The sequence below is a fragment of the Phaseolus vulgaris genome, chromosome 6, assembly GCF_000499845.2.
Source record: "Phaseolus vulgaris cultivar G19833 chromosome 6, P. vulgaris v2.0, whole genome shotgun sequence".
Taxonomy (NCBI): domain Eukaryota; kingdom Viridiplantae; phylum Streptophyta; class Magnoliopsida; order Fabales; family Fabaceae; genus Phaseolus; species Phaseolus vulgaris.
This window is the reverse complement of record NC_023754.2, coordinates 25364406-25434563: the sequence shown is the minus strand read 5'-3', so window position 1 is coordinate 25434563 and position 70158 is coordinate 25364406. Positions and strand designations below refer to the sequence as shown.

Below are 70158 nucleotides of genomic sequence, written 5' to 3'. Positions count from 1 at the left end.
TTTTACTCTATGGTATGGTTTAATGATTCTGTTGTTCTGAGTGTGTTGTAAATCTGAGACTAAGACATGAAGTTTTCTGGTGGCAGGAGCTTTAAGTACCTTTTATACATTGATTTTGAAGCTTCTTTGGCAGATCCACGTGCACGATACGCTTTAGAAAATTTGCAGGTCAGCCAATCATAGCGTGAAAATATCATTACTCCCTTTCTACAATTCTATTGCTCTGTCTTCCCTGGTCACAATGGAATCCATTTGTGGCAACCATGCCTTTTCATGTTCTAAACTTATTTTTGGTTTTTACTATTTTTGAGTGCTCATTCCAGCTCCCACACATGATTTAGTGTGTTCTCTTACCTGCTCGGACTAGTTTGCAATCTACTAAGTTGCATTGATTGTGGGATTTCCTTGTATGATTGAAAATGTTTAGAATCCAATGTTGCATTGTTCCATAGATTCGTGCAGTTTCTACCTGCTTGATATGAAAGCAGCATCTTTTTCAATCTTCTCCTCTTTTGGTTCCTTTTTATTTTTGCTGGCATGGATAGGAAAAAAAGCATCTCATTTAGACAAATAATGGTCAACAATGGTGAACCTCCCCCACCCATTTGCAAGTTGGATACTACATTCTTACAGTTTTGGATCATCAGTATATATATATGAGTTTGGAAGTATCCACTTACCATTCTATATTTTTCTGTCAGCATTAACACTTTTTAGAATGTAGTATTCTGATATTAACTCAAATTGCTGGTTCTTTTCCCTTATGTTTCAGGAATGTACAAGATTTTTTCGTATTCTCGGTTGTTATCCAGTGGACAAAACAGATACAATAGCTTCATCTTAAATCAAATACTAGAGTAGATAATAATATCCTTCAATAGTCTTTTCCCCATTCTTCATAAAAAATTCGTCTCATCTCCTGATTATAGGTGTTTTAGAATGTCATCATAGTTTTAGCAGATGGGGAGAAAACCGAGACAAACATTTTTCTTTATTTTCTATCAACTATACAAACATCAAAATTAGTTTCGAAGCAAAATTCTGGGTAGATCTACCCAGACACATTACTGTCACCATTCTCATATTCTGCACCGTGCCAGATGTATGCGCCAAGCAATGTTGATGGAGTTTTTCTTTCTTCTTCTATAGCCCCTATAACATCCTTTTTCTTAGTAGGTAAGGGATTAGATTTTGTTTGACTTTTTTTCAAATATATTTAGAATTTTGAAAATTATATTAATATTTGTTTATTGTAGTTGATAGTGTAAAGGTGATTTTATACACTATGGTTATTAAAACTAGAATTTTACTACCTTTTGGTTTTTATGTATCATAAGTGTATCTCAATTTATTCTATGTGAGCTTTAATTGTTTCAAATTTATATAATTAAATTTGCATACCAAATATCAATCTCATCCATTTTAGAAATAATAAAATCATATTTTTTTAGCGAAATCAAACGTCAAATAAAAATTGTTTCATTTTTTTCCATTCATGTTTCATGCTGATTAATGATAAAAAATATGGTTTTGTTTTAAAGAGATTGTATATTCATTTCTTATCATTTATAGGCAAATTTTATAAGAAGATTTTATCTAATTCTGAAATTTAATAAACATGTCATGATTATCATCCTACTTTTGGTTTATATAAAAGAAAAATCCATTTTCCTTAGCTCTTCTAAAATTTCATCTTCGTGTTGACTTATGTTGAATAGATTTATCAATAGAAAAAAAAACTATGTAAACATTTGGTAATGTGATGGTTGGAGTGTCAAACATAGACTATAAATAGGATGTTATAAATACTTTTTAAATTATAAAATATAACAACAATAATTATTAATAGAAAAATATATAATTACAACTAGTTTTATTTTTTGTTCAATATGTATTTTATTTATCAAAATTTTAAATTGCTAATTTTCTAACAATTATTACAAATTGTACACTTTAACAATTATTTACACTTTAACATGTGGCTATGTTGAATTTATGCTCATATCCACATACTTTTCACAAGAAGCACATTCCATGATTCTGTCACTTCTCAATGAGACCTACTCATAAATTATTTGAAATATAAGAAATAAAATTATTTAATCCAAAGAATAAAAAATATAAGGAAATTGAATAGTTCCATCCAAAAAATGAAATTTAAGGAATGTGAATTTCTTCATTGAAATAAGTAATCTTAAACATCAAGAAATTAATTGATACATTACACTTTTGTAGTTAAATATATTTAAAAGTAAAAAATAAAAGGACTAAAATTATCGGGAAAAAATATTCGGATTTGGTAAAATGCAAAACCAAAATTATAACTAAGCGTAAATAGTATTAAGATGGAAAGCTAATTTGCTCTTGCATAAAACTAATTTTATTGGACCACCAAATCCAGGGCAATCGAAATTGATTTAGGTTCTGCGTAATACATCAGAATTATTCTCCGATTTTGCCAAATATTTTGAAGTGCGTCCCCAATCAATTAGAAAGTCGCATAGGAGAAACCATACTGAAGACCACTACATTGATAAAAAAAACACACACACACCATCTTGTTACTTCATATTTTGTGAAAATACCACTTTTCACTCCAGTTCCTTCAGAAAATCTTGATTGTCAACCAAAACCTACAAAACTCAAACAAAATGAATCACACCACTTAGCACATACTTATCATTAATAATGGCAAGGCAATAGTTTATGCACATGCTCTACATTTCACATTCATAAATCATAATCGATAAACGTTCAGCTCTGAAGAAACAACTGTTTTTGTTAAGAACCTCTGTTTTCTGTTTTATCAGTTTACTGATAACAGTTAGTTTGTCTGTAGGTTCTACATTCCTTCTTTTCCTTAAATATATAGATTGTATCTTGTTTTTTTATTTAACTGTTCTTCCTTCTTTCCCAATTCGTATATGCACATCCTACGTATATCAAGTGTGTGTGAATCTTTCTCCTTTCTACAACTTTCAAGAACCGTGCAGCAACTATCAAGAATCTTGCAGCATACCATATCTAATATAGTGTTGGAGAGCTCACATCGACTAAAAATTATATCATTTTATGGTGTATAAGTGTGAGCGATCCTTACCTTACAAGCCAATTAGCAATCCTTACCTTACAAGTCAGTTTTATGAAGATAAATTAGTCCTTACTTTACAAGTCAGTTTTATGAAGATAAATTAGTCATAAATTCATTTTAATATGGTATCAAAGTTTATCCTAACAAGGTTTGATGGATCTATCCTCACGCACATGGGGGCAATCCTTACTTTATAAGTCATTGTGAGGATGAGTTAGATTTAAACTCACTTCTAAGTTCTCACAATGAGTTAGATTTAAACTCACTTCTAAGTAGTTTTGTTACGTTAATACTCATAATTAACCTAACTGCATAAAAGGGTTCAGTAATTAAAAAGTAATGCAACTGGCAAGTTCAGTTAAAGCATATTCTATTTCGTAGTTTATGATACTATTGTAAAATTACAGTTGTAGTTGACCCAGGTAAAAGCATATGTGTTCTGCGTCATAATTAGCCTACTATTTCAGCTCTTGATTCTATGTTAAAAACAAATAGATAGAAAGTAAGCCACACCTTTACAACATTAAAACTAAATCAAAAAGAAAATACTTACAGTTTTCCATCCATCGGGGTCTAAGAAAGAAGTGATCTTTGTGTTAAGGCCAGGAATTGGCCCTGGTTGCCGAGTAATCTTCCCTCCAATCTCTTGTGTGACTATGTTCACAACCTCAGCACTCTTGTATACATCGTCTGTACCTATAGCAACCTGTTATATACAACAAATAAGTTTTATGATCAATGGGAACAGAAATGCGAAGAATGGTTTAGGTTTCCAGAAGGAAATATAACCTAATAATACGTATTTACCAACCTGTGCATAAGCATTTCCCTTGGTGTATTCAGTAACACCATAGTTGTATGTAAGCTCCAATGCAGTTGTCTCTTGCTCGTCTGCGTACCCAAGCATGACTATAGTATACTGTAAGATATGCAACATAATACAGGAAATTTTTTAAGTCAAAGCTTAGGTACGATATATGTCCTGGCTTAAGTAGAATGCTAAGTAAGAAGAATAAGGAAACTCACCTTTTGTTGAGGTCTATCAGCCCTCTTTAAGACCCTAAAACCCAAAGCCTGCACAAACATGATCCAATAAAACTCAGTTGAATTAAGGTGTGTTTGGTTTCCCATTCTAATGGCTCAAAAAAAAATTCACATCAACAACCCAAGACAAATGGATTGGGTTGAGAAAGCATCCAAATGTGTGCCATCAAAAAAACCAAACACACTAAGAACAAAATTAAAAAACATAATATACCAGAAGCAATATCAGGATTTTTATGTCCATTACAATCAACAGCTCATAATTTCCAATCCAGATCCAAAATGCCACACAAATCAATGGAAGTTATTATTCAATTATCAATATAAGTACTGTACCCTACACATCCAACTCAACCCCAGGCTTCACTCTCAACGTTCCCCCTAAAAAGAGATAAGGACAATGGCAAGCAGAGTACCAGGCAACATGCTATATATGCAATTCATTCATGAAACTTCTCATAATGACTAACGCTTTTGGGTTAGTTGGTTAATGACATGATATGAGAGCCTGTGTGACCAAGTCGGTAACTCAAAGATGCACTTAATAACTTAAGCTTTTAGGCAGTTAGTTCAAGGCATGACTGAAAGTGGCTGGCTTTTATATTGATAAGAAAGAGTTACTTATTGTGTGATTGAATGTACTGAACAAAGAACCTTCTCTCTAAAATTTCATCCCACATTCCTAGAAACAATGGGATATAAATAAAGCAGGAGATCATTGAGGAACATAATACAAAGAAGTCTTAACATCAAATATCAGCAGAAAGCGAGATTCTGTACAGACAAGCAGATAGTAGCAACAAAATTGAAAAAGTTTAAACTTTTAAGTTGACAAACATGAATATTTATGCAACTGTATTATAATAAGCTTCGACATTGAACAGTATTTGGTTTATATTAAAATATGTTCGTGAAAAGAAAAACATGAGTTGGACTGTTGTTACCTTTTCATAAAATTTTATTGAGCGCTCTAAATCACCAACACGAAGCATTACGTGACACAATGGCTCGGGGGTTGAAGGTCTTTGGATGAGCTCAAAAACATAACCGTCAGGGTCCTTCACAAAGGCAATAACAGATGTCCCACCCGTAACTGGACTAGGCTCCCTTGTGATAGTTCCACCCTTGGCCCGGATGTCTTCAACCAATTTGTGAACCTAAAAGTAGAAGATATCTACACTTTAATTTCAGCACAAAAAGTTAAATAAATGGTGAAGCAGTGGTGAAGGCAAGACTCTGGCTTACATCTGGAGTTGCAATAGCAAAATGTCCAAAGCCAGTTCCAATATCATATGAGGTGACCCCATAATCTGACCAAAAACATCACATGTAGGTAGAGGTAAGTCATGTCCAATTCCATCCAACACAAAGGATGCTAGACAAAAGGTATATAGATAATAACAAGAAAAAATAAATATACACAAGAAACATACTGTAAGTCAATTCCACAACAAAATGGGATTGCTCGGGACCATATCCAAGAAAAGCATTGGCAAATTTCTCTTCTGGAACATCTCTTTTCCTCAAAAGCTTCATCCCGAAACATTCAGTGTAAAACCTGAACAATAGTTAGGAAACTGTGAGCATCAAAGCACACGTCACAGTGAATTTCAACAACCCAAGCCAACCAAATCTTACTTAATGGTGCGATCAAGATCACCAACACGGTATACAACATGCAGGAAGCGGCGCTTATCTTTCTTTGGCCACTCCAACAATTCAGCATTAGACTGTGTAGCCTCAGCCATATTCAATGTAGAAGCAAATACTCTGCAACACCACCAAGAAAACGTAATTAACATATCGCGAAATTCAAAGAACACCAATTAGTGGCCAAATAAAAATCAACTCGTTAACACAAAATACGGAGGTAATAAAGTAACAAACAAATAGACCCTTCAGGCTTCAGCCTTCATTCACAGATTTGGAACTAGGGAATAGAAAATATTTACAACCCACGCCAATTGCAAAATGAATTAAATATTATTCACTTACTACAAATATACATATTTCATTTCAAAATTTATGTGAAAGCTTATTTGAGGATAAGAAATGAGATTGCTCCAAATTCAAAAGGTCAACCCTAAACCCACCAAAAGAAATCGATTCTTTAAAGATTTAACAATATGGCAGGCAATATAATTACAAGGGTTTTCATAACAGAAATGGTGTCTGTAAATGTTACAGACAGCCGAAATCACAAACTTCACCTTGGATGGCAAAGATTATAGATTAAAGTGACTGAAATTGGAGATCAAGAAATCAAAGAAAGAAAAACCCCACTGAGAGAGGTGTATCTTACCGGCGAGATAGCGACCAGTGCGAGAGAAAAAGCGACAAAGAAGAACAATTTCTTAGACAGTAGACGTGTTGCTTTATAAGTAACAATAATCATCTGAGGAACTGAATGAGAGACTGATAATGTAACCTGCCTGTTACAGATACGAATGTATAGGGACGGAGTTGTGGGTACTGTGATGCATTTGGTCACAGCTTACCATCCCCACCTATATCAAATATATTTACTGAAATTTGAGGAGATAACTTGTGGTAGAATAAATTATCGTAACTCCTTCAAAAACAAAATATAAGAATATTTTCTAAAAAAACTTTAGAAGTTTAACCTGTCCTAAATTTAAATCTAATAAAATTATTTTTATAAATGAGTCCGAGGAAATCATCGTAATTTCATTGCAAAGTTTTTATTTACTGTTGTAAGGGCAATTTCTTGTGCAGGCAATCTATGAATTGCTATTCTCATTGGATGTAACTTTAGAAACATGAAATTCTATTTTTTATTAGTTACAGTTTCATGTTTCTTACAAACAAGACAAAGAGTCCAACTAAAAACAATTACAGAAACATATCTGGCAGGGCTGATTTAACAAGGGATGTGGTTGAATAATCAAGAGTGGGATTGTAAATTATTTTAAAATATTTTTTATATAAAAAATGTATGGCCTTTTTATATTAAAATGGTATTTAATTTAATATATAAAAAGCTTTTCTGAAAGATAAAATGGATACAGGGTTAGCCTAAACGGATAGGCTCCACAACCCATGTTACAACATTTATGTTAAACCAAACATTGTGGTCCACAACCACTCACTTTGTATTCTCAGAATTAAGGTCCAGGTCACCCTTGTCTTTACTTAGGTAAGTATAAAAATATACAATTTACAGTAACAAATGTAAGAAAATAAAATACAGTAATGGGGTGGCGTCATTCACACTTATTCGACAGTAAAATCTTAATATTATGGTAATGCGTCTAGCTTGGTCATTTATGATTATTTTTTAATCTGTTATCTAATATTACGAGGAAACATAAATCAAGGGATCTCAATCAATTAGTTTTCATTACACAATTAAGATATAATCATGATTAAAGAAAAAGAGATTACAATTTGATCTATATATACTAGATAACGCCCTAAAAAAATTATTATCTAATAAATAATACAGAGAGTTCTCTCAACTCCTATTTTATATGATATTCATTATATTTTATGTTCTGACTTGCTTGAGCGTTAGAATATCATCGCAGGAAGACTAGTAATATTTATCTAATATTAATTAACATTATTAACCATAATATTCCATTAATTTAAACATGATTGATTCATAGACAGATTAATAATCATAAAATGTTGCGAGCTGATTTCTCTAACCATGATAGGCAAAATAATAATGTTGAGTGTTTTGATTTCATATAAATAACCTTCATATATAAATCTTTTAAAATTCGAAATTATACAATATGAAAAAAAAAACTTCAAAATGATGCTCATCGGATAAAAACATAACAGTCTCAAATACTTAATAAAAAAATTATTGTTTAAAATGTAATTTTTGTTAAGAGAAATTGTAATGTAATTTTTCTCATCATACATGACTATCAAAATCACGTATACATATAAGAAATTTTGTTAAGTTGTAATGAGAATACCCAAATCAACTTCTTATAGTTTTTCTTTATATTACTTAACACGAAAGCTCAATAAATATTCATTTCAAAATAACAAACTAAGTATGTACTGGAAATGCACAACAATAAAAATGGTTTATATATATATGGTATTGAAGTGTCTGCATAGTTATGTAACATTCTTTAGTTTAAGTATGTTCAACCATGTGAAATCTATATAAAAGAAAATATTTCACAATGGAAGAACTCAAAATATAATGAGAAATGCAAAATATAATAAGTAATTATTAAAACACTATTATAAATAATTATATTAAGTAGGAAAAATATGTGTTTAATATAAATCCTCTAATATATTGATGATCTAAGTCATATAAACTGAGATATCGAATGATGAGAAGTTAATAAGGTAGTTCATACATACTGGTCTTTACAAATATTCGGTATTGGATGTTTGAAATTATCATGATCTTTGAGGTATGTAATAGATGTTAGTCTTTACTAGTAACATACTTAATGAGTATTATGAAAGACAATGAATTCATATATAATCAATATGATAATACGATTGAAATAAAATTGAAGTACTAGGGTTGAAAATAAATCAAGGTACTATGATTGCATATGAACCCATGTGGATTGAAATGAAATTCAATGATTGTGTTTGAAAATTAATTAATGTGTGATCTATATGAATGATATTGAAATTTTATATAATAACATTATTTAAAGAGATTTTTATGAAAGATTAGTCTGATTGATTCCTTTTACGTGAACTGGGTATATTAATAAATTTTATTTTAATAACTTGTCATTACATATGTTTATTTGTGGATAAATTGCAATGATTGTACTATGTAGACGAGTATAGATGCACGAGGAATGTTAAGAAAATAGTGGAGAACATTGTTTTATTTTATTTCCATTGGAAAAAAAATGTATATTTTAAGATAATACAGAAGGAAAATTGAGGTTAATATTGGTCAATTCAAAGCTAAATCAAGCTAGATTGATTGAAGATGAGATGGTGTTTGATGGAGGAAAAAGATGAAATAATAACAAGTAGGTGGGCTTAAATTCAACCTGGCAACCTAAGAAATAATAAAAACGGTTTCATTGAGACTAATAAATGTTTTGATTTATGTGCACGATATCTTCTATTATATTACATAAATGCTCTGATTTAAGCACATGATTTCTTCTATTATATTACATAAATGCTTTGATTATGTGACAAAATATTCAGGTGATAGACATCACGTTCAGATCTGATGGAAAGTTACCATAAAACGACACATTAATGCATGAAAGGATCAGAGTCAAAGATCTAAGCCCATGAAGGCTTATAAATAGACAACCACTCAGAGGGATTATCTCATCTCGCATCTTTACACTATATCCACAACACATCGAATTTTATGTTCTTACTTACTTGAGCGTCAGAATATAATCATAGGTGAAACCCTTTCATTTTTTCAAAAGACTAACTCATTAGAGTCTGGAAGGAGTCCATGAGGAGCTCATCCAAATTTCGACCGATCTCAAGCCGATGAGAACAACTTGGTTTATCCAATGAAAAGCACCATAGTGGTAAAAATTTTCAAAAACCTCATTTTTGTAATGTATCCACCACCCGAACCAATCCACACACATGCTTAAGCATTTTGTTTATAATATTAAGCCTTCTAACAATCAAGCTAGTTCACCCATTGGTTTAGAAAGTGAGCAATCAAATGAAAAGGATAAATTTTGACAAAAAAAAATCCTAAATCTTTCTTAATGCAAGAGGACATAATAATTCTTATTCAATTGTGACTCAATGTGTAAAAAAAAAAAAATCAATAATTATGAGAGTTGGTTAATCATTAGGCTAATATTAAATAAGAATCAAAGGTTCTCCACCCTATAGTCTACACTCAAATCAAAGTAACTGGTATATAATTCTTTATGTGATGGATTTAAAATAATGCAGTTGTATAAAAAATGTGGATTTTCAATGTATAATTTCAAAAGTAACAAATTTAAAAGTTTAGTTTTATTGAGAGATGAAATAAAAATGGCATGCAATTTTTAAACTTTAAAAGAAAAAAACAAATTTTTTACTTCAAGTGCATACTCATTATTTTCAAATTTTAGAAAAATCTGGAGACAAGTTGAATATTGTTTCGCCCAATAAGATAAAAAAACAACAAAAAGAAGTAGTAAAAGAAAAGAACATGGAGATAACATCACTTCTATGTCTGACATAGAAACTTCATTTTAATATAATATTTTCAATTAAAAAAAGTTGATTAAGTTAAAACAACAGATAAAAGACATACAGTGTCAAAATCAAGAAAAAGATATGAAGTTTTAGATAATTATGAAGAACAATTCTAACATAATGAAAGAACAATTTGAATGTCACTTAAAAATAAACAACCAGATAAAAGAAACTCAAAGCTACATTAGAAAATAAACATTTAATCACTTAAAAATAAACTATCATAAAAAAAATCTGAAATTGTTTGAAAATAAACAACCAATATCATAGTATGAAGTTATTTGAAAATAAATAACTATTAATCGGTTGAAAAAAAAACAATTATCACATTAATAATTACTACTTTAATTATATCAAGTTTAAACCATCAGACTTTATAACAGTCACAAAATTCAACCTGAAATTATTTGTAAAAATGTGTCTCATTCTTCAAAGCTCGACAAAAAGTATAAGTTTAAAATAAAAGCTCAATTATCCTAAATCTGATTCAAAATTTGGAAGCTTGTATATTACCAATACAAAAAAATATAATACCATTTGAAATAATTGGACTACATCCAATTAACTTTCACTTAAAATTTGATTTTTTTTATAACATATATTAACTTAATATTTGATAAGAGACTATGGTAAACATTTTACTATATAAAAAAAAAATTCTATGAATACATTTTATAATGAACACTCAATCTAAGTTTAATTCACTTAATCTTATATACTCATTTAAATATTATATCAATTTGAAAGTTACAATGAAATCACATTCAATTAATAGCTCTTGGATAATTTGAGCTATTTTTTTTATAAAAATAATAATTAAAAAATAAATTGATTATTTTATTAAAATTGAAAAAAGGTATACATCTCTTAAAATCTCCAATAGTTAAAATAAAACTGAATATAAATTTATTAAAACTAAAAAACAGTGTGATTTAAGAAAGTTTTATAAGATTTTTAATTTAGTTTCAAAAACTGTCTGAATTACAACAGAAAAACAAGAATTTGCCATTGTTTAATTTATATGGTTAATAATTTTGTTGGATTAAAAGGTGTTAACCAAAGTTGTACATATATCTAAACACATTCCTATTCCTGAAGATGTTCGCATTCATGTCTCTTTCCTTTTTTTTTATCATATTATTTCATATCACATGCAGTATGTTTACATTTGCTTTGTGAACTCAACATAGATTTTTTTAATATTTTTTTTGTGATAAAGTTGTGCAGGTTTATTTTATCAAAACCTTTTATTGTCCATTTTATATAATAAAACCCTTTTTTATTTTTATTTTTTTATTGTTCTTTCTCAATTAGTTTCTAGATTTTTCTTTTTCTATATTCTATATGTATAGTCAGAAAACTAGTTGTGCTCTAATTACGCAGCGCACCGAAGGAGGCACTGCAGTGTCTTGAGCGAGAAGTATCTGTTGAAAACAACGATGGCGAGTGAAAAGTCGGTGCTTGGGGTGATCAGGGCCGCGAGGCCAGCCTTCCGCAATCGAAACGACAAAATCGCGTTTGCGATTCACTCCTCTTTCCTAGCCTCCGGCTATATTCTTACCGCCACGGGTCCCCAGGCTCTCTCGGACAATCCTTTTTCTGATCCATCAAATGGTAATAACGAAGAAATTCAAGAAATCCAAGTTTTGTCTTTGAATTTTTTGTTGCTGATTTTTTATGTTTGTTGATGTGCTGCGATTGTGTGCAGACGAAGTGTCCGTTGATAACTGGAACGAGCTAAACGAAGAGTACGCGTTCGTTTACGCGAATCCAGAAAAGGGTTCGGAGAAAGTGCTTGTCAAGAGCCTCGTCATGAATGACAAATTGCTCGTTAATGTTTTGTCTCAAGGGTCTTCGGAGCCTATAAGCCTCGAGATTGAGTAAGTGATACTTTCCCCTTTTTTGTTTTGGCTGAAAATTCCGTTGTTTACATGTTGTGATTGAGAAGTTAGGGTTTTGGAGTGTTTTATTTCTCTTTATTTTTTTTTTATAAATTTGTACCTTTTTTTAATTTAAGTTGTGGATTTGTTTGTTGGCTTTAATTGTGTTTTAATTATATTTTGAGGGGTGGGGTGTTTGGATTTTTTTTAGCATGAAATGTGCACACAAGTTTAGAGTCTTGCAGGTTGGGGTTTTTTGTTGTGTCGAATTGTGTGCTCACTTTGACATGGTGTTTGGGTGTGATTTTTCATATGCAGTGTTGGGGATTATTCTGGAGAGGATGGGGGCAGCAATTATGCTCAGCAGTTCAAGAATTTGGGTAAGCTTGTGAAGAGAATCGACGGGGATATCTTGTCTAAATTAGATGGTTCTGCTGCTAGTGCCGGCTCATCTCGTAGAAGGTGAATTTGGATTTATGAACTTTGTGTGTGTCTTTTAAAATGTTAACTGGGAACGCATATCTTATGTAACTCTGTGATAGTGAATGCTTCAATTTTTCTGAATTAGGCCATTGTATAGAGTTTAAAACTTTTACATTGATAGTGGATCAAAATATCAGTTTAAAGATTTTGACACCATCACGCCGTTACATTCAAATGCATGATTGATGGCAATGTATCAGTGGATGAAAATTAAATCTCTCATTCTTTGTTGATAACTTGTGCTACTAGTATTGTTCAGCGTCCTGTTTTCATATTATAAGCATGTCGCATGAGAAAATCTACCCATTTGTTTTAATGTTGGGTTGTTATATTGGCTAACTGTGGCATTACCCCTTTATATGAAAGTTTTATTGTATAATGTCCTATGAACTGGGATCCTCTTTGAAAAATTGTCTCCTTGTCTTCTATACAGTTCAGAAACAAGGGACAGAACTAGACAAGATATACCTGAGCCTGTTAGTGGATTTGGTGAACCTGCTGGTCCTCCACCTCAGTAAGGGTTTAACATTACTCTGTTGCTTTCACCATTTCAATGATTTTTGTTGCTGATCAGTGGATTGATTATCAATTCTTTGATTTTACTCACTGTTACTGTTGGCAAATATGAGCATTAAAATTCATAGATCTATATATCAGGGTTTCGTATATTTGATGTTCCATACTTGAAAATTATGAAAGCAGTCTGTGGTATGTGCTTATTGCTGGGTTTTGGGAGGGTTTGTGTCGGTGGATGGGACAGTTTATGTATCTTACCTATGCACGCCTTTAATTATGATGTCCTATACATGATGACCGTTTCCTCTGATTCTATCAAGTCGAAGGATGTCCTGATATGTCTTCAATCAGTGTTTGTTTCTGCACCTCAACTAAACTAGAAAATTTGCACACAAAATTGCAAGTATAGGTGATTTTATCTGAACCTAGTCATGATCACCCTAATCTAATCAGAATTGAGTTTTCTGCAAGCTGGTGTGTTTTGGGGGAGCTGAACTCATAAACTTGGACAATTTTTAAGTTATTTCACGAATGTGATAACATGGTTTCCTCATAGAAGATTCTGTGTGTGCAAGTAGTGGGTGGCAAGTGTAGTTTATGGACCACTGCACATGGGGTGAGATTTGAGACGGACCATTTTAATGATCAGAGATCTTGGGATTGATTGATCTTGGTTTGTGAGAACAGATTCTACAGTAATCGTACTAGCATATATGACTGTAGTTTGCGCAAACTTTGAACAATGTCCCCCAAAACATTCCGTGAATGCACCAATTTAATAGGATTCTCGTTCCTATATAGAAAAGGTAGCATTACTGAACCAAATCAAATCAACAGACTGAAATGAAAGAAAATTGTTCCCAGTTCCAATAAAAAGTCTCCTTTAGTCCCAAGTTATGACCAAAATCCCCCACTGCAGTTGAATTTCTATATTTAGACAGATTCATTAGATCTGCTTATTCTCTATTAATAAATTTCTCCCCTAATTCTTTATATAAGTCAGTTGGTGCTATTCCCTCGCAAGTCATGTATATTCTTAGGCCTCCATGAATATTTGTGGTGGTGTCTTAGACCCAGATTATTGGCAGCCGGGGCAGTTGAGCCCTGGTTCCTATCGATGCCACTTGCCTGGATTTTTACTGTGCTAAATATTCTCTTAAGAAACTTATTAACTATGATATCTTATTTGTGTTTCTTGATCAATGATGAATTTCTTCATTGTGAATTGAATGATGGGCATACATTTTGGGGCAAATTGTCCATGGACAATATGGACAATAGTGGATTCCTCTATTTCTTTTCTTCCTCATGGAGAGGAATAATTTACTGTTAATTAATCTGAGACATTTTTGCTGTTTTTCCTCGTCACTGGCATACTAATTAGAAATGGAACCAGTTGCCTATGTGCCAAGCTGGTTTCAGTATCATTCCTTTTAATGTTCCCTGCATATAACTGCTACTTGCTTTTATTGCTTTTGTGCTTGCTTATTAATTGTTTTTTTTATATTTTGTTTTCTTTTGTACAGAATTATTTTCCCTTCAGTTCCCATTGGTTCTGGTAGTGATCTTGTTCCTGGGCCTGCTGCTGGAGTGCTTCCCTCAAGGTATTCTTACCTGCATTACTTTTTCATGCTCTTGAGTCTTGACATAGTTGTTATCCCCACCTCTTTTTTCTAATTCTTTTGCCCGTTGAAACTTTCCTCCCTTGATTTCAGGGGTGGTCATGGCATTGGTGGGAGCATGCTTGTAGGTAAGTTTAACATATTTAGTTTTATGAAATTGTTTATTATTTTTGCATAACCATAATTGTGGATGCTAAGTTCGACACTTTGAATTAGGGCCTGATGACCCCCTGTGGTTTGGTGGTGGTATTGGTCGAGATCCTGCTTTTCCTGGACGAATGCCGTAAGTTGCTTAGATCTCTCTCTCTTTTTCAGTTTCTGAGTTATTAGTGTAGTTAAAGGCTGTGCAACCTACAAAACATGCCTTACTCGCTGAGGTGAGGGAAGGGAAAGGAAGGGAAGGTTCCAACTTCTTTGCTGAGGCAATGTCACTTCACTGAGGTGTACATAACTTACTCCTTGACTGTGTGCTCTGTGAGAGAGCCTGACCAATGGGCAATGGGTTTAATAGACCCCAGCTCATGAAAAACATCAGCTTTCTTTGTGTATAATACTGCGTGAATTGGTCTCTTTTATTTTTTGTGGAGTAGTTTTCGGTTCTTTTTACTTGCTGAATGATTTTCAATTGTGTCACAACTTGCATTAGTTTAAAAAAGTCATTTCGCCCAAAACATTTTAATGATTATTTTTTTCTCTGTATTTTATATTCTTTGGTTTCATGTCATACAGCTGGTATGCATTGTAAACATTTTTTTTATTTAAAAGTTAATTTAAATAAATTTTATGAATTTTCAACAAAAAAAACTGAACTTTATAAAAATTTCTTACTACTTTTTTACTTGAACTGAAATAATGGAAAAAATGAATAGTGTTGAAAAGAATGGAGAAAAAAAAGAGAGGAAGTGGATGAATTTTACTTGTGGCTAAATAAAGGAGTTAAGGGTGGCATTTGCCTTTGACTACCTTCTATCTTGTACCTGTGGCTAATTTTTAAGCTTATCTGTGGGTGTGAATCCATGTAAATAGGGGTCTTCCTCCGGGCGCGCGTTTTGATCCCTATGGTCCTCCTGGTATTCCTGGTTTTGAACCCAACAGATTTGCAAGGTATGGCTCAAGGAAATCATTTATTCCGTCAAAGTCATTTGCATTTTTTATATATTGTTTTATTTTCTTGTTCATCTTTGTCTTTTATGTTAATTTTATTGTACATAGGATGTTGAAAGTGAAACCCAGTTGTAAGTCTGAACTGGGATTATTGTTAAAGGGGTAGTGATTCAATAGAAGAATTTTAAAAAGTAGAGAGTGAGTTAAGGATATTCGATACCTTGAATTTTAAAAATAGATTATCTCAAAAACACGACCTTAAGCTTGGTCAAGTGTTTAAGGACAAATGTTTAGCTGGTAAAAGCCTGATTAGAGGTTTTCTTCTGAATTGCTTGGTGTACAAGTATGAAGATATTTAAAAATATGTATAATGAAATAAGATATATATACACAGCCTTTCTGACTCCCGTGGTGCAGGAATCCTAGAAGACCAGGATATGACGCTCATCCAGATCTGCAACATTTTCGGAGAGATGCTGATTCGGACTACATATAGATATATTACATTTTAGTTGTCGTAATATGGACAAGTTCTACGGCCAACTTGTGTCTACTCAAATTTACTAAAACAATTTCAGCAAACACTAAAACTTCATACCTCTATTAGCTTTATTCCAGGAATTATGGTAATTGGATGTTTTCATATGATGTATAGTTAAGGATTTAATTGCATTATAGTTTAAATAAGATCTTCCTCCATTTCCTATTTATCAATGTTAATTGGAATTATTTTGTCTGTTGTAAATTACTTTAAAAATCATTTTAATTGTATATGGAATTGTGACAGAATTTACCTCTGCACTGATAAAATTCAATAATAAGAATGATAAGAAAATCAATTATAAGAAATTAAAATTAGTTATTAACACAATATCTCCCATATCTGAATGGAACGCCAAGGTTTCCTGACATCTGATTCAAGGAGTTATATAAAGCAAATTCTTTTTGAACGTAAAATAAAAGTACACATGTCACCCACCTGCCTAACTCTATTACAATTTCATTAGTAATAAAATAAGTAGTAAATCATGGTTAATTAAGTAAACTGTAGAACTATTTGTTAATTTTTAGAACTTTGATTATAAGGCCAATATATTTTATTAAACAAACAAGTACCAACTAAGTTTAATTTAATTACTGGAATGAGTGAGATGCATGCTGAATTATATATTTTTTTTAACTAAAATCTTAAAATTTTCATTTCCAATTAAAATTTATTTATGTTTGCAGTTTTAGATTAATCACGTTTTTTTCTTCATTAAATTGAAAGTAATTTCATTTTTGTTTGTCCAAATTGCAAGATACATTATTTTACTTTCAAAAAAATTAAAATACTGAGTTGTAAGTCTTATTTGAAGAGATGAAAAAGTGGTGAACGAATAACCTAACATATCTCGGACTTTGAAGTAATTCATTCTAATTTTAGAGCAAAGATATTACATACAAAACACGTCTATTCAAATAATCATTCAAATAATCAAGAAAAGTAAAAATTGGCGTAGAGGAAGAAGTAACATAAAGAAATTTAGTATAATAAACAAAATTTTGATTAATCATTTTATAGTACCAAGGTTAAGAATTGAGGTTTTGAATTTAGAGTTTAAGACTAGGAGGAGTTCAAATTAAAATCTAAAATTAACTTCTAATACAGTAGGAGGAGTTTAAAATTAAAATCTAAAATTAATTTCTAATACTCAAATCTGTTAAAGGATGAAGTGAAATCTCTAAAAAAATGACAAAGGAGGAAAGAAAAGAAGTTTTCTAAAAATACAATAATTATTTTAAAATAAAATATTAATAACTATTTTTTAATATATTTTTTACTTTAAATATAAAATATTCAAATATTATTTTAATTATAACATCTATTCTGAAACTATTTTCTAAATCCTTATAAAAAATAAAAGAAATTGATCATCTAGAATGAAAAACAACAAAAGAAGAAGGAAGAAGAAACGTTGTATATAAAAAGAGCATTAAAAAATGAGATATGTTTCCAAAGAAAACGAAACCATGTCTTATCAAGCCAAAAATAACAAAAACAGAAAAAAAAATTGCTAAACACACTTAAGTGCAACTATACCACTCATTCAACAAATTGGATGAAAAGTAAAGATTTGTTTTGAAAGTATTACTTTTCTGAGACCAGAAATGATGAATTAAACTTTTAACCTATTTATTTTCAAAATATTATAATTGAAATAAAAAGTTTATATTTTAAAGGATTATTTATATTATAAATGATTTCAAATTAAATTTAAAATTATAATTATAATTAAATATTTAAAAATAGTATTTTTAAAGAATTGGGATGTTTGTGGCTTAGAAATTTAAACATCGGTAACGAAACTTCATGTCTTCACACAAAGAAGTAATACGAAGGTATTATTGAATTATTGTAAGAAAATGAAAACCTATTTCGAAATAAATACTGACCTTATGCAAATTGTTATTTATTACTTGGGAAAAGTTGAAAACAACATGGAATCGTCATTGCTATCGTTTGTTTTTCTTTTGTTTATGATTAAAATTTGTGGTGCGTGAGGACTCGTGTTGGTCCCATAGCGTATTTGTGGGACAATAAACCCTTTCGGATCTCCAAAGGTTGGGTTATGAATGGGGCTTTCATTCTGCACTCACTTCCACTACTTTTTACTTTATATATACTTCATGCTTTTCACATATTATTATTGCTGTATATGCATAAACTGACAAAGATGCTTCTCATTCATTGCAATTTCTTAAGAATCTTTTCTCACTCACTCTTGCTTCATTCTTCATTCAATCATTCATACTAAACGTGCTCTTCCTTGCTTCGAATATTATGAAATCATTTAAGTAATACAACTGAGAGCAATTTTGTATAACATGGTTTTAAATATGATTAAATCTTAACTAATCTTATTTAACAAAGATAATATCAACTGCATCATGTTCCATACATTTCCAAGTTGTTTCATAATTGCTCCCTTAGCACTGCAGCCATGTTGATTATGACATCCTTTTCGTAGCTCACCAGTGGCTTCAATTCAAACCATTATTCTCAGTGACAATCACATATTTACTTTGGTTTTATAAATAAAAATAGGGTCAAGTGGTGAGGGATCAATAAACAGAACAAAGTTGAATCTCATAAAAAGAACAAAAAACATTGAGGCTGGAGGACCACACGATGACGAGTTTTGATGCCAAGAGAATAGTGACCAAATATGAATAAAATCGATAGAGCACCAAATTCAAATACTAATAAAAAGAAGAGAATAAAACAAAAGGAACAACACACGGGGACATAATATGCATATAGTTTTTTTAATACATTTTAATTACAAGGTTTACGACGCTTTTATGTTATTTTTTATAAAGTGCTTTATTCTTTAATGAGTATTTAAAAATTAACTATCAGAAATTTAGTGTTTAATATTTTATTGTTATATGTAATTATGAATTTGTTAAATATTTTCTTAATTTTTTTAGTCGACGATTGATGTCACATCCCCATCTCATCATTAGGCTAACCAAAGTAAAAGTCCACATTAGCAAAGTCAATCGACATCACAAGTCCATTTACGTTCAATCAAGATAATGAAGCTAAGCCTCGATTAAGAGTTAAGTAATGCAGCCTTAAATGCAGTTCAACTCCTTCACCTGACCTAATAAGGAAAATCCATCAAATGTAATATAAATAACACATATCCCAATAATAGTTACGTCATCATATACAGTGTCTTGATAACCGAATACCGAACGTCTTTGCTGACTTGAGCGTCAGAGTACCTTATGTAGATACCTTCTGAATCTGGATTACGAGAAGAGTGAAAACCGAGGTTAAGATGAAAGAACGAGGAATTTGCAAGGAAAGAAGTTAAAAGACAGTACAACTGGCTGATAAAAGAAGATAGAAAAATTATCTCAATAGTTCTCTAGGTTCCAAACGTAATAATAAAATAATTTTTAATAAGTATAATTAAAAGTAAATTACTTATCTTTTAAAAATCAAGTATGTTATAATTTGATGGTATCTTCACTGAAAACAAAGAGTAGGTATGGTTGTTCGTACGGATAAACGTTTTTTAAGATCGTGACGCACACACGCAAAACCTTTACTGGTTCGTGTAGAGAAAGAGATTCGGTTGCAGTGATCAATACAAATACCACTTTGAAGAGTAGTAATTAAAAATAAAAATGTAACAAATTGCGTTGACTTAAATAGAATTGTTTGAGTTACAGTTATTACTTAAGAAAGGGATTAAATGACTGATTTAGGGTCAACAAATCAAAATTGACTTGTTTTGTTAAGACAAATCCAAATTAATTTGAGATGAATGAATCATAAACTAAAATATTATTGTTTTAGTAGGTGTCACAAAAGTGTAGGAAAATTAAAAAGTGTTTCCATAATATTTTCATATTTTATAAACAATACCAACAAATTATAAAAAAATCCTATTTTCCTTAATTATATTTTTAATAATAATACTTAAATTAAAAAAAAATCAAAATACAATTTTATTTTTGACATTTAAATTAAATCTAAATTCAAGCTTGATTTTACAGTTCTGGCGACTTTTTTGCCGACAATTTTTAGAAAAGGTAACGTAATGTTGAGAATGTTTAATATTAGTTATTAATAATTTAATATACTTGTTCTATCCTTTTTATTGCATTTTATTTATGAGATCTTTAATTATTTATTAACGAACAAAACAAAACCAATAAAAAGCATGACATTGACGCACCATCGCACACTCTCAAAGAACCAATATACATTTGAAAATAGTATAATTTCCCCACTGACGATTATACTTACGGCTAATTATTTTTAAAATGTGTTTTTACCGTAAGTAACTTAAATATTACATTACCTGAAAAATGAAGATTATATCAACATTTTAACAATTCTTGAAACTCAATCACAACATAAGCAACACGAATTGATAGGCTCAACAGTGATTATCAACAATTATTCATAATAACAATAATAATAATTGTAATTTTAATTTTTAAAAGTAGGCAATTAATCTGTAGTGCATTTAAAAAGAATAAATAAAGGAGAGAAACAAATAATAATAAATAATAGGTATAGAGTAAATAAGAAGAGGAAGAATCTGGGAAGATAATGAATATTTAAAAGTGACATGTGAGTCTAACTTGACCGCGCGACCGCAGAGAGGCCTCGTGCCACGGGTTTTAAGTTGAACCAATAACTGAACGCCACGTAAGCGGAATGAAGAGAGCTTGAATTGCGTCCAGGTTCAATCACACTTCTCTTTATAACGAAACCTTGGTTCTCCTTCTTGTTCTTCAGAAAAAACCAACAGAATCTAATCTTCAATTTTCTAGCTTAGATTCCCTTCTCCAATGGCTCTCGCCGTTACTAGCACTTCTTCCTCTTCACCAGCACCGTCCACTTCCTTCTTCTCGCGCCTTGGATCTTCCTCCGATGCAAAAGGTGTTGATCTCCATTCCTTTCCTTTGCTCTCCCGTTTTAACCAATAACCAACTTGATCTGAATTTCTCGCTTCTTATCACGTGCTAGGGTATCGTTAATTAATGCCTACGTGTTTCTGTTTTCAGCTCTGCAAATCGGTTCGTTTCGATTTCCAGAGAGGCCTAATCTTTCCTCCGTTATTGTTAATTTAACTCAACGATGCTCCTCGGTGAGACCTCTCAACGCCCAACCACAGCGGAATGATTCTATTGTTCCTCTTGCAGCGACTATTGTTGCTCCTGGTACATTTTCCGCGTTCTGTTGTCACCACATTTCCTTCTTTTCACGGAATTTTCTATGTTGAGGTTTTCTTTTGGCCTTGATTGGAGGCGATTTGAACGTTTTTTTGTTTGTTTTGGTATGTGATGTGCAGAGGTTGAGAAGGGAGAGGAAGATTTCCTGCAGATAGCGAAAGACCTTGAAAATGCTTCTCCTCTTGAAATTATGGACAAGGCTCTCGAGAAATTTGGCAACGACATCGCAATAGCATTTAGGTAGATTCTTAATTTCATGTATTGGTGCTTTTGTGGCCTGGTACTTTGTTTATGTGGATTTGCATGAATATATGAATGTCTCTTTTGAATTTTACCCTCAGGTGTTGTTTTTTTGGATTGGTGGGGGGAAATTTTCAAATATTTCGTATGAGTTTCCATAAACTATGCTACATTCACATCTATTAGTAGATAGTGACGTACGAAGACAAGCAGTAGACACATGATTTCTAACTTCTCTTGTGCATAAACATCTTATAGTAGCATGTTTCTACAAATATTTGCAAAGAATTATAAAATAAAATAAGTAAATATATTTAATGTAATGAAAATATAAAAAAATGTTATTAAGGATAATTGGAGAATGCATAGAAAACTTTGCAAATCAGGTAGGAAAATTAATAGGAGAATGACTTGGAGGAGGTTTAAGAATTATTCTGTTGGTGACAATGTGTGCTGCTTTGGCTTGTTTTCATTAACACGTCGAATTGTTAATATATGAAAGTTGTAGCTTGAATCTTATTACGTGTGTTGCGGCAAAAGTATCTTTGTATGACTATGTATCTGGATTTGGATTTTAATGGGTAGTTTTGCCTTTCAGCGGTGCTGAAGATGTTGCTTTAATTGAGTACGCGCATTTGACGGGTCGACCCTACAGAGTGTTCAGCCTGGACACTGGGAGACTGAACCCAGAAACTTACAGATTTTTTGACGCAGTTGAGAAGCATTATGGAATTCACATCGAGTACATGTTCCCTGATTCTGTTGAGGTTCAGGCCTTGGTAAGAACTAAAGGGCTCTTCTCATTTTATGAGGATGGGCATCAAGAGTGCTGCAGAGTAAGGAAGGTGAGACCCTTAAGGAGAGCCCTCAAGGGTCTCAGAGCATGGATCACTGGACAGAGAAAAGACCAGTCTCCTGGTACTCGGTCTGAAGTCCCCGTTGTCCAGGTTGATCCTGTTTTTGAGGGACTGGATGGTGGAATTGGCAGTCTGGTGAAGTGGAACCCGGTCGCAAATGTTAATGGGCTAGACATATGGAACTTCCTTAGGACCATGGATGTGCCTGTAAATTCATTGCACTCCCAAGGTTATGTTTCAATTGGCTGTGAGCCATGCACAAGGCCAGTTTTACCTGGGCAGCATGAAAGAGAAGGAAGGTGGTGGTGGGAGGATGCCAAGGCCAAGGAATGTGGTCTTCACAAAGGTAATCTAAAACAGGAAGATACTGCCCAGTTTGATGGAAATGGGGCCACCCCTTCAAATAGCACTGCCACTGTCGCTGACATTTTCGATTCCCAGAATGTGGTCAGCTTGAGCAGGGCTGGAATTGAGAATTTGGCAAAATTAGAGAACCGAAAAGAATCATGGCTTGTTGTGCTCTATGCACCATGGTGCCGCTTCTGTCAGGTTAAACACTATTCCCTAAACATCAATTCTCTGTTAATATCATCTCACTATGGTTCTTTTGATTCGAAATTACCATCATCTAATGAGATGTTTATTGTGGACTGAAACAGGCCATGGAGGAATCGTATGTTGATTTGGCAGAGAAGTTGGCAGGGTCAGGAGTGAAGGTCGCGAAATTCAGAGCGGATGGAGAGCAGAAAGAATATGCAAAGAGTGAACTAGAGTTGGGAAGCTTTCCCACAATACTTCTCTTCCCCAAACACTCTTCTCGACCAATCAAGTACCCTTCTGAAAAGAGAGACGTTGATTCGTTGATGGCATTCGTGAATGCCTTACAGTGATGGGCAATTGAGTATTTCGCTCAATGTTCCGTCGTACAATGCTGGCAATAAATTTTGCCTCAGATTTTGGCAATTCAGCTATAATGGGGATGATGGCAGTTTTGGTAGCAAAACGAAGATTCTCAGTTAGTAGTATCCCTGTATAGTATAGTTGACCTTTCTCACGATTATAAAGGTGTATGAGGATGTGATTTAATGTCTGGGTTAGATGAGTAGATATATGGTTTGTATTATGCTGTTACTTCACTATCAGAATCTAGTCTTATATTAGATTTTGCCAAATTTCTATGATCGAATTCCAAATAGTAACGTATACTGGTTCAGCTAATGTTGCTTATGTAATAATATCTCAGATTGGATTTCATCATTGGGTTCCTATGTTTCTTCACTGCCTATATGGTATGGCTAGTAGGAACTGTCCGTGAAATTTCCTCTTTTTAATTATCAATCTTCTATTGACTGGATTTTTTACCCACTGATGATAAGATGGACATGTATAATTTTTAAAAGATAAAAGAATATGTTATTGCTAATTATAAGGACTATTTGGCACTCATACTCAATAGTTGGCAGAAATAATTTTTTTATGTAGGATCTTTTCAATGAAACCAAAGATAAAATATACAACTTTACGAGAGATAAAAAAAGTTATTGAAGTTTATTTAATAAAAAGTTCAATATAAAAATGAAACTATAATTAATAATTTATTACTATGTTCATTCATGTTTTTTTTTATAATTTAAATTAATCTTTTCATAAACAAATTTCTTCAAATAAATATGGCAAATATTTCTTCAAAAAAATAAATATTGCAAATATCTTTTTAAATATTTCTCAATCTTCTTTAACCATAATCAATTTTAATAAATTAAAAAAATATCAAATACTCAATTTTAGTATCTCGCTGCAACCAAATGATTTTGTCATTATCTTTTAATTTGTTTCCTCTAATCAATATTGATGAATTAATTTATTAAACTGTTCAAAACAAAATCAAATTGCAAAACTGGATCTTCTAATTGTTATGGTCTAATGCAAACTATCTCTACTATAAATATGAAGATACTGCAAAAAAAAATAATCTAAAATTAACATATTCAAATATCAAAACATACAGTCACATAATTATATACATTCACATAATTATATAAATAAATAAATTGAAAGTAAACAATAAAAAAAAGCAAAATAATTAAAGTTATGGAGTATAAGATTTAATATTTCATACCGCCTCATCATTCTGTTTACCATACCATCACTTTGTGTGCACCATACCATCACTTTGTGCGTATTATTATATATACAAGTTTATTTTACCAATACAAAATATATTTAATTTTATAATCTTTTTATATATTACTTTAGGATATTTTTATATAATATAGTTTTTATAAACAAATGTTAAACTCCTAAAAACCCGGGGGTTGTATGGATTCAAAGACTAGTAAAGGAACAAAGTGACAGATCCAATTATTGGGGTTGATTTTTTAGATTCCGATTTAAATGTGTTTTAATGTAATTGTAAATGTATTTAAGTCATTAGAATTGTATCATCATAAAAGGGATGTTAAGCAAACTAAACAACCCATTAGACCTCTACAACATGAACAAAAATGAAGCAATATGGGAAAATGTGGCCCATTATCTGAAACATAGAATTATGTAATTATTAAATCGTCCAAGAATACTCCTGACATTTATGTCAGTCATGGTACTAAAATAATTATGTTATGAAAGCTATTGCTTTCAAATATATATAATAGTACACTCTAATAAACTGCTACTTCTGGTCCATGTTATTTGTGCTTGTCATTTACTGCAGACTCTTTTTTACCCCTTCATTTCTTTGGATTCCCATTTCTGATTGTTACATTATTGAACCCTTTCTGATTATTTCTTGAATGATTATTTCTTGAAGCATGTTTTATTTCTTCATTAACTAGCTTATGGATGTCCAAACATAACATTGGAGCTAAGTTTTACCCAATTGAAATATAATCATAATTTATGTCAGTTTAAGGTGTGGCCTTTTTTCTGTCTCTTTTTCTAGTAAAGTCTTATTCTTTTTCTCACTCTACCTGTGGCTGTTCAGCATCATCCACACCCACTATTCAATCCCTTAAAAAGAGAGTATTTTAGTGGGCATGAGTTGAGACATCTCAATATCCTCCACTTTTTCTTTTAATTGATCTTAAGTTGGCTACTTAAGCAAACATAATCATAGTTATTCTTTAGCTAATTATGGCGATTGTCATTGAAAAATAAAAAGCTTCCAAGTGCCAAATATATATACGGTGGTAAAGTTAGTTGGTAAGAAAGTTCCCTTTATGGGATCAGGTAAGCAAGGGATTATTAAATATTCAAATATTTAATTGTTGTGAAACACTGAAAATGATGATTAGAAAATCAGTTTTTTTTTTTTAAATTTCTACTTTAAAATAGTCTGATATTCAACAATGTGATGATAATGAGTAAGTTTGTGGTACTCTAGTTTGTCTTTTTTGTTTTGTTTTTATGATAGAATGAAGAAACATCTCAATACAACTGATAAGATGCCAATGATAAATTATATGAAAAAACTACCTAGAGAATAATATTGTAAGAACTGAAATTTCTTTCGTTTTGGACAAAGTAAAGAAAAACGTATATTTTAGAGAACCTTTTGGAAGGCACACACCTTATAGGTCCAGTAAATGATCAAATGCTTTTGGGTCATAAAGTTTGGTTTCTTTGGAAAAAATGGTATGAAGTAGCGGTTTAATTAGGTAAGTATTTTTTATTATATAATTAGTATATACTAGAATTATATTGATTTGTTTATGAAGTTTGTATCTGATTAGAACGTGGGAGATGTTGAAAGCTAGAGAAGAAGAGAAGCTTTTGGATGCAGCAGTGAAGAAGCAACGTGTGTCTGCAGAAGCCAGGCTGTTGCTGTGTTGAGATTTAAGAATCATGTATTAGTGTGCCACAAACATAATTGGCTAAAACAAAGTAAAAGTCAGTGTCTTCCACCATAGAATACAATTGTTAATGCTTCATACAATGAAGCCAACAGTTTCTTAATTTATTGCTTCTCCCTTTTGTTCGAATCCCTATGCTACAACTGTGAAAGTCAAATTCCTTCCACAAGTTTATGTCTCATCCCAATTTTTGTTTTCTACCGGCTTCAAAATTACACACCCTCTACTTGGATTAGTAGTTGTACAGATATTCTTTTTAATGGGGTATTCAAAATTTGTTCACTACAATCTACAATTTTTCACAACAAATTTTCAAGCGATCATGTAATGCTTGAATTTTTTTTTGTAGCGGTTTCCATTATAGCGCGTTGGCTATTTTATAATCATGTTGAGATATAAATATAAATAAAATAAAAATATCTCTCTTTAGGTAGATTTTTTTTATACTAAAAAAAGATGTGTTAGAATTAACACTCCCCTTTCTTTAATGCAATTGTTATATTTAACTATAACCAAAAAGACAATTAGACATATATACGGCATGTAAGAACTTCTGATGTTAAGAGTGATGAAAAGATATTTTAGAGAAGTGCGCGGATGAAAATCCGTAGAATTTGAACCGACAAGGCTTATGCATCACACAACAGCCATAGTGAAGAATGAGGAGCACACACTAACTTAAACTCACAAATCTACAGACAGCACTGTTTCTTGGTTACTTTCCCTCTCACGCAAATTCCGAAAGAAAAAGAAAAACCACCAATGTCCAACCCAACTGTGAAACAAAGAACCCTTTCAAAAGACAATGCAAGAAAGCAAGCTGAGAAGCACGACAAGGTGAATTGGAATTGAAGATTCCAATGATAAACTCAAATTATCTCATCTTTTTAGTCTCACTGTTACTAATCCTAGCGTTTACCCAACATCATGCGGCTACTTCCGACCAAACCAACGCGCCATTCGTGGGCGTGAACATCGGCACAGACGTCTCCAACCTCTTACCCGCACCAGACCTCGTGAACTTCCTCAAACACCAAAAGATCACTCACATCCGTCTCTACGACGCCAACCCCGACATCCTCCGCGCTCTGTCGGGCACCGACATCCACGTCACCATCAGCGTCCCTAACAACCAGCTCCTCGCAATCGGTTCCTCCAATGCCACTGCCTCCTCCTGGATCCGCAAAAACGTCGCCGCATTCCGCCCCGCCACCCGCATCATCGCCGTCTCAGTCGGCGACGAGGTCCTCACAACCCTCCCCTCCGCGGCGCCGCTCCTCCTCCCCGCACTCCTCTCCCTCCACGCCGCCCTCGTGGACTCTAACCTTCACAAGGACGTGGTGGTGTCCACCCCTCACTCCGCCTCCATCATCCTCAACCCTTTCCCTCCCTCTCAGGCCTTCTTCAACCAAACCCTGGAGACCTTCATCCTCCCTCTCCTCCATTTCCTCTCCCAAACCAATTCCCCCCTAATGCTCAACCTCTACCCCTACTACGTCTTCATGCAGAACAAAAACCTCGTCCCTCTCGATAACACGCTTTTCAAAACCATCCCCGCTTCGAAACAAATGGTTGATCCCAACACTCTTCTTCACTACACCAACCTCCTCGACGCCATGATCGACGCTGCGTACTTCTCCATGAAGAACCTCAACGTCTCTGATGTCGTCGTTCTTGTCACGGAAACCGGTTGGCCTTCCAAAGGGGACTCCAAAGAACCCTATGCCACACTTTCCAACGCTGTCACATTCAATTCGAATCTTATTAAGCATGTTTTGGATCGGAGTGGCACCCCTTTGCATCCCGAAACCACTTCTAGTGTTTATATATATGAGCTTTTTAACGAAGATTTGAGGTCCCCGCCTCTGTCTGAGGCTTATTGGGGTTTGTTTTATGGGAATGCTACGCCGGCTTATTTGCTTCGTGTGTCTGGGGTTGGGGCTTTTCTGGCTAGTGACAATGCTAATCAGACATATTGTGTTGCTGGGGATGGTGTCGATTTGAAGGTTTTGCAGGCTGCGTTGGATTGGGCGTGTGGACCCGGGAGAGCGAATTGTTCTGAGATCCAGCCTGGGGAGAGTTGTTTTCAGCCGAATAATGTTAAGAATCATGCGTCTTATGCTTTTGATAGCTATTACCAGAGTCAGGGGATGTCTCCTGGATCTTGTGACTTCAAAGGGGTAGCCATGATCACAACCACTGACCCCAGTAAGTTTAAATTAATCTCTCGTCTTTTTTGGTTGATTTAGAGTTTTTGTATTGGTTGCTATTCAGTTCATTCTTGCTAGGCTTATGAATCTTCCTGGGGTTTTAATGTGTATGATTATATTTCTCTAGACTCTTTTCAGTTGTTATCATGTGGTTATAATGCTTCTTGTTTTACTTGATAAGCTTGTTTAATGATGTTGAGGTAGACTCTATGGTCTAAGATAAAGAACAGGCTTTGTGAATAATAATGATTTCAACTTACGATTGGGGAAAGGGAAAATTAGAACTGTGGCGAGGCAATGATTTTTTGTATGAAAAGCAATTAGTGTGTGGCACCCACGTAATGCAAAGGCCCTTTGTCTAGACTCTACTTTTATTTGAAGAACATCAATTGAAAAGGAGGGGGGAAGGGGGAGTACTTGAGATTGCAGTTACTTGTTGAATAAGGGGAAACTATGAACCTCCCAGTGACTGCCATTTGGTTTTAGGATTGTAACACAGTTGGATAAAATTGATTGGAAAAAGAGTTCCAATTCTCTTTAGTCAAAACATAAGGTTTTAGGATTGTAACAGGATGCTGGCTTGTCTGAGGTCCTCTGTTTGGTTGTCTACCCTGGCAGTTGCAGAGATTCTCCATATAACAGTCACTTTCTTGCTATTCAGTGTATAATTTTCTCAGTTTATTGCAAACCCAGTTATATCGAGTATACATGCAATGCAAGCATATTTTCTCTATACCTACATTAATATAATACGTTTTTCTTTGCAGGTCGCGGCAGCTGTATATTTCCTGGAAGGTAAGAAACTTTTTCTGCTTAGCTGCCCGTTGTTTTTCATTGTTTTATGGATCTAAACCTTTTGAAAACAAAAATAAGTAGCAGATTTACCTAATGTTTCTGTTCTCATACTGTTGATGCAGTAGGGATTTAAGCAACAAGACAAAGCAAGTGGTGAACACTACTCACTCAAGCAATGCAGGGGATAGAACCTTTAGAAGCATTGAAATAAGTGCAATCTACGACATTCTGCACAATTACTTGGTTGCTATTTTTCCTCTTTTGTTGTTATTCGTTCTGTGAGGCGAAAAATTGATTTTTTTAGTTTTTTTTAGGGTGGGACGTGGTAGGATATGTAGGATATGTAGCAAAAGATTTCTGAATGACATGCTGTTCTAAAACTTAGAGCTTATGATAGGTGCTCTTTTCAAGAAAGTTAAAAGGGGTGGGTTGTAATTAAATATGTATCTTGAAATTATATTTGTTAATTAATCTCTGTAGTATATGAACATAATGGAAGTGAATCTTCTGAGCTGAATTTTTAATGAGACATGTTCTCATGTAAGGAGAGAGACGCATTATTACCAACATAATTGGGAGTTGGAGTACGACAATTCATCAGTTTCTTCTGGCTAAAATATGTTGGTATCTGTAAAATGAACGTTTTCCAATTTTGGTTCCTATAATATTTGAATTTTTTTATTTACAATATTACGTGGTTTGTGTAAATGAATATGGTGTTAAGTAAAAAGTCAAATGATCTTTCAAAATGATGTTTACTAGTAGTATAATAATGTTAGTTAGAAAGTATTTTATAAGAAATGAAACCAAAATCATACCTTTTATAACATTAAAAATAGTGATTTAAAATTTTACAAGATGAAAAAAAAACTTATTATATAAGACTAAAAATATATTTAAATCTTATTTTAATTATATCAATTATATTTTCAAATATTATAAATGTGTGATTTTAACCTATACTTAGTGTGTTTATCCATCTTCAATTTGACTTGATCTGCTCAATAGAAAAAATAATAAATTATTGAAAACCTAAATTTGATAAAATATTTAAAGACAGAGGTTTACTTCATATTTTTCTACTTATTATTTAATCTATAAATAAATGTTCATAAATTAATAAATAACTTAACACAAGAAATTGTACCACTTTTACAATTATTAAACAATAAAATTACAAAATAATGAATATCTAAAAAGTTATTTGTTGTATGCTCTACTTGAGAATAAGTGACCCCAATTCGTATAATCTGTCGGTTAAATAAACTGGGCTAAATAACTATTGAAATAGATCAACAAAACAACTGCTTCTTCCTGCACCCCATATGCTCTTCTTCCACCTCCAAAAATTTTCGTATTTTCAAAAATGTTCCTATGTAATATTATGGGTTATGTAATCCTCTAAAAGTCAATTTTCATATTCATAATTAATTTCCGAATTACATAATTTGAAAGTTTTTTTTTTATATGCATGATTAGTTTTCAGATTACATAATCTGAAAGTCTTTTCTAGTTTTTGGATTATGTAATTCAATTTTTTTTTTCAAATACATGTCCGGATTATATAATCCAGAATAACATTCTAAATATGAAGGTAACAAGAAAAAGAATAAAAAAGTGTTTTCATGTTTTATATGGGATGTCAGAAGAACAAATGGAGGTGCAGGAAGAAAAAGTCCAAACAACCTCGCTTAATCTGCTATCTTGATAAAATCATCCATAGGATGAGGCCCAAATCGGAAAAAAATTAAAATAATATAATGCGGTGAACGTGGATCGAACACGTGACCTTCAGATCTTCAGTCTGACGCTTTCCCAACTGAGCTATCCCCGCATATTGATTTTTATATCACTAATAAATTAGTATAGGTATGATTTTAGATATATTTGCATGCTTTATTAACAAATTTTACACATGCTATCCCTTCTTTCAATATTATCTATACCTATATATAAAGGGGATTCCCCTTCTAACTGTCATATAATATTATTTCAATTTTATTCTTAGATTTATATTTTATTTCATTATTTTAAAAATTTAAAAATATATTATTTCATTTTTTTAACGGTTTTAAATGTATAACAGAAATATATAACAGAAGAGATAACATTACTTTTAAAAATCAAAACTAAACATATCTTTTTCTCCCATCATTTTCTCCCATTATTTTCTCTCATCAAACGATATTTTCGTCTTCATATTCAAAATATGAGAAGTCATTCTTACGTTCCACGACCACGAACCCAAGAACCCAACCAGTAAGCGTTGTCTTTCAATTATAAGATAGAAGATGAAATTGCAATGTATGAATTTACTTTTATTTTTTATGTTTTATTTATTGATAATAATATTATTCTTATTGTGCTAATACATAAAACATTGAAAGGGAAAGAACGTACCGCTGCAATTGTCAGGTTGAGTGCCATGGCGGTAGTAACGAAGTCGGCGATTTTGATTGACTCACCGCAGACATGGGCAAGGAGAGAGTTGTTTGATGGGCCACCGGTGTAGAATTGTGACATAGTGGATTCATAATGGTAGTTGGTTTTCAATTACAAGGATTCCATTTAGAAACTGCTGCCACTGTGTAAAATCCTTCAGGTTTCAAATTTTTTCAAACTTTTTAAATTTGAAACTTTTCAAAATTTTAAATTTTAAATTTTCAAAATTTTTAAATTTTAAATTTGCGAAATTTTTAAATTTCAAAAAATTTCAAACCCTAAAGTAAAACATTTCAAAAAATTTAAAATTTAAATTTTAAAAATTCTTAAATTTTCAAAAATTTAAAATTTTTTAAACCCAAAAAATCTTTAAATTTTAAAATTTCGAAATTTTCATATTTCAGAATTTTCAAATATCGAAATTTTGAATTTTAAATTTTTAAATTTTTAAATTTAAATCTAAACTGAAGGCTTTATAAACCCATCAAATATTTTCTATTTTCTTATTCAAAATATTAGTCGTAATTTTGTTTCAAGAACCACGAAATCAAATCAACCAGTAAGTAGTGTTTTTCAATTGCTTCTACACAGTTGACTCTTGCAAATTCGTAAGTATGTATATAATTATTGTTTTGTGTTTCTTATAATAATTACCAAAACCATTCCATTAACAAGATTCTCCATTTTTTGTTTCGTGAACATTTATAACTCTTTCAAATTAATCTTTTGGTCTCATTACCTTTTCTCTCTCTTATTTTCTCTCTATTCTTTGTATCTCTTTTCTTCCTTAATCTCTTTTAATTTTATTATATGCGATTTGCAGTTTGAAGAACTTTCACCCGTTATGGCCTGGGATTTGCAAGCTATTGTGGGATGCACCATTGCCCTAGCCACCACTATGGACAACCCGAATCTCATTCTTTCTCAAGGTTTTTGTGCTGAACAAGATGACCTACTTTGTGATTTTCGGAAATTCTCATAAACCAAAACGGTGCTTAATGAATTGGAAGAGATTTACAAACCTTTCTACCCTCATGTTCATAACAACCCTCATCCCATCATTTCATGTTTCCAACCTATCCCTCATAAAAATGTCAAAGAACTCAAACTATCAAACAAAGTAGACGAATAAGCACAAGATTTGCACGACACGGAAGCATCTAAATGCAGAAGAAGGTAAGTCATTCATCCAACTGAAATTGAAAATTGATGGTACATGTATAATTTTGTTTTGTTACATTAAAAGTCAACCTCTTATGTAATATAAGAATGAGGGTGGTGAAGCATATAAACCGCGACAGATGGTGTGTCAGACCCACAAAAAGGGTAGTATTGGATTTAAATTTTGGGCGATTTTGGTGTTTCACTCTCTTATCTCCCCAGAGTCAACTTTTCCTATCCATGTTACAAAGACCAAGGTCAAAGACTCATGGGAATGTGGAAAAATCATAAACCAATGAATGGTGACACTTTACTCCAGACGAGGATGTTTGTGTTTTCAGAATTGAAGTGCTCCCATTTTGCCTTCACAGGGTGCAAGAGTTACACGGTCGAAAAAGGTAGATACTTTTAGGAGTGTGGTGTAAAGAAACTCAACAAAGCAACAACAATAATGATTCTTTGGAGAATTGTGTGTTCCTATATATTTTGGGATTATTATTTTACAATCACATGGTGATGAGTGTGCATTTGTCCATTGGAAATAATGAAGAAGATGAGAAGACCAAACTTTTGGTTAAATGGAACTTCATTCTAAAATATTGGTTCATGTTAGCAATGAGAATGGAAGTAATAAAATTAACAGTAACAGCATTTGACATCTTCAATCAACTTCCTCCAAAATCTTCCGCAACTCTAGGCACGTGGGTTCACAATTGTTTTTAAGATATTTTGCAATATCTACTTCGTTTTACAACAGTAACCACATTACAATTATACTTCTATTCCACCTTCTTTAAGTAGAAGAAAATTAAAAATTTGCATTCTAATTCAGCTATACCTAAGAAGAATTAGCATATACAAGATTAATATTAGGAGTGGTATTGAATTTTTCAAAATCCAATCTAGATCCAATCCAAATCCAAATAAATGGATTGGATTTAAAATCCATATCCATTTTAACTAGATCAAATTTATTTGGATTTTTCGTAAATCTATTTAAAGTGGATTAAATCTAGATTAAATTCACTTTCTTAATTAGATTAAATCCACTTTGTTAAATACATTAAATCCATTTTGATATGGACACAAACTAACTTGGCTCGAACTCGGCCTAATCTGACTCAACTTGGACGCGGATCGACGCGGACCACCTCGGTTCAACATTGACCCGGGCCCAAACCACTCGACATCCTGAGTCCGAACGACTCGACATCGGCTCGGTCTCGAATGACTCGACATCGGCCCGGCCCAAGACGACCCAAAATCGACCCAAGCCCGGACGACTCGACAACGATCGGGCCCTCTCGGCTCGACAAGGCCCGAGCCCAGACGACAAGACATCAGACATGGGCCCGTACGACTCGACATCAGTCTGGGCCCGTACGACTCAACAACAATCCGGGTCCGTACGACTCGACTTTGGCTCAGACCCGTACGACTCGATTTCGGCCCGGGCCCGTAAGATTCGACATCGGCTCGAGCCCGTACGACTCGACATCGGTCCCGGCGAGTACAACTCGACATCGGTCCCGGCGAGTACGACTCGACATCGGCCTTACCCCGTACGACTCGTCATCTACTCGGGCTCGTACGACTCGACATCGATCAAGGCCCGTACGACTCGACATCGATCAAGGCCCGTACGACTCGACATCAATCAAGGCCCGTACGACTCGACATCGGCCCGGGCCCGCACGACTCGACATCGGCCCGGGCCCGAACGACTTGACATCGGCTCGGGATCGTACGACTCGGCATCGGCCCGGGCCTGTACGACTCGACATCGGTCTGTGCCTGTACGACTCGAAATCGGCTCGGTTCCGTACGACTCAAGATCAGCTCGGGCCCGTACGACTCGAGATTGGCTTGACCCAGTACGACTCGGCATCGGCCCGGCCGTGTACGACTCGACATCTACTCGAGCCCGTACGACTCGACACTGGTCCGGGCCCACATGACTCAAGATCAGCCCTGGCCCACACGACTCGAGATCGGCCCGGGCTCGTACGACTCAACATCAGTCTGAGTTCGTGACAACGGCTCGGGCCCCAACGACTCAACATCAGTCTGGGTTTGTGACAACGACCCGAGCCCGCTCGATTGACATCGGCCTGGGTCCGCTTGACTCGACATCGACCCGGGCCCACTCTGCTCGAAATCGGCCTCGACCCGGACGACTCAACATCGTCCCGAGCCCGGACACTTGACAACGACCCGGGCTCGAACGACTCGACATCGGTTCGGGCCTGCTCTGCTGGACATCGACCCGGATTGTCTTGGCTCAACTTGGATCGAGCGAAGTCAAAACCAACCCAAAATGCAATTTGGATAATCCAAAAATGTATCCAATTCATATCTAATCCATATTCAATTAAATGGATTGAATTTAAAATCCAAAAATATGGATTTGGATTTAAGATAAATCTATTTAAATGGATTAAAACCAATATGGATTTGGATCATTATGAATTGGATTTTGTAATTTGAATTTTTTGCCCACCCTTAATTAATATAGATTTGTGTTTTGCTGAGAGTATTTTTCAGATTGGTTGATTCAACCTCCAACTGTTATAGTTACATATAAAAGAAGTCATTTCTCTCGCTCCTATTTAATAAGTGTTGTTTATGTATTGGATTTTTAAGATCCAATCTACGTTAATCCACGTCCATTATTGAATCTAAAACTAAAATCTATTTTAACTAAATCAAATTTATTTGAATTTTTTTAATTTTATTTAAAATAGATTAAATTCACTTTGTAACACATGGATTCACTTGGCTCGATCTGGGTTGAGGACGATTTGGTTTAATATGGACCTGTGCCAACTCAACTCGACCTGAACCTGAGTCAACTCGGCTTGACCTGGACCTGGGCTAACTACGCTCAAATTGGTACAAGGTCGACTCAACTTGACCTGGATCTAGGTTGACTCGGGTCGATATGGGCCCAGGCCGAATTGACTCGATATGGGCCCAACTTAGCTCATCTTGAGCACGGGCCTACTCAACTCGATATTAGTCAAAGCTGACTCAGCTGAACCTAGGCCCAAAGACGACTCGCCTCGACCTGGCCTAGGTCGACTCGCCTCGATCTGTCCTATGTCGACTCGTCTCGACCTGGCCGAGGTTGAATCAACCTGACATGGACCCAGGCTAACTCAGCTCGACCAAGGAGAGGGCCAACTCGGCTCAACCTTCATCCGAGAAAACATGGTTAGACCTAGACTCGGGCCGACTTAGCTCAACCTGGAGCTGGGACCACTCAACTCGACCTAAGGTCAGGTCGACTCAGCTCAACCTGGGCCCAGACCGACCTGGCCCGACATGGGCCCAAACCGACCTTGCTCAAACTGGGCTCGATGTGACTTGGCTCAACCTATGCTCGGGCCGAATAAGCTCGACTCGACATGGGTCTGAGCTTACTCGACTCAACCTGGGCCTGGGCCTGGGCCGAATAAGCTCGACCTGGACTCAGATCGAATCAGCTCGATATCGGCTTAGGCCAACCTAGCTCAACATGGGCCCCGACTTACTCAACTCAACTTGGGCCTAGGTCAAATCAACTCGATATGAACTCGGGTCAACCTTGCTCGACATGGACCTAGGCCGAATCGACTCGACATTGGCTAGGGTCGATTAAGCTCAACATGGGCTTGGACTAACTCGGCTCGATCGAAGCCTGGAACGAATCAACTCGACATGTGATAAGGCAAACTCAGTTTGACATGGGCCCGACCCCATTCGACTCGACTTAGGCTCGAGCCCACTTTGTTCGGCATAGACCCGAGCCGACTCGACTTTACCTGCGCATGAACCGACTTGGGCTGATTGGGTACTAGGTGGACTCAGATCAACCCGGTATTAGGCAAACTCGAGTAGACCCAGGCCTGGTTTGACTAGGCCAACTTAGCTCAACCTGGGCTCAGACTGACTTGACTCAACATGGCCAGACGGACTCGGTTTGACTTGGGTCTGGATTGACTTGACATAGGCCTGAGGGACTAAGCTCGACCTAGGTCCAAGTCAAATGATATCAACCTTGGTTTGGGCTTACGTGGCTTGATTGTGGTCCGTGTCAACGTGGCTCAACCTTAGCCCAAGATTACGTGGCTCAACCTAGGCTCAAATCAAATCGGCTAGACTTGGGCTAGGATTGATTTAGCTTGACATGGGTCCCGGTTGACTGGCTCAACCATGACTAGGACCAACCCAAAATTTATTTTGGATAATTCAAAAATATATTCAATCCATATCTAATCTAAATCCAATTAAATGGATTTGACTTAAAATTCAAAAATATGGATTTAGATTTAAGATAAACCCACTTTAATAGAGTTAAAAATAATATAAATTTAGATAATTATGAATTAGATTTAACAATTTAGATATTTTTCTTACTTTTACTATTTAATATAGGTTCACTCATAAAAATTCATAAAAACATAGACACCACTCTCACCAATTCGATAAACATGGCAAGAAGTTATTTTAACTTTAAAAACTTGCAATTTGAGACTCTTACTGCAACCAATTAAATTAATTACATAAAGAGATTGAACATTAATTCTCTTTTTGGTTGAGGGAAACAAATAGAGAGACATGAAATAGTTGTTGATATATATGTTAAGAAGGAAATTTTAAACTTATCTCAACCTTATAAAATCGACTTAGAAGATAAGTTTTGCAACTACTTATATACTATGAAATGTCATTATCTCAAGTTGATGTGGGATCTCCAACACACTCCTCTCACGTTAACACATTTCAACTTGTAAGACTATATATATTATGTCTAGTCCGATAACGGGTGATATGATAAATCCAACAAACACTCGCTAAAATAAACTTTAAATAATTACACTTTAAGCCTAAGTTAACTTTATCTGTTTATAATATAAAATTTGTACTCATTTATATACTATGTCCTTATCTTTATTGGATGTGACATCTCTAACAATATAAAAAATAAAAAAATAAAAATACTTAGATTAAGATAAATAGATTAAATATAAATATATAGGAAACTTTAAATAAAATAAAAAATAGTAATAAAAAATAAAAAATAATATATATATATATATATATATTATACAAACATTACATATGTTTATATAATCAAATATATAAACATTTTTTAAGTAAATTTTGTTGTGAGAAAAAAAAGAATAGATTATGTTAAAATACATAATCAATTATCTTAATATTTTGACTCCATTTATTTACTTTTGTAGTTTCACAAAGGAATAAAAATCTACAACTTTTATTAATTTATTTGTTGAACCACACGTGATACATCTTCTGAAATTTTTCATTTCTGACTTCTTCAGCCTGCTCTCTATCATTATTGCCAAGAAACCACTACAAGGAAAGTTTGAGTAAAAGTTTTTGCGTACTGTAAAAAGTTCTTAGTAATGGGCTATTATTAATGGAAAAAAAATCGTTAGAAACTGTAGTGTAACAATTGTTGTCATATTTTTTTCGTTTGCGGATAATTTTATCAATAGATTAATCTGTGAGTGATTACGGATAAATTAATTTTAAAAAAATAAAAACTTAATTAACAATGAACTGCGTGTACTACCCTTTTTTTAGGTTCAGGAATCAATTTTATAATAATTATTTTAAGTTATATGTAAAAAAGTGAAACAATATTTGTGCAAATAAAATATACAATTTAAAGTTCAAAGAAAATAACGCCAGGGTTACAGAACCTGTAATGATTTATGAAACTACATTTTGAAATAAAGTTAAAATATAAACTTAATATGATTTATCAAATGTTATGATATCATTTAAGTTTGTTTGTGTACCGTATAATATATCATATGGTAATGTTATTTTTTCAGTTATTTTATCATTTTAATGTATTTTATTTTATTTTATGAAAGGGTAAGACAAGTTCAATAGCATAGAACAAATTTTCTCTATAGATAATCTTGACACAAAAATTTAAATTATTATAACAATTAAAATATTTAAAATTAATTTTTAATTAGAAGATTTTTAAAATTAAATTAAATTTTACTTGAAGGGGTTAAAGATATATTTGATGAAATGCACAAGATAAAGACTCATAAAAATTGAAAGGTGAAAAGAAAAGTTTGTGGTTAAATAATTGGTGCAATAGGGTGAAAGTTGTTGTCCTTTGAGTATTGCAAGTATGGTCTATAAGGTAGTAATGGAGAAGCTGAAGTTGTTTGCATGTGTGGTTCCTAAGATGAACAAAATTCTTCTACCCCCACCCACGACTTTGTCGTTACTGTATGAAAAGAGTCATAATTCATTATCATTCTTTTGCAGCTTTAGTTATTCAATAAAACTCTGATTGTTTCTAAAAGTAATTCTATCCCAAACACTGTGCCAAAGTCACAAACAGGTCAGTGGTAAATAACAACTACTGCATCAAATATTTTATATGAAAGATCATTAAATATCAACTTCAATTACCAATAATTTTTTATTTTCTGAAATAATATTTAATTTAATTAACATAACATTTAATTATTTTTTATTTTTAAAGTTGAGCTTATAATTTTCTTGTAATACAGTGTGAGATTTTTAGTTTTTAACATAATGTGATGTTTATTTTTTTCACAATGAGATATTTAACTCAGTAAACCTATACTTGTAATTTAACGTATAGTTATAAATAAATATTCTTGTAATAATAATGTTTTCTCATAGCTTTCCTACCGTATGCTACGTGAATACTTTTTTATACCTGCTTAGTAAATAATATGATCACCAAAATTATTGTAATTATTTGATAAGTAACATATATTATTAAGTAATAATATGATCACCAATTAACTTTTAATTATATTTTAAAAATTAACTTTTAATATTGATTTTATATATATATATATATATTATATCTAAATTTGTAGTTGTTTGTTTTAATAATAAACACGGGGCACACACGTGAACAAACGAGTAGAACTAGGTATATGTTAGTGAAACTTCGCAAAGATTTATAAGGGTACACCTATTTATTTTAGAGAAAATAGTTTGAAAATTTTCTTAATAAAATAATTATTTAAATATAGTTTGAGATTTAGTTATTTAAATACTAGATGATTACACTTTGCCTGTGACATGGATTTGACAAATCAGCTATTGAGAATCGTGAAATTTTCAAATTTTATATGAATAAAACATTCGTTAATTTATAACATTATATTCAATATTTACCTATATTTTTAAATGTATATCGTACGTTAAAATAAGGTAGGTATATATATTTCATCACAAAACTTTGCTTTAATCTTCCATTTCTGAATCAAGTAATAATCATTAATGAGATTTAATAATTATTAAGATTAGCTTTAAATTTTTAATTTAATCTCATAAAATTAATTAATGAGATTTAATAAATTAATTTTAAACTTATTTCAATCTCATAAAATTAATTAATTTGTAAGAAGAGTTTTTGTATTCATTTATATAATATACGTTACAAAAATAGTTTTAATAGAGTTTATTTTTTATTATTCAGGGTTGAAATCTATATTAAGTCATTTATCCTGGTTGTAATTTTTTCCACAAAATTGTCCCTGTGAAACGTGTTATGTGTTTTTTGAAATTTCCGAAAAAGCCTTTTAAATTTATTTAAGTTTAAAAAAATCTTCATTATTTTGCTAAGATTTTAAAATAAATCTTTGAAATTTAACAAAAGTTTTGTAACTTAACGAAGGTTAAAAAGACCTTAGTTAATTAAATCAATTCCTAAAATTATATTAACCTTCACTAAATAGCTTATGTTAAAATATTTTTTTATAGTGATTATATAATACTGATAAAAAATTATAATATAATATAATTTATTTTAATAAATATAAGATCTTTAACATATTTTTTAATTGGAAGAATTGTATTTGTAAGGTGTTCTAATATTAACGTGATAAGATCAAATAAATTACATTAAAAAAAGTTTTAATGCAACATATTAAGGAATTTTAAATCTAATTCATTCTAAAAAAAATTAATTTATAAGAAGAATTATACACTTATTTATATAATAAAATTTGTGACTTTTCTCTACCATCTTCATGTAATGTGTTGTTGAATGTGTTCTTTGATTTTTGAAGTACTAAAGTTAAGACAATTTTAGACTCGAATGCATGCAATTCTATTATCAAAATTTTAAATTGTTGAGAAAGAAGGGGAGATTCCACATTAATAAGTGATGAATAAATTCATATAAAATATCATAATATCATTCTTAACTCAAAATTTTAAAATAATATATTTTTGAATTCTTTTTATATATTGTTTTTTTACTCATTTGTTTTATCTAATATAATATAGATTTCAATTCAAACTTGATTTCAACAATTTCATTGAAATCTCAGCTAGACAACCTTTGAATCCGGTCCTCCATCTTCTCCATGCCATTCCTTCACAATTCATTTAGTGTCATTCCAACCCATCCAACACCTATCCCTAAATGTGTTTACGTTTAAACAATGTGGAGAAAAACAACGAGAGAGAGGTCTCACTCTCAGGTAGAAACACACCTGATTTCAGTTCAAGCATTTTGGCATCATGTGAAGAAATTTCCATGCATGCCCACCAATGACGAGTAACTCCTCCTTAACTAGGTGTATGAATGGGAGGAAACTCCGTCATGCAAAGCATGTCTATGTGGCAACACTTGTCTCATTTTATCAGCCCAAAGAATATGATGACATCAACACATAAGCTTTTGGTATTATCCACAGTGACTCTTTATTCCATATCACTTGGGAGTCATGAGTGAATTCAAATATTATAAATCTTGATATCATCTTCAACCCAAAAATAGAGAGAATAAATTTATGAGCGTTTTTTTATATAATACTTATCTCATTTATACTCATTCAATGTGTTACTTCTAATTTATATTTGAATTTCTGACACATTTTATGATACAATTTGGACTTTATCGACATATAGATATGGTAGTTACGACTATCGTTGTTGATTTATCTAAAACATTCAATATTACTTATGTCACATGTATTTATAAGTTACTACATTTCTTTCAGGTACGTACGTTTTAACTCGAATTCATTACTAGTCTGCTATTTTTGCCACGTATATTATTTTCTGACTAAAAGATTCACTTTGACTTAAATAAATTACTTTTATTTGTCATCTATCACCTTAATCCTTCATTATAAGTTAGGACAACTCTTTCAGATATGTTTTAACTCGAATTCATTACCAGTCCGTTATTTTCGTCACGTATATTATTTTACGGCTAAAAGTTCATTTTGACTTAAATAAATTATTTTTATTTGTCATCTATCACCTTAATCATTCATTATAAGTTAATACAACTCTTTCAGGTATGTTTTATCTCGAATTCATTTTCAGTCAGCTATTTCCGTCACGTATATTATTTTTTGGCTAAAAGTTTGATTTTAACTTAAATAAATTACTTTTATTCATCATCTATCACTTTAATCCTCCATTATAAGTTAGTACGACACTTTCACATATCTTTTAACTCGAATTCATTACCAGTCCGCTATTTCCACCACATATATTATTTTTTGGCTAAAAAGTTTCATTTTAACTTAAATAAATTATTTTTATTTGTCGTCTATCACCTTAATCCTTCATTATTATAATTAATTGAAAAAAAACGTAATTATGTCCCATAGCATTGAAAAAAAAAATACATTCATAAATGTTAGTAACACGTGATCTAACGTTAGTTTTTAAATACATTCTTTATAGTTCATTGAATTTTATTCAAAATCATAAAATTGTCTACTCCTTATTTAATGAATTTCATTCATTAAATAATAGTTATGACTATTGTAACGTTGTTGCTTTATCTAAAACATTCAATATTACTTATGTTACATGTCTTTATAAGTTAGTACATTTCTTTCTTTCAGGCACGTACTTTTAACTTGAATTCATTACTAGTCTGCTATTTTCGCCACGTATATTATTTTCTGGCTAAAAGATTTATTTTGACTTAAATAAATTACTTTTATTTGTCATCTATCACCTTAATCCTTCATTATAAGTTAGGAAAACTCTTTCAGATATGTTTTAACCCGAATTCATTATCAGTCCGCTATTTTCGTCACGTATTATAAGTTAGTACAACTCTTTCAGGTATGTTTTAACTTGAATTCATTATCAGTCCGTTATTTTCGTCACATATTATTTTTCGGCTTAAAGTTTGATTTTGACTTAAATAAATTACTTGTATTTGTCATCTATCACCTTAATCTTTCATTATATGTTAGTACAACTCTTTCAGATATGTTTAACTCAATTCATTTTCAGTCAGCTATTTCTGTCACATATATTATTTTTTGGCTAAAAGTTTGATTTTGACTTAAATAAATTACTTTTATTTATCATCTATCACCTTAATCCTTCATTATAAGTTGGTACAACACTTTCACATATATTTAAACTCAGAATTCATTATCAGTATGCTATTTCCACCATGTATATTATTTTCCGGCTAATAGTTTTATTTTAACTTAAATAAATAACTTTTATTTGTCGTGTATCACCTTAATCCTTCATTATTATAATTAGTTGAAAAAAATCTAATTATGTCCCATAGCATTGAAAAAAATATATATTCATAAATGTTAGTAACAAGTGATCTAACGTTAGTTTTTAAATACATTCTTTATAGTTCATTGAATTTTATTCAAAAAATCATAAATTTGTCTACTCCTTATTTAATGAATTTCATTAATGATTCTTTTAGTTTAAGTTTCAACTAATAAAAAAATGAGTAATGATACTTGACTTTTGAAATCTGTGTGAAAAGATAAAATAGAGTAAAGAAGAAGAGAAGTTGGTAAACATAAGGAATGTGATGAAAAACAAAGAGAATTTGAGTGTGTTTAGTGTTATGCATTAGAAAATAAAGTACTAGAAAAAGAGTGTTACAAATATATTATGAACGATTCGCTTAAATTATAGGAGGAATCACGTTGGATATTATTATTATATTTAATTAAAATGTAAATGTATAAAGATATTACATGAATGATGAAGTGTTAGACCGTTTAAAATGAGTAAATTTGTAATAAGTATTTTAAATTTAAGTGATGAGACGGTAATTTTTATAGTGACGTGGAGTATATAAAAATGAACCTTTGTTTGGGTGTAATGAAGTATATTTTTGGCTTGAGGTGTGGTAATACAGTAGTATTTACATGGGTAGGTGTAGTTCCTGAATTGTATTTATAATAATAAAGAAGTATGCAGGTGATTCTTTTCCTTAAGAGACAAAGAATGTCTGGAAAAGACCCAAGGGAATGTCTAAAGAAAATGATATCACAAAGACCTCTTCTGATTCAAGGCCCTTTCACTTTTTAACCTTTCATTTTCACCCAATCATGAAGCCATTTTTGAACAATTTTTGGTTTCTGAGTTTCCGTGTCTCTAGTTTTCCTTTTATCCATCGAACCTCTCTAGGACTAAACTGACCCTTCCAAGAGGGGTAACAAAAGCTGCACTAAAGGACAACCCTTTCTGCCACACACTCTTGCTTAGTATTTATTCTCTTTTGTTTCTTCACAGACCACCACCCTTCTTCCTCTCCTCTCTCCCCTCTACAATAACTCACCTAAACTCAACACAATTCAATGAAGCCTCAAGCTGCTGAGACCGATCTCTGCTCTCTCAAACGCTCCCCACCTTCAACCATGTCTTCTTCTTCCTCTTCTCTCATCACCACTCTTGTTGATCATAATAATAACCCTCCTCAGCAAAGGCCTCCTCGCCGCCGTTTTGCTTCTCACCACCTTCCTGAGATAAGCCTCAAAACTCCTATGGTTAGGCCTTATGTTCGATCAAAAATGCCCAGGCTTCGTTGGACACCAGATCTCCATCGCTGCTTCGTGCATGCAGTTCAAAGACTTGGAGGAGAAGACAGTAAGCTTTTTTTACATTTACATACATGTCATTTCTGGTTTTCACGTACATTCCACTCACAATCAGGTTGATCACCACTTTTCTTAACCAAGGTTCAAACATCGGTTATCTCGTAAAAAGATTAGCGTCTTTACGCAACTCTCATGTTCTATTACATTTATATGTGTTAAAGTTTGATTTTTGACTAACAAAAGGCTTAATTTTCAATTGGCATGTTTGATTGGTGAACCTTTTTGTTTTGAGTGGTATTGATTTGGATTTACAGGGGCCACACCAAAGTTGGTTTTACAGCTCATGAATGTAAAGGGGCTTACCATATCTCATGTCAAAAGCCACCTTCAGGTTACTCTTTTCTCCACAACCACGAATAAAGTTATGGGGGGGAAAAGGCGTAATCACTTCACTTCCTGTTTTCTCTTTCTTTATTTAATTTATCTGTTTTTGAAAGATAAAAAAAATGTCCTGATAAAGAATGAACTCCTTCATAATTAATTGTTAGTCTTAAAATTTGAAAATCCTGGTGTATTGATGACAGATGTACAGGAGCATGAAGCACGAGCAGATGAGTCAAGGTATATAATTGTACTGTGCATCAGTTACTTATGTGCAAGTTCTCATGCCACAGATGTATGCATCATGTATAAGGAAGAAATAGCTAGGTGTAGACAACGTTAGACATTTTGTTTGGTTCAATAGAGGAAATTAGATCTGTAAACACTGAAAAGAATATATATCAACCATCCAGGGGCAGTGGACCCTTTTTCCGTCACCAAGAAAACGAAAGTAACGTCAAATATTCTTCAGGATTTTGTTCCCAAACAATTAACTTTTAACGTTGGTTACTGTTACACATTTTTTTCATGAGCTCGGTTACTGAAGTGGAACTATTCAAAAGGATTATATTATATTATATTATATTGTTATTATATGTATTAATAATTAATAATACGTGTTAGAACGTTTTCTTAACCCCACTACATTTTACAATGAATTATAATTTATTATTTTTTTGTAATAGGTGCAAATAAGAATGATGTGGCTCCAGAGTTTCCAGCTTCCACATTCTCAACTCTGGGCCCAAGGTACGCCCAGCAGAATCCTCACCAAAGAAGCCGCACGGAAGACCTTGTTCCAATCCATGCTCAGTGGTATTTCTCGTTCCATTTATTTTCCTTTTTACCATTCCTCTCTTTTCACACTGTCTATATATTATTTTTAAATTTTATAACTTGTCTTTTTTTTTTCTAGAGTTGTTTTTTAAATTGCAAAAACTGTTGGAGTTTTGAAATCAGGCACAAGTAAAAAATATAGTTGGTTAGAAAAATCAGCATCACATATTTTTCTTTTACGTATATGTTAGGCTGTGTGTGTCAGTATCATGTGTGTTTGTTTTGTATTATTTTTAAGATAAACCAGTGAAAAATGAATTTACTTGATAAACAGTATATATAAGCATTAGTATATTTTTTGGATTAATAAAGAAATGTTTAGAATGACTTAAAAGGTATGTTTGTAACACTTCTGTTTTTGAATGTTTATTTGATTTAATTGTGAACATTGTAAAAAATTAGGCCAACAACAGAGATATATATAGAGTGTACGTTTAAGAAAGTGAGTATAATTTGTTTTGTTATGGCAGGAATGATTACGAGGAAGGGAGTTACAGTGGAAAGCAAGGGGGTAAATCGATTATAGGTTGTAACGGCAATGAAGAGACGATGCACTCCTACATCATCTTCGAGGGTCTTCTCAGTGACCAGACTGTTGAAGTAAGTAACTCCTTCTTCTCATTAGTGTCTCGTTGATTTTGAGCATGCCCCCACACACATAATTATACATGCACAGTACTAATTGAATTGAAACAAGTTATAGGATAATTATTATTATACAATGCTGAATGAACAGTTTATTCCCTTTTGTTTTTTAGGAGGATAAAATGGCTCCTGAAAAGGTGTCACTAGGGGGTGCCACCGGATACGAAAGAGAGCATGAAAGATTCCAAGACAGAAGTACTAGTGCCATAGGAGGAGGAGGAGGAGGAGAGAGAGAGGGTGAACGCACAGTGTCCTTATCAGTGAGTTCCAGGGTTAATTCACATTCATTCTTCAATCGCAGCCACACTGGTCCAGATGCCAATGATGTCTCTCTTGAGCTCACGCTCTCTTAGAATCATGCACATAATCATAACATTCTACCTTTTCTTTTTCTCATTTACATATATTTCGTTCCTACAACTACACTACAAACGCTGCATCGCCATCACTTTTCAAAAAAACAACAATACTGCTCTCGAGTGCTCTTCCGACATTCATTAAGAAATTTAGAATATTTTCATAAACAAATTATCTATTTTATTTATTGATTTCTTAATCAATGTCTCGAAAACACTTGGTGGCAGCCGGAGTCGGAGGAAATTGTAATGCTAATTAACGCTACTTCAGTTCGGATCATTTTCTGATTACAAGTACTTATTTACTACAAAGTGTTCTAATTATTAAGAACCTATATAGTACTGATTAGTATAGAGTTATGAATAATATTATTAGTATGCGGTGCATCCGAAACTGCACAGCTTGTCTTAATTTGATTTGTTACTATTTAGTTTTATTAATTGTTTAAGTTTTAAATTTTGCTATCTGATTTATCAAGTATGGTTTTGCCGGTTTTTAGTTACTTTAGAAAACAAGCCTTAAATTTTTTCTGAGTTGGTATATATAATAGTAAATATATTTATTTATTCGGAAATATGGTATTTTTATTTTTCAATCAGCATTACAGGTTACTATTTATAAATAAGAAAAGCGATTATTTAACATTTATCTTTTTCTTTTTAAAAAGGATTTTGTTTTGTTTAGACAAAATTCTATTGTGTAGAAAAGTTAGTATTGAAAGAAAATAAATATATTAGAAAAATGAGTTTATTGTTGGAAGTAAAGATTAGGTGTTGGAGCAGGGAATGCGTGGGGCAACTGCAAAGTTTAAACGTAGAGCGGCAGAATTTTGTTGTGTGAGAGTAGTGGAAGATTTATGTATTATATGTATGTTGGGGGGGGACATTCCCTTCTTATCTCATAAAGCATATATTGCCTTTATAGACAGTAGTCATGTTTTCCAAATTGCTTTTGCTTGCTTTTCTTTTAGCAATTATCCGCTGCCAGGCCAGAAAGCTTGGGGGGTTTCGTGAGGATAAGCCACTTTTTCACCATTTCGATGCTTATGGGGGTGGTGGTGGCTCCGCCGACGTCATTGGTGGCGGTGGAGGGAATGGTGGTTATGGGGGTGGGATAGGGGGTGGATACGGGGGTGGAAGTGGAGGATTTGGAGGCGGAGGTGGAGGAGGTGGAAGTGGAGGATTTGGAGGCGGAGGTGGAGGGGGTGGAAATGGAGGATTTGGAGGCGGAGGCGGAGGTGGAGGAGGTGGAAATGGAGGTTTTGGTGGTGGGAACGGAGGATATGGAGGCGGAAGTGGTAGTGGTGGTACTGGAAACGGAGGATTTGGGGGTGGTGGTGGTGGTGATAATGGAAAGGGAGGAGGATATAATGGTGGAAATGGAGGATTTGGTTGTGGGGGTGGGGCAGGCATTGGTAGAGCATTTATGAATAAGCTCCATAACACTATATCTTAAAAATTTCCGTATTTTGTTATTGTTTTTCAAGTTCCAAGTTCAAAAAAATAGAATAATATCAGTTTTGATTTTTATAAATGGTTAAAATTGATATGGATAAGAGATTAAACATAAACATATCCAATTAATATTTTTTTAATTATAAATAATTTAGTCAACTTATTATTAATATATTTAATGATATTAAATGTAAAAATTTAAATAATTTTTTTTGTAAATATTAAAAATAAAAAATAATATGCAGATGTTTATTTTCTCTTTATTAAAAACAAAATAATTGAGATATTTTAGAAATACTTTAACCTTTATAAAAAAAACAAAGACATCATTCAACTTAAAACTTTGCTTTAACGTCTTTTTGCAAAAGATTTCGTAACATAAAAATTACGGCGTCTACCTCGTATTAAAAAAAAAAACATCACCTCTTACATTAAGAAACCCTGGTCACCCAACCTAGCTCCTCTACCATTTTCTTTTTTGACCGTTTTCATCCATATCAAAGTTTTCAAAAATCAATTAGAATAAGAGAAACATGCTAAATGTACATTCGAAGTAACTCATAACCAAACCTACAATTACACCATTGTAAAAATTTCAATGTAGTCTACACGTCCATTCTTGAAAATCTTTTTATTTCTTTATTTTCACAATTCACCTACAACTACTATCAACATACAATACCTAATTTGATTAACCTCTTTGTTTTTCTCGTGAAAATAACATTTTTGGATCTTGATGCACCATACCATCATATCCACCCACTGGTATATTGGAAACAAGTTGAAGCTAAAACGAAAATAAAATTAAGGATATGATTTTGAATGAATAATTTTCATAAACATTTTTAGAAGAACTTTTAAAAAATCATAAGTCAAATTAATTTATGTAAGATAAAAATATAATTTTAAAGAATTAATAAAAAATAAATTTTACCATTTAGTTTATAAAAACTAATTTCATTTTTATACTATCGAAACGGAACACTCGTATACACCGATTAATCAGCATCCCGATCATCCTTTATCATAAAAATTAATTAAAAATATCATTAGACAATTATTACGTGATAATCGTATGTTGAAAAAACAACCAAACAAATGATTAAAAATCAAAGATATGACACTGAAGTAAGGAAAGTTCACTTTATGTAAGAACAATTTTATTCTTAGAAATATTTACGAAGAAATTTCTTCAATCATATAAAATATATATAATTTCAATTTCACTATCTGAACGTATATGTAAAAATTCTAAGTGGCGAATTCACATATCATCCCAAAACCAAAATGTCTGTGTACAAGATAACAGCTTCATGAATGTAATTGAATTAAGACAGGATAAAATTGAATAGATCTGAACAATAATTTATATATATATATATATATATATAGATATATATATGGGTTGACCTTAAGTAAATTTTGTAGTCTAATATATTTAGCAGATGATTAAAATAAGTATACTGTATAGATTAGTACAAGTATTCAATAATCTAATTTTTACAATGAAACATTTGCCAATTTATAGAATATTGAAGACACTTCTTTTAAAGAGAACAAAGAATCATATTTATGTTGCCTAAGAAAATGGGTTGAATATTTTCTAAGAATGTAAGCAAATGATTAATCGAACTTGGTCTGAAAATACATGTTATGATTGGATCAACAACTTTAATCAATTATGTTGTAGCAGAGACTGTATCCCACCTTGAGAAATTATATTCATGCAATTATAGAAGTGGTTGAGCTTTAACCAAATACCAAAAGTCTTAATAAACTGATTAAGATTTACTTTGTCCGAAAATGACAAGACTTACAAAGGAATAAAAATCTCTAGCTAACAAGTAAGATCTTCAGAAGATTTTGGGCCTCTCGATGATATGTAAAAAATTTGTGTCAGATGAAAAGTTGTACACTGTTCATAATTTGATAAATAGGAACGTGCTTCATTGCATATAGTGCTTTCCTAGTTTTTTTTCTTACGTATAAAGTGACAGATATTAGAAGCAGCAGATCTTAGAAAATAAGATTATGCTCCAACAACCAATTATCATGACACACATAAGATCTAACTCCATATTACAAACCCATCTATTTTATACCCAAAAAGGAAGCAATGAAGTCTGTTTCATTCTTGCACTTCACAATGATTGAATCTTTTTATTAGAAAAAAGTAATTCACTTTTTCGTCCATACTCCCTTGTATTTCAATTAGTCAACCAGAAAACCTGCAAGTTAACAACGTTAACATACATAAAACTCACAATATAAAGAAACTTTATTCTTTTTCATAAAAGATTTAATTTCGCATTTTACACACTCTGCTAAATTTCTGAGAGGTCACAATGTATTATTAGTTTTTTATTTTTTATTTATTTCAAGGAAACAGATCAACCACGTTGTTTTATAAAAATTAACGACAAAATTAATCTCTTAATTTGTTTTAAAATTTGTGTAAAAAGGATAAATAAAATGTGGGAAAATTAAAAAAATGTAATGGTAAAATTCACAAAAAAATATTGAATAATAAAATTTGAAAATTCACGATATTTAGACCATAAAATGTTTTATTAAACTTACACTGATTAAATTAAGAATCACAATATGCAGAGCAATTTGTTAACCTATATATTTATTGATAGTAGTTAAGTTGGTCACTAAAACATCAAGCTGTCTTCCAACTTGTTCCATGAAGAAATTTTAGGATTGCTGCAAGTGGGGATTTGCTTGTATTTTGCTGGGCGTAGACTTCAGTGTTTAGTAAGCCACTACTAAAGCAAACATAGTCTGTATCGAAATGAACAAATGTCAGTAACCAAAACTCAATATTTTTAATTAGTCACATGGTACCCACATTGCAGTTCTTGCATTTTTTTGCTCATGTGATAGGTGGTGATTAATGTGCCTCCAATTATTTTGTCAATTAATTAAAGACAAGTGAGCACTGATTAATATTAGATTCAGAAGCAGTTTTTGAATCGAAATGATAAGTCATGGATGGCGTATAATCAAACTTGAATATCTTTGTTTCTTCTGATATATTAGGAGATGATACTGTCACCAACTCCACTATATATAATTATTGGCTACAGTATAATGCTGTCTAACTGGAGCTTTGTATACTTTATATTAAAAAGAAACATCACCAACAATCATGGGAAGAAGGTCTTGGATTATTATTAGATAGACATAAATTTATGATTGGTCTAAACTTGTGTCATATTTTCAGGCGGCCATGGTTGACCAAGCAAGAAAATTACTGGACCTTTCTTGACTTGGATGTTCAATTTTCTTGCCCATTGATGTTTATTTTAATAGATGTGTTTCCTATATAAAGGGGACATCATAACCAATAACGTCAAGCAAGTAAGTTGTTTAGTCAGCTCTGCTTATATACGTAAAAAGAAATGAGTGGTGCTACTGCTAAGTTTTTGTACTTGGTTCTAGTTGTGTGGGGCACATTTTGTGCTTCGATGAGTGGTGTTGGTCATGGGATGTATGTTGATGGTAGAAATCATGCTGATCCTAATCGATGGAAGGCTGGTGGTGATAATTATTGCTCGTATACAAGTTGGAGGGGTTGTGGCAGTTTCTTTGGAAAAAGTGGTAGCGAATCTCAGAACGATGAAGATAATGCAGAAGTTCATATTCCCAGTGGAGGAGTTGGCAGGGGTTATGGACAAGGTGAGGGGTATGGTGAAAGTGAAGGAAACGGTGGAGGTGGTGGTGGAGGAGAGGGTGGAGGTTTTGGTGAAAACGGTGTGGGGTATGGTCATGGTAGTGGATTTGGTGCTGGGGTGAGCGTTGGGCATGATGGAGGAGGAGGTGGAGGCGGTGGTGGTGGCGGCGGAGGCGGTGGCTCAAGTAATGGTATAGGAGGAATAGGTCAAGGTAGAGGGTTTGGTGCTGGCTTTGGTGTAGGTGGGGTTAATGGAGGACAAGGGGGTGGGGGAGGAGGAGGAGGAGGAGGTGGAAGTGGCTCTAGAGGAGCGCAAGGTTACGGTAGTGGTTTTGGTGCAGGTGAAGGAGTAAGTGGCATAGGAGGAGGAGGACGAGGTGGTGGTGGTGGTGGTGGTGGAGGGGAAGGTGAAGGAGTTGGAAACCAAGGGCAAGGTCACGGTAGTGGTTTTGGTGAAGGGGGAGGAATGGGAAACATGGGAGGTGGAGGTGGAGGTGGGGGAGGTGGAGGTGAAGGTGGAGGAGCTGGCAACGAAGGGCAAGGTTATGGCAATGGTTTTGGTGTAGGTGGAGCAATGGGCGGCATAGGAGGAGGTGGAGGTGGAGGTGGAGGTGAAGGTGGGGGAGCTGGCAATGAAGGACAAGGTCATGGCAGTGGTTATGGTGCAGGTGGAGGAGTGGGAGCCACAGGAGGAGGTAGTGGTGGTGGTGGAGGTGCAGGTGGAGGTGGAGGTGAAGGGGGAGGGGTTGGTAATGGAGGGCAAGGTCATGGTAGTGGTTTTGGTGCAGGTCAAGGAATAGGAGGCATAGGAGGAGGTGGGGGAGGAGGCGGGGGAGGTGATGGTGTTGGTAACGAAGGACAAGGTCATGGTAATGGTTTTGGTGAAGGTGGAGGGGTAGGCAGTAAAGGAGGCGGAGGTGGCGGCGGTGGCGGCGGTGGTGAAGGTGGTGGTGTTGGCAATGGAGGACAAGGTCATGGTAGTGGTTTTGGTGGAGGTGCAGGTGTAGCAGCAGTTGGCATGGGAGAAGGTGGTGGTGGTGGAGGAGGAGGTGGAGGTGGTAGTGGTGGTGGGAATGGAGGCCAAGGCTATGGAAGTGGCTATGGTGCAGGTGTTGGTAGTGGTGTGAGTGGTATGGGAGGAGGAGGAGGAGGTGGTGGTGGGAGTGGAGAGGGCAGTGAAGGGCAAGGTCATGGTTATGGTAGTGGTTACGGTGGAGGTACAAGCAATGGCGGCATAGGAGGAGGAGGAGGAGGAGGAGGAGGAGGAGGAGGCGGAGGGGGAAGTGGTGGTGGAGGTGGTAATGAAGGGTATGGTCATGGTAGTGGCTTTGGAGGTGGCATGGGCATGGGTGGAATGGGAGAGAGAAGTAAGGATGGCAGTAATAACAAAGGTTCAAGCAACGATCATGGTGTTAACAATGACATTGGAATTGGATTTGGCATGGGCATGGGATTTGGTTTTGGTATGGGAACCAGCGGAGCAAAGATCACCGATCATCCTTAGGAACCCCAAACTTCATCAATGCCTTCCAGACTCATATTTTCATGTTTTAAACCGACTATTCAAAACTATTTGTTATTGTATGTTAACCAGGGTGATTCAAAACACTATTGATCACTATATCATCAAATATCACAAATATCATTCCTTATCCGACTAAATATCATTCGTTATCAAACCCCTTTAATTTATTTAATTCTCAAATAATAACAATATAAATGAGTGAAAAATTAAACAATGCATTTGAAGAAGTAGTAAAATAGATAATTTCAATGTCATAATGATAAGAAGATTGAATCACACTTATTAATGGAGTTATTTGATACTAATGTAAAATAGGACTTTTATGAAGAGAGAAAGTTCCAATAAGTAGAAGAGACCCTTATGTAATGACATACCATTTTCTTAAGTTTGTGCTTTCCTGAAAAAACATGTAATGATTTTCTTAATTTTGTCCATTGTACTTTTATTTAAGATAGTAAATATTGTTTAAATGTTTTCATGAACAGATAAAAGATATGGAATTATGTTAAATTTGTATCTTTCCCTAGGATTTTCCTTTTTATAATCTCAGTGCTTCAAGCTTTCACACGCAACGTGCATTTAAAAGACTCCTTCAACACCTCTAGTAATGGAGAAATACTCTCATATGAAACAAATTACCAAATGTGTAATAGGCAATTAAAGATGAAAAACAACATAACAAACACTAAATCCTAATACAAAATATATGCATTCTATCCTAACTAAAATGACATCTAATAAAGGAGTATAGAGTAAATATATTGACCATTGATATAAAATCAAATTGATAATAATGATGGATGATTATATTTCACATAACTCTATGTCAATTTTATATTATTACATGAGTAACATAAATAATTATACATAGAAAATAAGAAGAAAAAGAACAGATTTTTTTTTACATTGTTATTTTCAATTAAAAATCATTGTGTGTAACTTTTTATTAGAAGATCTTTCACTACAAGAAAAATCCATTTTATCTACGGAAGAATTTTGTAGGTAATAACCAAAATTCATAGGTAAATCAGCATTATTTACAAAAAAAAATCCATATATAATACGGACGTCGGTAACTTACCTTAAAAACATGTATGTCTTTGAATAACGCAAACAATAATTACCCACCAACTCTAGTTCGTAGGTAATATCCACCTACTAGATAATTCAATAAAGTTATATTTTACTTGTTAAAATATAAAAAAATTAGAAAATATTTATATATTTTCATATAGTTCTCAAAGTATTTTAATAAGATTTTTGATAAAAAATTATTTGCTTATTAATTGATGCTAATACTTTTTCTTAGGTCCTAGTTTTAAGTTTTCAAGTATGAATGCATAATTTTGTTTTTTTTAAGGAATCTATAATTTATAGAAAATGATAGTTTGCCAACTCTATGAATTATATACAATTCTTGATGTGATGGATTTAGAAATAAATATATATAATAAAGGGTAAACTTGTAATTAATTGATATAAAAAAATATCAAAATAATAGTTTTGGGAATTGTAATGTAGTTGTATAAAAAATTGGAGTTGTCCATATATCATTATCCATAATCTATAATCCAAACAATCCACCCTACATCCCAATAAATATTAATATTTTAATTATTTATAAAAAAAATTAATTTTAAAAAATATTTTAATATTTTATATTTCGCTTAAGAATTTTTTTTCAATATTTTAATTTTTTCTTTATTATAAATATTAGTATTTTGTTGGGAGTATAAAGTTATTATCATCGTTTAGATTTTCAATGTTAAGTAGGTTCCACTGTATAGTAAACCTCGGACAAGATCATCGGCACAAACTGTACAACGTGGTAATTGGCATCCTAGGACCATAGGATGCTTGAGGTGCATAGAAAGCATACTATGATTGAGCAACACCTGAACATCGACTGCATAAAAAAGGAAAGAACAAGACAAGGTAAACTCGTGTCTGGTTTTGTTCATACCACTTGTTAATAATGGGGTACCTCAATTCTTAAGCCTCAACATATTCACTCACACTCACTCACAAACCAACCCCATTTTATTTCTTTTTAATTTTTTATGTTTTTCTTTATTCGAACGCGTCCAATTGCAGCATATAAGCTAGCCTTGTATATTCCATTCAGATATATATATATATATATATATATATATATATATATAAAGTTTGTTTTTCAGATCCTTCTGTTTTGCACTCCCGATGCCTTTTCTTGCACCCAGATTTCCACAATTCTGAATAGATTCACACACCAAAGAAAACCATGTAAGTGCCTTTACCCTTCTTTTGTCTCTCCCATCCTTGCATTTTCCCATATGTACTTGTCTTTGCTTCACCTAGCATACCGTGATCTGTATCTTTTTTTTCTTGGATTGTTTGAGTTTGTGATGATTTTGATGAATCTGGAATTGAAATTTGGATCTAGACATTAAATAGAGATTTGATCTTATCGAGTTTCTGGCCGCGCGGGGTGTTATGTTATGTAATGCTGTTGGTGATAAGAACCTCTTTGAATTCATTTGTTCTTGTAATTATCAGATGTTTCGTAATTATTTGCGGCGTCACATTGATGATATCTTGATTCAGGTTTTCAGTTCTACAATGCGTTTGCTAGAGGTTTTCTACGACGCTTTATGTTTGGAATTTTACTTACGATTATCTTACGGACTTTATTTCATTGACTGATAAAATGAACTTTGCCCACTTCTGGTGTAAGTGAAGAAATGGAATTATTGTTCTCATAAGTTCCACCTATGAATCTGGCCAGTGGCCATTAGCCTCTTTTTTTTTTTTTGTTTCTGCTAAGTTTTGATCATTTCTAGAACTTGGACAACATCTCGATTAAATGGCATTAAACAACATGTTTTGTTTCAATTTTTAACTTGGAAATTTTGCCCCTTTTGGAAAGAGGGATTAGATGACATGAATTTCTTTGACCCCCCAATTAATCAAGTATCATTGAATAGAAGTTATGCTGTGTGTAGATAAACAATTTTGAAATTGAACTCTTTTTATTCCGCAGATAACGTAAAATGAGAGGGAGCTTGTGGCAAGTTGGGCAATCAATCACTCGCCGTCTTGCCCACGGTGATAAGAAGACTGTTGCTTGTCGGTATTTTGCCAATGAAGCGGAGCTGAAAAGGACAGTTCTTTATGATTTCCATGTGGCTAATGGAGGGAAGATGGTGCCATTTGCTGGATGGAGCATGCCAATTCAATACAAGGACTCAATCATGGACTCGACCCTAAACTGTAGGGAGAATGGTAGCCTTTTTGATGTTTCTCATATGTGCGGGCTAAGCCTCAAGGGAAAGGACTCTGTCCAATTCCTTGAAAAGCTTGTTATTGCTGATGTTGCTGGGCTTGCCCCTGGAGCTGGTTCATTGACTGTCTTCACAAATGAAAAAGGAGGGGCAATTGATGATTCAGTGATTACCAAGGTAAAAGATGACCACATATACTTGGTTGTGAATGCTGGGTGTAGGGATAAAGATCTGGCTCATATTGAGGAGCATATGAAGGCATTCAAGGCAAAAGGTGGTGATGTGTCATGGCACATCCATGATGAGAGATCTCTTCTTGCTCTGCAGGTCACATATCACACTCTTGTACATTTACATCATGACACACACTTTGAGCTTGCTGCTATTGAGTTAACAACCTCCATTTTGGTGTTATTTTTTAGAGTACTACTTCAGTCTACTATCATCTCACCTGCCCTGTACATAGTTGGATGTTTTGTAATTGCACCACACTGCTCGTATATCTTTCCCATAACTTGTCGTGTGAAAAATGGTGTTCATCTCTCTCTTAATATTATATGCTATTAGCCCCACCTATTTAAAACCTATGAAGAGAAAGGCACATAAAATTTTCCTATGACAAGATCGTGTGAAATTTCAACTTGAAAGAATACTCTCTTTTAAACTGACTACTGAATTGAGGGAGTTTTAAATCAATGAACTGTTCTTCACTTTAAAATTAACAAATAACCAATATTTCCTTTGTAGCAGGGTCCCCTTGCTGCTCCAGTTCTTCAACACCTGACGAAAGAGGATTTAAGCAAGATGTACTTTGGGGAATTCCGTGTGTTGGACATCAATGGTGTGCAGTGCTTTCTCACAAGAACAGGGTATACTTTCATGTGGTTTTCTTTCAGTAACATTAGCAATTCACCTTGTAAAGCTCAAGTGAGATGTATTAATGCTACGTGAAATTCTCTCTTGTATGTATCACTTTCGCTTCATCAATGTTAAAAAACTTTCCTTATAGTTATTTAGTGACTGTAATTTGATAATTTCAGTTAGTTCTTTTCTGTTGTTATCTAATGGCAGAATGCTTGATCCCAATGGTAGTACTATGCATAATAACACCCTCTTTATAGAGAATTTCAGGTATACTGGGGAAGATGGATTTGAAATATCAATTCCCTCCGAGAGTGCAGTGGATCTTTCCAAGGCAATTCTGGAAAAATCTGAAGGGAAGATAAGGCTGACAGGATTAGGTGCTCGAGATAGTCTTCGTCTTGAAGCTGGATTGTGTTTATATGGCAATGACTTAGAACAGCACATTACACCTATTGAGGCAGGACTGACATGGGCCATAGGGAAGAGAAGGAGAGCAGAAGGGGGTTTTCTAGGAGCTGATGTTATACTAAAACAGCTTGAAGAAGGTCCTAAGATCAGGCGTGCTGGTTTCTTTTCTTCTGGCCCTCCTCCGAGAAGCCACAGTGAGATTCAAGATGAAGGGGGGAACACCATTGGGGAGATCACCAGTGGCGGATTCAGCCCTTGCCTCAAGAAGAACATTGCCATGGGATATGTAAAATCAGGATTGCACAAGGCAGGCACCAAAGTACAGATTATTATTCGAGGAAAGTCTAATGAAGGAGTTGTTACAAAGATGCCATTTGTACCAACAAAATACTATAAGTCGTCCTGATTTACTTATGAGGTCTCACCTTGAACCTTCCCAATCTCTGGAAGTTGTAGTGAATTTCTATGCCATTGTCCTACCCACATCAAGTACAAGGAGGATGCCTTGCATTAATAACTCAATATCATTCGAACGTGTATGATAGTTGAGTGTTTTCTTGAAATTTTCTGACATTGTTTCCGCAAACTTTCACACTGAAGTCAATATGACATCTACAGAATTCGAAGTGGACATGTATTCACTGCATGACTTGTGTTAGCTATTTCATTTCTTTTATGTCATTTTATTATTTTGAGGTGATATCAGCTGCATATCATTCACAATAATAATATTTTTTAAAGTGATAAAATATAATAGGGTGAGAAAAGAGTTATGTGTATACTTCTTAATATTCATTTTTATTTATTGGTGTTTACGTGATGATAATTAATCATGACTTAAATAACTAAATATAATAATTGATTAGTTTAATTATAACCATTGACTAGTAGTTTAGCAAATTAACCGCTTAACATTAATTAGCCGTTCTCCAATGATTTGTCGTTTTAGTCATGTAGAATTTTCATTGTATAATTGTTAATCATGACTTGGTTACCGACTTATGGAAGTTATAACGACATCCAGATATGTCCTGTCGTCATTCGGGTAAGGTGCAGGATAGGTACAATAATAATAATATATTAGTTTTGTTAAATTTATACGAAAAAATTAGGATGATAAAGTGAGGCGGGCCGGTCCTCTGAAACAAATGATGGGTGGACTGCTTATTTCAGTTCGCTGGTCCGCTTAGGTCTGTCCCGCATAATTCGTAGTCCGTGCGGGTCAAGTGCGGAGCGGGACGGGTTGACCCGCATAACTTTAAAATATATAATTTTTTTTCTACACTTTCATATTTTCTTCATGTAGTCTCATATTTTACATTCTGAAATTTTTAATAACATCTTACTATGCATGTTTCATGAAAATAATATTATGAGACAATTTACCTAATGTATTTAAACAAATCAAAAATCAAAAATTTTATTTAAAAAATTATTTTTTTAATAAATATTTCTTATGCGGACTGGTCGTAGATACGCAGACCAACCCTTATGTGGGACAAACTAAAAAAATCAGCTCGCAAATTCTATGCAAGACGGACCAATCCAACCACTTTTTGCAGGCCAAGTACGGGACAAGCCTACGCAGGACAGGTCAGCCCACATTGGCACCCGTAGAAAAAATTCACATGATATCTCAAATCACAATTAAAAAATTAAATTACTCATATCTCCTTTTTCTAAGATAATATTGTTTTTTTTTTTTAGGAATTTCGGATCATAAACTGATCTAGTCACGGGTTTTTCTAAGATGATAATATGTTGGTTTATGTTAAGATATGATACAGATAAAAAAATATTAAAGCTTCATGGAAAAATCAGACATCAGATTATATCTCTGGCTAGAGTAAAAGAAGAAACAGAGAATCAACGGAAAGAAGTAATCAATTCTTTGAATAAAAAATGTAATAGAAAAATCAAGAAAAGGGTGAAAGTTATCCGCACGTGGATCAGTCAATTGTAACAGTAAGTCAGTAACCAGACGCTAACTTTGGGGATAACGGTGAATAAATTAGAAAACTGTTGAATACATGAACGTTTAATGGAGATTTAATGCGAATTGAATGTGTATTAAAATTATTTGATAGTATTTATGTAACGTTTTGTATTAGTAACAATTAGAATATTGTTATAGAATTTGAAGAGTTATATATAAAACCCTTCTCCAATACCCCCAATAGAACCCCACTTCTCCTCGTCACCAATTGCCGAATGCTTGTTGATTCTTAAAGTCAGGTATCAGCCGCACACAGTAGTCATAACAAAACTTGTGGTTGAAGATAATGATATATTGATAATTTCAGTTCTTTGATAATATTTTTATATATATTTAATTATAAATTTATTTTTTATTATATATTATATATATTTATTTCTAAATCCATTATATCTATATAATTTCAATAGTTTTGAAAGTATATTTTCTCTGTAGTTATGTAAAGCCATTGGTAGGCTATGTAAAGATAAAAATCTTTTTAATTGTTGTAAATATGGTTTTATATATTCCAATAACTTTAGTGAAGTTTATTCTCATTTTGTTTTCATTGGTTTTTACTAATTCATAGTAAAAATATATTCGAAAAAAAATAAATTATAACACTTTGCAAATTTGAATATATGCAGAGTATTTTATAAAATCTGGTACCAAATGATTTAATGATCTTCAATTGCAAATATTTAAAATTTATAGATTATTTACATTTCAATCACTCTTCCAATTTCAAATTTGTAAATTTTTATTATTTTAAAAATTGTACAAAAATTAATTGTTTAATATTGTTGAAAAGTGAAAAGACTTTTGGAATACTAAAACATCTCTTATTTATTATAACATAATCTCTTATTTATTATAACATTTGCTCAACCAAAAGTTGCAAACATCACTGCGAGCACACATCTATAAATATATATACACTTTTTTTTTTACATTCCACTTTTTTTTTTACATAATTTTTCCTTTAACTCTCTCTTTTTTTTTTTTTTCCTTTAACAAACGCATGACAACACCAATAACATTATCAAATAAAAAAGTAACTTTCATCATGAAAAATTTGAAGAATGAGATATCTTATTTGTTGATTTTCAGTTGTTTTAAGTGTGACATTTTTCTTCTAAATTTTGACAAGAACTTTTACTAGGTAGATCGTGTTTTTTCTATTGATTTTGAATAATTTAGTTGAACCATATTGTTAACTCCCATGTTGTCACCTTTAAAATGGATTTATTTAACTCATTGATTATGTTGATTTGAATTTAGAAACTTCAATGGTTTTAAAGACAATCACCATATTTTATTATAGTACGTTGGCGACACTTACTTTCACATAACTTGTTCTTAAGGGAGACCCCATGCCATTTTTGGTGACGAAATTTTATGATCTTCCTCAGAGACATCTCTTTCTACCTTTGCGAGTTATCACAAAGCACCATAAAGAATGAACATGATTATCATGGTTATAATGCTTAACACCAATAACATAAAAGAATATATATATATATATATATATATATATATATATATAATGCATATAATTAATAAATAAGGATAAAACAACTTTCTTTTGGTTTCCACCAAAGAGAAACCTATACCGAAAGAGTTGTAAGAAAAAGAAAAATGTAAAACATAAATTCTTTACAAAAGGACAATCATGTTCATTATGTCATGGTACTTTGTAATAACTCGCAAAGGCAGAAGGAAATGTCTCTAAAGGCGATCATAAAATTTCTCTACTGACAATGGTGTGGGGTCTCCCTTGAAAACAAGTTATGTGAAAGTAGGAGTTGTCAAAGTACCATAATAAAATATGGTGGTCATTTAAAATTATTGAAGTTTTTGTATTCGATCCACCCTTACGTGATCATTGGGCTTAATAAATCCATGTTATAGGTGATAACATGTGTGTTTCCTTTGTAGTTCGCCAAATATCATTGCGGACTAAGTTTCATTTCAAATTCAATAGGCATGGTCATGGCCAACGGTCTTGTCAAATTTTTTAAAAAAAATGTGAGACACTTGAAAAATAACCACTTAAAACAGATAAATAAGATACCTCATCCTTCAAGTTCATTCTAGTGAAACTTAATTTAGTTTTCCAGTTGATAATGTTCTTGGTTGTTAAAGACAAGAAAAGAGAAAGAATGGATTAGAAAAGAAGTTATGTGGACAAAATGTCAATAGATTGCATACTATTGAATTTAAATTATCTCGAATATTTATTTCATATATTGAATATTCCAAAAATTATCAAGACCAAACACATAAAGATAACTTAAGTCATATAACATAAAATTGTTTATTGGACTTTGATAAATGTTTTGTTTTGTAATGTTGGAGGAGCATGAAGTTCTTGTAAAAGTCACGGACGGTTTCATCCTGAAGTCTTTTTTTTTTTTTTTGCTTGGATGATAGGATATAAACACTGATAATCATATTTAAATGTCAATCATGTTAGTAAGTTTGGCGATATGGATTGGACAATGTGGTATTCTTGATGTTGAGCACATACATGAAATTATACTAATTAAGGCATGTTATTGATTAATTAAAAAACTTTTATTTATACAATTATATCTTGGTAGTTGATATATTTATTGATTTCAATTAGAATTAATTAGTATATGTTTTTTAAGCTTAAACGCAATGAATACAATCTTGAAGAATAATGAACTTATTCTTACTAAGTTTGTACTTTTAATTTTCAAGAGTATTCTAGAAAAAAAAAATTTATTAAGTAGGTTGAACACCTTCATTGAAATATATATATATATATATATATATATATATATTGTATAAAGTGATATCTTCGCTTTAGTTGTGTAATGTTGGGTTTAAAGACATAAATAACTATACATATTCTTTCCTTCTTCAACTTTTAAGTAATCTCTTTAAAATAAAAAATAAAATAAAAATTGCAATTTTTGTCAATACTTAAAATTGTGATTGTAAACAAAGACTTATTACAAACAGTGATATTCACTTATATCACGGCTAAAAAATTAATATATAAATTTTAGATCATAATTTTATTGTTATCTAAAATAATATTTGTTATAGTGAATTTATTATAAAAGAAGAAATTATGTATATATATTTATAGATATGTGCAAGTTCGCTGTTTTAACTTTTCAATATGTTTTGGTGGTATAGTATATACCAGATGTTTTGATATTTCAAAAAGTATTTTCAGTTCTCAAAATTAAACAATTAATTTTTGTGTAATTTTCAAAAGTAATATCATTAAATTATTTTTGGTGTTAGATCTTGCAGTAACTTACAACAATGCTATAATTTCTTTTGCTTATTAGTGAAACCAAAGCATAATGAGAAATAAATTGCACATTTTGCATACACCACTTTGACTATATTACCGTACCACTTTGACTATTACATGTGTATTTTCATCTGTCACATTCTTTCTTTAAAATACTCAGAAATTTGAAGTTCTAATTCTGCATTTATGGTAGTGTCCCACTAGTAAACTGACAAGTCTACACACGGTAGTTGCCAGATTAGGTAAAAGATGACAAGGGAGTTGTAATAACGTGACCAGAAAATGAGAAAAGTTTCTTTCAAACAGTAATCAGTAAAATACACACATTTCACACTGTTATAATAATATAAGTTTATAATAATATAATAATAATGTGAAGTATATGATTTTACAGTTATATCAGCACCCCGAGAAAATTGCCACACATTTTTTCTCTCTTTATAATGGTGAGTCAGAGCAGATTAATAATTTCTTTGCACGCGTGTCCGCAAAAGCAGCAAGAAATATACTACAAGTTTGATAAAAAAAAACTAAACTAGAAGAAAAAACCAAATAAAATTGAATCAAAGAATGGATTAATTGTTAGGTAATTATATTACAAGAAAAAAGTCAGAAGAGTTTGCTAGCGAATTCATCGATTGTTGTTCCCTCTACCCGAGAATAAGCAGATTTTCTTGCAAGATCTCTGAGTTGGGACAAACTCCTTCCCAATTTCAAAGCCAACTTCATTTCAAACAACTCCCCATTCTCCCTTTGATCCTCATCTTTCTCCATCGTGTCTTCTATCGAGTTCTCCAACTGTTTGAAAAATCCACCACAGTTTCTATACATTTCAGACACCATCCCCACTTGACCTCCATGCTCCAAAGCATTAACAGTTGTTGCTAATGCCCCTCCGATAACTGCTACTATAGCTGGCCATGATGAACCTTCCCTCACACATGCTGATCCCACAGCGGCAATGCCAGTGAGTAAAGGCCCTGCAATGGCCAAACTCTTGTTGATCTTCAACACCAAGTTTCCTAACCTCTCATAGTCCTTCATGTCCTTCTCTTTCACCACTTCCAAAACATTCCTAAGCTCCATTTCCAACCCCTTATTCCACCCATTATTCTTCCCTTGTTGTTTTGCTTCCTGGTATTTTGAGCTGTTGATTCCTTTTGGCGTTGAAGGCCACCACACTGCTGGCTCAAACTTCTTAGGGAATTTTTCAAGCATGGCTCCTAACAAAGGAAGTGGGTACGCTTTGTCTAGGGCCAAAACTCTCTCCATCGCGTCCTTCACGTCTTCCTCGGTAGGGTTTCCAATGGCTATCGTGGTTTCGATGTGGGACTGGAGCTGCTTGAACAACCTCGTAGCATTTCTTTGCTCCTCGGCAAGCTGTGAGGGCTGTATTTTGTTCATGACCACCAACATCCCCGTGGAGGCGGAGAACAAGAGCGTGGAGGATATTTTGAGAGCCAACAGCGGCGCCCCGCCGCCGCCGATGGAGGCAGCAAGGCCGACCATGGCGGAGGCGGTGAGTGTGAGCATGTTGACGGAGTTCAAGAGAAGTGTGTTCCAGTTGTCACGTTGGTCACCAATGTTGTGATGCATCTCCACTCTGTCGGCCACGGCTTCGAGAATTGCGTAGAGTTTAATAATGGTGGCTTTTGAGGTTGTGGAGGTGGTGGTGGAGTTGTTGCCTGAATTGTCTTGGAGTATTGGGATTGCGTGGGAGAAACCGTTTAGCTCTTCAAACAGTTTTCGACTTGGTTTTGGGTTTGGTGGCACAGAAAGAGGAATAGAAAGTGTTTTTGGGAGGTGGAGAGAGGATTTAACTGTTGACGGTGATGGTGATGTTGAACAAAAGGAGTTAGAAAGCAAAGATGAAATTTGTAAGGAAGTCATAGTGCTTTAGATCTGATGTTGTGGATTTGATTTGAGTTGATGTTGTTGGTGTTGGTGGCGAAGAGTTGTATATATAGAGGAGTTTATGTGTGAATAGGAGGATGAAAAGAGAGGGTCAGACATGGAAAATGTTGACCGGATGATATGGGCTTTGACTTTTTGCTGTGATTTTGTTTCCATCTTCGTTCAAACTAAAGGGTCTCCTACTCGGAATGCCTCGGTCTCCATTGCGATGTAGTAGTTGTTTTGCAATGAAATCGAGAGTTGAACTTCGTGGTTCGCAAGATCTTATTATAAAACAACTTGTTTGTTCTTCGAGGCTAGTATATTTTATGCCACACCTGACGATAAAAGTGTCAACCACATCTAAGTTTGAGTTTGGTAGCCTCTCTTAAATTGGACAACAAAGTTTGACAAGTTTATACACACGAGAGAACCAAAAAACTGAGACAAAATGTGGAGGAAAAAGTGAGTGTGTAATTTTATTTTATTTTTTTATGAAAAAATATCATGCCAATAATGTTATTTTAAAATTTAAACTGCCCATGGCAAATAAGTTATCGTCTACGTATGCTTTCACATATTAAAATCAATGACGACAGAGTGACGTCTTATTTTACTTTTAAATGTTATTATTTATTTATTTATTTTCTTTATAGTCAACTTAATATATTTTGATTAAAAATTAAAATGAAATCTATGCACATCAAGGATATTGCAAAATAAATAAACAACATGTATATAAGATGCAAATAGGAGACTCACAAGTTCACCTAACACTGTATCTCACAGAAGCAATGTTCAACGTCCGTTCAGAATTTCTTAACGAAGGTTTCAATTAATTTATTTTGGAAAAATCGCCAGCTCTTGAGGATGAAAATATGGATATGCAGGTAACACATATTTATTAACCAGCAAGGTATTTTATACGGAAGTCATCAAAATTACTCAGCATATTTGAGTTTTAATTTACTGTTTCAATGTAGATCCTACGAAATCACTTTTTTTTATACTATATATGCTTCGTTTTAGAGATTTCAATTAGTTATAATTTTAGGACTATAACTTAATTTGGTAATCCTTTTTTGAAACACGTTTGGAATAGCTTAAGTCATTAATTCAGATTTTTTGTGGGGAAAACATTTAATTGAGAATTATTAATAATTTAATAGTATTCGACAATTTGCTTACATTTGCAGAATTATTTTTTTTAATAAGTTGATTTTATGTATTTTGACATTTATAGATTATGATTATTTTTCAACAGTTATTTCTCAAATTATCCTCAAATTTAGAAATAACTTTTTCTCTCTTGAAGCTTGAGATGCATACCATTTTTATTTTTTTTGTATTTTTCTTATATTTAAAGGAAACTGACTAATTTAAAATCACTCTTTGACACACTTATTCAAATAAAATTAATTGTAATTGCAATTGATTCAAACAATAATAAATTATAATATAATTAATTATTAAAATAACTGAATTTTCATAACTATTTCAAATATATTTTCTGATATGAACCCTAATATGTTTTGTTATGCTTTATTTTGAGTGAGGAAGGGTTAATGTCTTAATGAGAGTGCACAAGTTTCTCCTCCGGCAAACTATAACCAAATTATATTTCTTTTGTTATTTTTTTTTTAACCAGAGAAAATATCTTATCACTATAATTTGCAAAATGAAATAGTTTTCGAGATATATATATATTCCAAAATTGAAGAATGAGACAATAAAAGGAGACAAGAAAACGTTTATAATATATCGAAATAAGAAATTGTCAACAGGACGATTTCCAAATTCAATAAGTTGGTTCTGTTGGGAACGGTATGTTTCTATTGATATTTAATTCAAAACTAGAATAGTCAATGATTTACTATATGTTCAAATAAATTATTCCACGCCTCGCCTAGTAAACCACTCTTAATTATTTTACATCCTTCTTTTAATTTCTAATAATAAATTCCTTTCTTTTTCTGCTTTCTGATCTAATATCCTACAAATGTAATGGAGAATGCAAATCTATTAAAAGTAATGTGAACTAAGCATCATTCCATACACCTCAAATCTTATACAATAAAATTACACTTTCATCAAACTATAACCTCTCACTTTTTCATGTTAGATAATATACATCCACTATATACATTTCAAAAATGAAGAGAATGGTATGTAAATAATTAAACAAAAAAAATAAAAATAAAAATGTTTCATCTTAGAAGAGTTTGCTAGCGAATTCATCTATCTCCCTCTCTTCTATACGACATGAAGCAGATTTTGAAGCAAGTTGTCTCAGCTCTGATACACTTCTTCCCAATTGCAAGGCCATCTTCAATTCAAACAGCTCCCCATTTTCTCTTTTCTCCAAGTCTTTCTCTTCAATTGTGGCTTCAATTGTCTCTTCCAAGAGCTGGAAAAATCCACCACAGTTTCTGTACATTTCATACACCATTCCAACTTGCCCTCCATGCTCAAAAGCATTCACCACTGTAGCCAAGGCCCCTGCCACCACAGGAACGAAACCGTCTCCTGATAACACAGACCCTAATGCTGCAATTCCAGTGAGCAAAGGTGCTGAAATAGCTAAACCCTTGTTTATCTTCAGTGCAATGTTCCCCAACCTCTCATAGTCTTCCATGTCTTTTCTCTTCACCACTTCCATAACCTCCCTCATTTCCTCTTCCAACTCCACATTCCATCCATTATTCTTCTTAATTTTCATCTGTGCTTTCTTAATGTTCAATCCACTTTGTGGCCACCATCTAGCAGCTTCAAACTTTTCAGGAAACTTTTCAAGCATTGCTCCTCCTAACAAAGGCATTGGATAAGCTTTGTCCAACGCCAAAACCCTCTCCATAGCACCCCTCACGTCACTTTCACTGGGATTTCCAACAGCGATTGTGGTTTGGATCTGTGCCTGAAGCTGCTTAAAAAGTCTTGCAGCATTTCTTTGTTCCTCGGCAAGTTGTGAGGGTTGGATTTTGTTGGTAGCAAGTAGCATCCCAGTGGCTGCAGAAAACAAAAGAGCAGATGATAGTTTAAGAGCCAAAAGTGGTGCACCTTCACAACTTCCCGCGCCTGCAACACCAGCCATGGTTGAGGCCGTGAGCGTTAGCATGTTGATGGAGTTTAACAAGAGGGTGTTCCAATTGTTGCGTTGTTCTCCAACGTTGGTATGCATTTCAATTCTGTCAGCCACAGCCTCCAAGATTGCGTAGAGTTGAATAATGGCCTCAGAATTTATAGTGTTACATAGATCACCATCGTGCAGTATTTTGTTGGTGTCATTCTTTTCCGCAAAAGAGGATTTATAATTGTCTGTGACTGTGAATTTTCCAAATTCCTCAACCATACTTCTCCTAGATGATGCTACTTTGGGAACTGAAAAGGAGACTCCAGCAGGTAGTTTAGGGACATTGATAGAACAATTGATTCTCTTCAAAGAAGAAGAAGAAGATGATGAAGAAGAAGAATGTAAAGGGTTTAGTATGGAAACCCGTAAGGAAGACATGTTGTATAGGTGAGATTGGAAGATTTTGTGTTTAGTTTGTGAAAGGTGTTGAATGAAGAAATTGTGAAGGTTAGGTAGGTGTATATATAATAAGGTGGAAGAGAAGAGAAGGTGGTAGATGGGGAGAAAAAAAATTAAGGAGCTGATTGGGTCCACAAACACATATTTGCTTATGTCAGGTTGACCACTTCCTGTTCAAATATTGTACCCAATCGCCAGGTCTTAACATCATGCTAACGTTGTTCGGTATACTTTCGTTTTACATTGAAATTAACAATCACAAAAACGCGGAATAAACTTCCCTTTTATACCCTTTACATCGTTTTGTGTTGTGTAAATATATACCTATAGATTACAGGATTATAGATTTTACAATGGAGAAAAGGAAATAAAAATAATTAGATTAACCTTTATATTTAATTTGAAAATATAAAATATATCTATTGTCTGATATTAATAATACAGTAAATAATATTTTTTATTATTTTTTTTAACTTTTTAATATTTGTTCAATAGTATTATTTGATATAATATAATATAATATTTTATTTTATTTTTCTTTAAACTTCAATAATCTTCTTCAAGCTAGATTGAGGAGTTTGATTGATCTAACTAGGGTTAATAGTAAACATGAAATTCTCTTAGTTACATCACATCTTGGTAAATACTTGTTCTTGATTAAAAAAATATAAGTTAATTTTATGAAATTTTGAAAATAGTTCAAATTATCATTTTGTTTTCATTATTTCAAAGATGATACTTAAACACATCTTTATCATAATGAATGAATGTTCTATTTGGAATAAAGTTTTTTTCTATCTTGTATTCTAAATTTTTTCAAAATTACCAGGGACAAACATAATTATTAAAGAATTTTCTCTATGAAATAACATCCAAAGACTATCCACAAGCTAACACTCAAGATTTTATTTTATTTTATAAAGAATATATTAATATATAATATCATTCTAAGAGATAATAGTCGTCTAAATCTT

At 32.9% G+C, this 70158-nt stretch overlaps 11 protein-coding genes and 1 non-coding gene across 16 annotated transcripts in view; 8 read left to right on the top strand and 4 right to left on the bottom strand.

Moving 5' to 3' along the window:
• LOC137832225 (arogenate dehydratase/prephenate dehydratase 1, chloroplastic-like) overlaps nucleotides 1–1300 on the top strand; it is a 10631-nt gene extending 9331 nt beyond the window's left edge. Inside the window, exons 10-11 of the mRNA XM_068640273.1 lie at nucleotides 87–168; nucleotides 773–1300. Of these exons, the coding sequence (XP_068496374.1) occupies nucleotides 87–168; nucleotides 773–844 (154 nt within the window). The 3' untranslated portion in view covers nucleotides 845–1300. The remainder of the gene's footprint in view (nucleotides 1–86; nucleotides 169–772) is intronic.
• Nucleotides 1301–2357: 1057 nt separating this feature from the next.
• LOC137832224 (lactoylglutathione lyase GLX1-like) lies at nucleotides 2358–6684 on the bottom strand. 4 transcript variants are annotated; one of them, XM_068640268.1, is made up of 9 exons: nucleotides 6438–6684; nucleotides 5774–5905; nucleotides 5569–5693; nucleotides 5381–5445; nucleotides 5080–5292; nucleotides 4118–4165; nucleotides 3903–4010; nucleotides 3645–3797; nucleotides 2358–2633 (listed from the first exon to the last, which is right to left on the bottom strand). In XM_068640268.1, exons 2-9 carry the CDS (start codon nucleotides 5881–5883, stop codon nucleotides 2592–2594), a joined length of 864 nt encoding a protein of 287 aa, XP_068496369.1. In that variant the 5' UTR covers nucleotides 5884–5905; nucleotides 6438–6684; the 3' UTR covers nucleotides 2358–2591. The 4 variants fall into 4 exon arrangements, with proteins under 4 accessions (XP_068496369.1, XP_068496370.1, XP_068496371.1 ...); XM_068640269.1 differs by having other exon boundaries at nucleotides 6346–6449; XM_068640270.1 differs by lacking the exon at nucleotides 6438–6684 and adding an exon at nucleotides 6131–6224.
• A 4739-nt stretch (nucleotides 6685–11423) lies between these two features.
• Nucleotides 11424–16642, top strand: LOC137832222 (probable proteasome inhibitor). Its single transcript, XM_068640267.1, has 9 exons — nucleotides 11424–11941; nucleotides 12036–12207; nucleotides 12526–12669; nucleotides 13124–13204; nucleotides 14733–14810; nucleotides 14922–14956; nucleotides 15045–15111; nucleotides 15855–15932; nucleotides 16350–16642. The coding sequence occupies exons 1-9, from the start codon at nucleotides 11767–11769 to the stop codon at nucleotides 16426–16428; spliced, it is 909 nt and encodes a 302-aa protein (XP_068496368.1). The 5' UTR covers nucleotides 11424–11766; the 3' UTR covers nucleotides 16429–16642.
• Nucleotides 16643–21081: 4439 nt separating this feature from the next.
• LOC137832221 (5'-adenylylsulfate reductase 2, chloroplastic-like) lies at nucleotides 21082–24025 on the top strand. The gene is made up of 5 exons (XM_068640266.1): nucleotides 21082–21381; nucleotides 21507–21662; nucleotides 21794–21914; nucleotides 22513–23320; nucleotides 23431–24025. Exons 1-5 carry the CDS (start codon nucleotides 21291–21293, stop codon nucleotides 23659–23661), a joined length of 1407 nt encoding a protein of 468 aa, XP_068496367.1. The 5' UTR covers nucleotides 21082–21290; the 3' UTR covers nucleotides 23662–24025.
• A 3129-nt stretch (nucleotides 24026–27154) lies between these two features.
• On the top strand, nucleotides 27155–30199 carry LOC137832220 (glucan endo-1,3-beta-glucosidase 1-like). Of its 2 annotated transcripts, none has more exons than XM_068640265.1 (3): nucleotides 27155–28830; nucleotides 29600–29627; nucleotides 29753–30199. In XM_068640265.1, the coding sequence occupies exons 1-3, from the start codon at nucleotides 27483–27485 to the stop codon at nucleotides 29907–29909; spliced, it is 1533 nt and encodes a 510-aa protein (XP_068496366.1). In that variant the 5' UTR covers nucleotides 27155–27482; the 3' UTR covers nucleotides 29910–30199. The 2 variants fall into 2 exon arrangements, with proteins under 2 accessions (XP_068496366.1, XP_068496365.1); XM_068640264.1 differs by having other exon boundaries at nucleotides 29750–30199.
• A 1189-nt stretch (nucleotides 30200–31388) lies between these two features.
• On the bottom strand, nucleotides 31389–31461 carry TRNAF-GAA (transfer RNA phenylalanine (anticodon GAA)). The gene has a single exon. It is a non-coding gene; the product is annotated as a tRNA-Phe (tRNA).
• Nucleotides 31462–44737: 13276 nt separating this feature from the next.
• On the top strand, nucleotides 44738–47610 carry LOC137833154 (putative Myb family transcription factor At1g14600). Its single transcript, XM_068641516.1, has 6 exons — nucleotides 44738–45131; nucleotides 45397–45473; nucleotides 45667–45703; nucleotides 46150–46279; nucleotides 46771–46900; nucleotides 47059–47610. Exons 1-6 carry the CDS (start codon nucleotides 44843–44845, stop codon nucleotides 47296–47298), a joined length of 903 nt encoding a protein of 300 aa, XP_068497617.1. The 5' UTR covers nucleotides 44738–44842; the 3' UTR covers nucleotides 47299–47610.
• Nucleotides 47611–48235: 625 nt separating this feature from the next.
• LOC137833554 (glycine-rich cell wall structural protein 2-like) lies at nucleotides 48236–48757 on the top strand. The gene has a single exon (XM_068641896.1). It carries the CDS (start codon nucleotides 48236–48238, stop codon nucleotides 48755–48757), a length of 522 nt encoding a protein of 173 aa, XP_068497997.1.
• Nucleotides 48758–52163: 3406 nt separating this feature from the next.
• On the top strand, nucleotides 52164–53939 carry LOC137833553 (glycine-rich cell wall structural protein-like). Its single transcript, XM_068641895.1, has one exon. It carries the CDS (start codon nucleotides 52164–52166, stop codon nucleotides 53937–53939), a length of 1776 nt encoding a protein of 591 aa, XP_068497996.1.
• A 1953-nt stretch (nucleotides 53940–55892) lies between these two features.
• Nucleotides 55893–59192, top strand: LOC137832219 (aminomethyltransferase, mitochondrial-like). The gene is made up of 4 exons (XM_068640262.1): nucleotides 55893–56222; nucleotides 56980–57547; nucleotides 57971–58089; nucleotides 58352–59192. Exons 2-4 carry the CDS (start codon nucleotides 56990–56992, stop codon nucleotides 58896–58898), a joined length of 1224 nt encoding a protein of 407 aa, XP_068496363.1. The 5' UTR covers nucleotides 55893–56222; nucleotides 56980–56989; the 3' UTR covers nucleotides 58899–59192.
• Nucleotides 59193–64315: 5123 nt separating this feature from the next.
• On the bottom strand, nucleotides 64316–65892 carry LOC137832218 (probable F-box protein At4g22030). Its single transcript, XM_068640261.1, has one exon. The coding sequence runs from the start codon at nucleotides 65650–65652 to the stop codon at nucleotides 64372–64374; it is 1281 nt and encodes a 426-aa protein (XP_068496362.1). The 5' UTR covers nucleotides 65653–65892; the 3' UTR covers nucleotides 64316–64371.
• A 1788-nt stretch (nucleotides 65893–67680) lies between these two features.
• LOC137832216 (probable F-box protein At4g22030) lies at nucleotides 67681–69215 on the bottom strand. The gene has a single exon (XM_068640259.1). The coding sequence runs from the start codon at nucleotides 69161–69163 to the stop codon at nucleotides 67868–67870; it is 1296 nt and encodes a 431-aa protein (XP_068496360.1). The 5' UTR covers nucleotides 69164–69215; the 3' UTR covers nucleotides 67681–67867.
• Nucleotides 69216–70158: the final 943 nt, after the last annotated feature.

Coding starts and splice junctions, on each gene's coding strand:
- LOC137833553 (XM_068641895.1), top strand. CDS start 52,164: ATGAGTGGTGCTACTGCTAAGTTTTTGTACTTGGTTCTAGTTGTGTGG.
- LOC137832224 (XM_068640268.1), bottom strand. CDS start 5,883: ATGGCTGAGGCTACACAGTCTAATGCTGAATTGTTGGAGTGGCCAAAG. Junction 5,446..5,568: donor TGTTGTGGAATTGACTTACA/GTATGTTTCTTG, acceptor GTTTTTGGTCAG/ATTATGGGGTCACCTCATAT. Junction 3,798..3,902: donor AGGGAAATGCTTATGCACAG/GTTGGTAAATAC, acceptor TGTATATAACAG/GTTGCTATAGGTACAGACGA.
- LOC137833554 (XM_068641896.1), top strand. CDS start 48,236: ATGTTTTCCAAATTGCTTTTGCTTGCTTTTCTTTTAGCAATTATCCGC.
- LOC137833154 (XM_068641516.1), top strand. CDS start 44,843: ATGAAGCCTCAAGCTGCTGAGACCGATCTCTGCTCTCTCAAACGCTCC. Junction 45,704..46,149: donor GCACGAGCAGATGAGTCAAG/GTATATAATTGT, acceptor TTTTTGTAATAG/GTGCAAATAAGAATGATGTG. Junction 46,280..46,770: donor GTTCCAATCCATGCTCAGTG/GTATTTCTCGTT, acceptor TTGTTATGGCAG/GAATGATTACGAGGAAGGGA.
- LOC137832222 (XM_068640267.1), top strand. CDS start 11,767: ATGGCGAGTGAAAAGTCGGTGCTTGGGGTGATCAGGGCCGCGAGGCCA. Junction 12,208..12,525: donor CCTATAAGCCTCGAGATTGA/GTAAGTGATACT, acceptor TTTCATATGCAG/TGTTGGGGATTATTCTGGAG. Junction 15,112..15,854: donor GCTTTTCCTGGACGAATGCC/GTAAGTTGCTTA, acceptor CCATGTAAATAG/GGGTCTTCCTCCGGGCGCGC.
- LOC137832216 (XM_068640259.1), bottom strand. CDS start 69,163: ATGTCTTCCTTACGGGTTTCCATACTAAACCCTTTACATTCTTCTTCT.
- LOC137832218 (XM_068640261.1), bottom strand. CDS start 65,652: ATGACTTCCTTACAAATTTCATCTTTGCTTTCTAACTCCTTTTGTTCA.
- LOC137832219 (XM_068640262.1), top strand. CDS start 56,990: ATGAGAGGGAGCTTGTGGCAAGTTGGGCAATCAATCACTCGCCGTCTT. Junction 57,548..57,970: donor GATCTCTTCTTGCTCTGCAG/GTCACATATCAC, acceptor CCTTTGTAGCAG/GGTCCCCTTGCTGCTCCAGT. Junction 58,090..58,351: donor TGCTTTCTCACAAGAACAGG/GTATACTTTCAT, acceptor AGAGAATTTCAG/GTATACTGGGGAAGATGGAT.
- LOC137832220 (XM_068640264.1), top strand. CDS start 27,483: ATGATAAACTCAAATTATCTCATCTTTTTAGTCTCACTGTTACTAATC. Junction 28,831..29,599: donor GATCACAACCACTGACCCCA/GTAAGTTTAAAT, acceptor TTTTCTTTGCAG/GTCGCGGCAGCTGTATATTT. Junction 29,628..29,749: donor AGCTGTATATTTCCTGGAAG/GTAAGAAACTTT, acceptor CTGTTGATGCAG/TAGGGATTTAAGCAACAAGA.
- LOC137832221 (XM_068640266.1), top strand. CDS start 21,291: ATGGCTCTCGCCGTTACTAGCACTTCTTCCTCTTCACCAGCACCGTCC. Junction 21,663..21,793: donor AGCGACTATTGTTGCTCCTG/GTACATTTTCCG, acceptor TGTGATGTGCAG/AGGTTGAGAAGGGAGAGGAA. Junction 21,915..22,512: donor GACATCGCAATAGCATTTAG/GTAGATTCTTAA, acceptor TTTGCCTTTCAG/CGGTGCTGAAGATGTTGCTT.